The sequence below is a fragment of the Silene latifolia genome, chromosome Y (assembly GCF_048544455.1).
Source record: "Silene latifolia isolate original U9 population chromosome Y, ASM4854445v1, whole genome shotgun sequence".
Lineage (NCBI taxonomy): Eukaryota > Viridiplantae > Streptophyta > Magnoliopsida > Caryophyllales > Caryophyllaceae > Silene > Silene latifolia.
The window spans coordinates 22,200,781-22,272,869 of NC_133538.1; the positions used below are offsets into that span (position 1 = coordinate 22,200,781).

General features: G+C 38.3%; 1 long non-coding RNA gene across 1 annotated transcript; it reads left to right on the forward strand.

The window, feature by feature from the left end:
- Positions 1–53,913: 53,913 nt before the first annotated feature.
- On the forward strand, positions 53,914–56,812 carry LOC141627352 (uncharacterized). Its single transcript, XR_012536918.1, has 2 exons — positions 53,914–54,164; positions 56,563–56,812. It is a non-coding gene; the product is annotated as an uncharacterized LOC141627352 (long non-coding RNA).
- The last annotated feature ends 15,277 nt before the right edge of the window (positions 56,813–72,089 follow it).

Sequence of the window (72,089 nt, forward strand, 5' to 3'; positions counted from 1 at the left end):
ACCAATTTATAAATCACAACAGATTGTATTTATAATAATTCATTCAATTTTGATTGTTTCTTTAAACAATAATTTCATCCGAGTAATGATACAATTCAATTACTCAGACCGTATCTCATTTAATGACATTTCAATTTGATACGTAAATTTTTCTTCCAAAAATCGTCCGTCAATTTTCAAGTAATTTAATTAACTCGTAACATTATACGATTAATTAAATAATCAATTAAGAGTGTTGCCCTATAGGTATGACCTAGGGGTCAACGATCACCACCGTCGCACGACAGTAATGTCAAACTCTAGTCAGCCAACCATTACCGATATATGTTGACCAGTTGACAGTAACAATATTACTTCCCAATTGTATTCTATATAATGAGACTTAAACATGTGATCATCATGATCAACAGTCGTGATCGCATTATTGTCGGAGGACACATATTCCAACAATCTCCCACTTGTCCTCGACAAGTGTGCGTCACCAATTCTCTTGTCCTATTACTATCTCCCACTCAATGCAAGGTGTCTTTCAGGTCGTACTTGCAAGTGATCATATCAAGAGTGGTTTCCTCGATCCGGAGAATAACCGATTGACGGACTTATCTATCATAGATACTTTCCGAGCGTGGCCACGCATTTCCAGTTCATTACTCCTCGAGTGGCCCTGAGATATTGTTATAACCCTGACTAGGGATGGACAATTCCTATCGCACTCATTCCCTTCGACTAGCCACAGCCATCATAACCCAAAATATGCCCATTTGACCCCATTTACGAAGGTCGTAGTAACACAAATCAAAGTTAATCAAATCGTGCCATCTTAGGAGAATAGTCTTTAGTCAAAAGAATCGACTCATTTGAATACTATAGTAGCTCTCGCCACGACCAGGCTATATAAATTTGCCAGAACTCTATAAGCGGTCATTAGGCCCGACAAAATGTTCCTAATAAATTCTGCCTATGTGATCGACTAGTCATCTCACATGACTTTATGGCACTTGAACTTGCCATCAATCGCATCACACTCTAGTCACTTCGAGACGTCACCTCATATAAGTAACTATGGGCAAAAACAATGTTAATCCATGTTCACTTTAACGGGGTTCAATTGTCTCTACAACCCGTTTGGATATAACAATGTACAAGGTGAGTTAATAATAACTCAAACGACAAATGTCGACATCACACTCGGGTAGTCAATATCATATTACGACCTTGTGATGTATATCATCAGTGTAAACACTTATTGATTGCAACAGAAGTTTAACATCCCATGTGTCCATGTGTTCAAACTTCTTACACTTGCAATTTCCTTCACATTCATGTTTTCTCTCATAGCATGAATCTTACCAAGTACACATCAAGGTTCCCGACCTTGGTTTCGGTTCTTTAATCTTGAAAGAACTTTCTTATCGACTATCACATAGCGAACGAATTTGTGATGAATGATATAACTTGTACTGATCAAGTACTCCATCCACACACAATGCACTAGGTATATGTTTTGTAGAATCTTGTAACAATTGACAAGATTATTTAGCTTAGCACTTCTCACAAGTCCTAGCTTGACTAGGAAAGATTTATTTTTGAATAACCTCTTATTCAACCAAGCATTTTTCCAAAAACTTCTCATTTCTCTTTCTAGGCTTGAAAGAATTTGGGATTCCCATAAATCCTCATATGTGCTCGGATTTTCTACAATATGTGCAACCTCTTAACACACAATGGAACATACCACAAACACCGAAATCGCTCATCGGATTCTACTTGAGAATTCATGACGTTTCTATTATGGCTCACAAATCAATCATCTTGCTCTTATGCATATGATTTATAATTGGACATGTACATGATTATTCTAATGGCGGAAACATTAGTTACAAATAATCATGAGATCAACCATTCATAGATTCAATGAACGACCATGACTGCTAATGGCAATTCCATTTTCATCTACATGAATAACCTATGTTAATGTTGATACGATGTGCATCTCTTAATACTAACCCAACATCCCTTGATGTAATTGGATTCATCATAGTCCATTTTCATCCAAAATTGAAAACTCAAAAGCTTCTTTATGAAAGAAGGTATTAGCTCGTCATTCTTTAATGAGTAATGAGTTTTATACATTCAAGGATGATAGCTCCCACTAAATTCCATGTCTTCACATGAGAATTTCCTAAATCCCACTCAATTCTACATATTTCGAAATTGACTTCTCAATCGAAACTCTTATTGAGAATTGAAATATAAATTGCATTGCCAAGTTATTAGGATAAAACCATATATGTTCCCATCATATCCTTTCAAAATACCTATTTTGAAGAGGTCTCATCTTAACCTTACGGAAAGAGATTTTAAATCTCCAACACACTCATGTCATAATGATGTGTAGTAATGTCATTATTCAAATATAAACAATATCTAGAATACGTCCTTCACAATTACCCTTTTGGAAGGAGGTTTAACCATTTCATAGGGAGGTTAAGCAATGACATTTGCGTGGTTAAAACTTTGGCCATTGAAGATATCGGTATATCAATCTTTGCAACTCGATCATAACTAGTATGTTACTTTGATTCATTTAGGCTCTTAAGTAAATCTCAAGGTTGAAACTATTGGTCAAATATTTTATAAACTAAGTCAAAAACTTGTTAAGACTTTACATTAGTCATTTTTCTTCCAAAACTTTCTTTTGGTCTCCTCGTGTAGTTATCTTGAGAATAATCTCTTATGATAACTGTACTTGGTCTCTTTAGTCATATCGAACTAACTTGAGACCATAGATCTCATCTATTCGGCATACTATGTAAATAGATATACCTTCATTCAAATCATTTTCTCTTGCAAAGATCTTCACTTACACAAGTACACAATTTTATCTTGTCTTGTGTGTTGTGTCCTCATATTTCTCCCACTCTATCTTTAGAATAAATACACTATATATTCAAAGATAGCATATGAGACACAAATTAATGATGTTGAAGTATAAGGAAAACTATCTCATAGATAGACTAATAGTTATTGATATCATATGTGGACTTGGTGATTGACATTCCTTTATGAGAGTTCATAGACTCAAAATCGCTTTATAAATGATCATACACAAGCCTTAAGCATGTGGACATATAATGAAACCCGTCATTATAGATGATCATACACATACCCGTCATTAGATCACTTTAAGTGACTAATGTTATGTTTCAAAGTGCAAGCATTTGAAGATGAATTTTTAGAACATAAAAGGATAAATGATAAAACGGGTGACTTGGGTTGCAAACCAAGTCACCATCATCCAAAATACAAACCATTTTCCAAAATACCTTTCCATGTCGAACACGGAAACTTAAAGTTCTAAAAATCCAAAACACAACTTAAAATAAGACAATGAAAAGCAAAGCTCCATAAAAGCTATCCTTAGCTTCTCCATGGTTTCTCATGCTTGCTTTTCCTTTCCTTTGTCTTTACTTGGTGGAGGCCCTATTTACAATAAAAAGGGAGATACATTATCACAACTTTGCATCATATTACCATAGTTGAATTTGAAACATAAAAGAAGGATAGTCATTTACCTACTGGAGTGATCTTTCCAGCTTTGATATCACCAAGGTATTTGGAACAATTTCTTTTCCAATGTCCCATGCCATTAAAATAATGGCACTTATCAAGAGGACCCTTCTTGACTTTGGAGGTGCTAGCTTCACAAGACTTAGCTTTGGTGAATGTGAGAGCTTGCTTCTTGCCCTTTCTCCCATTCTTCTTGAACTTCCCCTTACTCTTAGTGCTTATATTAAGCACATCCTTGGGAGGGTTCACATTTAACCCCATGTCCCTCTCGGCTTGCACAAGTAACTTGTGCAACTCCTCAAGAGACACGTCCTTGTCTTGCATGTTAAAATTCACCCGGAATTGCACATATGCCTTGACTTTGGACAAGGAGTGTAGAATCCTATCTACGATGAGTTCTTTGCGGATTTCAACCGTTTGAATTTTCAAGGTCTCGACAAGCTCCATGAGTTTGAGAACATGAGGGCTAACCTTTTGGCCCTCTTTGAAGTCGAGATCAAAGAATGCCGCGGCCGCCTCATATTGGACGATCCGCGGAGTTTGTGAAAACATGGTCACAACTTTGGAGTAAATCTCATTAGCATTGCCCATTTTAAAGGCTCTCCTTTGGAGGTCCGCCTCCATCGCAAATATTAAGACATTTTTCATTGCGGCGGACTCCTTTTGGTAAGCCTCATATGCTTCCCTAGTGACCGCGGTGGACCTAGTGGAGGGTTCGGGTGGAGAGGCCTCGGTAAGGTAACGAAGCTTGTCGTCACCTTCGGCGGCTAATTTGAGTTGGGCATCCCATTCGGAGAAATTTGACCCATTCTTTTCAAGTTTACATCGATCCATAAAGGATCGGAGCCAAGACGAACTAGCGAGTGGTGTAGCATTAGGAGTTGGTGTTGATGTTGCCATTTGTTATGAAAAAGAAGTGGTCTACAAAACAAAAATATATAAGGAGTAAAACAAATGTCGTTTTAATAATACTTGTAAAATGTATGATTTAAACAAGTTTTATGCATTTTTCTAGTGACCTCTACCCAACTAGATAAATGATTCCAAGACCCAAATTCATATTGACTTAGGCACGGTATGGCCGATGAAACCTTTATCAATATAACTCGGTGGATTAACGTTTTAATCGATTCTACTTTTAGAACTCTTGGTCGATAAAATTACACTAATATTTATCTATAGCCCGGAACACATGCAACTACAGTCGCGAATACTTCCGTTGAGCTCAATCCAAATTTCGAATAAATGTGTCCATGATCCAAGTCCACATCAACTTGGGCACGGTATGGCCGATGAAACCCTCATTAACATGAACTCGGTGGATTAACATTCATCACCCACTTCCCCTACGTAACAAGGTTTGTACCCCGGTAGGGCCGAGTGCACTCCCTCGCGAAATAGGTTTTCATGGTTTCTACTATTTGGTAAGGCTATGTCTCAATTGTTTGTTTTAGCGAGAGGTCATGTCAATTTATTATCTATCACGTTTTAAGTGAACTAAAGCGGTGAACTACGATAATTCGAATTGACACGGTCGATAAACTCGATAAAATAAGGATGCATGTTTTAGTTATGGCGATTTAGCGATGCATGCGACATAAAATAAAATGCAAGCATAAAGATAAATAAATCCTAGTATGGCCTTTCCTAAAATAGAAAAACTATTTAACTATTACATATTCGGAAACCAACTCCATTGGTCCCTTGAACTTCGGTTGTGGCACGCATCTCGAGGTAACACCGTCTTTATGTATCGCCATTCTTGAAGAAATCCGTCTTTTGGAACTCCGGAATGAATAAAATTACATAACAAATTACATAATTTCCTATTATACATTTGTAACTAAAATAAAATAAATTTATTAAATTACAAAACGGTGATACGAGATCACAATAAAAATTACAACCGAATCGGTATTCCCATACATTTCGGGAAATACCAATTAAAATCTAAGGCCATACTAAGTAAAATTACATAATTCAAAATTACATAAATTAAAATTATGACAATCATAAAGAAAATGCAGCATTATAATATGTATGAACATGCTCAATTTTAATGCTAAATCGCCTTTAAATAGCCAATATCGTATATTACTCGGTTTTTACGGATTTGCGTGATTTCAACATTTTATAATCACAAAAATACATAAACTCATATTTATGCATAAGTTAATTAACCTAACCTCTTAGGACACAAAATTTAGTCTTCACTAATAATTTGACCATAATTAATCCATATTTACAAAATTGTTCATAAATGGACCAAAAATTACAAAAATAAGCTATTAAACTTCAAATAAATCACAAAATTTCAAATAAATTTGAAATTTGAAATTTAAACTCATGAACATTCTGGAAAAATTCCATGACACTCATAATGTTCAAAATCTTAGGTTAAAAATTTCGAAAATTTACCGGAAAAACAATGTTGCGGTTTATCGATTTTTTAATAAAATAATCATAAAAACATGGAAAAATTATTTTCATTAACTTTTCAATTTTAGATCTGAAAAAGATAATAAAATGCAACATTAGACGTTTTTCCTAAGTCATAGATTATGTTTTATTAATTTTCCACTAATAATGTCACTATTTATGCTATTTTTCTTCAAAAATCCATAAATCATGCAAAAAGACTTCTTTATAGCCAATTATTTTACACACATCTTATAAAATTTCATGTGACAAAATATTAATTTTATATGACCAGATTCGAAATTTAAATCATATTAACCTATTTTTCACCTAAATCCGAATTTAATAATGAAAAATTCATTTTTCGAGCATAACAAGTCCAAAAATTATGAAAATTTACAGGTTATCTCAAAATAATATATGTGACAACATATCCAAAACCCAACTGAAAATTCGAAGTACAGCTAATTTTAGACCAAAAATGACATTTTTACTCATAAAATCACATTTAAATGCCATTATTGTAAATTATGAACAATAAAAATCCGAAAAATTAACCAAAATATCCTAAAACATTTTAGGACCAGAAATATTAACATGCATGGATTAATTTCGTGATATCTCATAATAACACAAATTTTACAAGTTTTATTTGTTATTCTTATAATTCGGAAAAACTTTTAACCGATTTGCATGCAAACAACCGTGGCTCTTGATACCGATTGAAAGAAATGTAGATTCATATACATACTAACATACTCATATATGTCGAAATTAATTTGTCATAAAATTAAATGTGGATTTTATGCATGCAAACAAGATAAAAATAGAGGAGAAATCATGTCCTTACATTGAAGATTTCGGTTATATTGGGCACAAGAGAGATCACCTTTATCTCTTGTTCTTGAGCTTTCCCTTATCGAAGAACAAAGATCCAAGTGTAGGATCTCTCCCTAAGCTTTATACCCAAGGCTTTCTCTTAATTTAATTAATATTACAAGAACTAGTATAATACTAATTAGGTAGAAAATTGAACCAAAATATTTATAAAACACTTGTATGTTTCGGTTTTTGGGGAGGAAGAAGATGGGAGTTTTTATCTCTCTAAAACTCTTATTTTAGATTGTGAAAAGAATGAATGATACACACATAACATTATAGTGTATATGTAAAAATAAGAGGAAAAACCAAGTGGTTTTTCCTCTCTAAAAAACCGGCCAAGAGGAGGTGGAGAGGAGCCAATGCATGGACTCATTTGTCTTCACAATGCACCATAGGGTTGCATGGCTAGATTAATAGGTAATCATTGTGTTTACCATTAACTTAATAAAACACAATATTATCCTAATCCACCTCCTTATTTCGGCACAATGGGATAATATGGAATCCATATTATTTTTGTCAATTGTCAATATGTCACATGTCTTATGTCACATAAATTTGTTATGTAATTTTTAACATATTAAAAATCAACGTATTAATAAGAATACGTCACATACAAAAATCGACTTAGTAATTTCACAATTACTTGTACCAAAATATTTTACCAATTTATAAATCACAACAGATTGTATTTATAATAATTCATTCAATTTTGATTGTTTCTTTAAACAATAATTTCATCCGAGTAATGATACAATTCAATTACTCAGACCGTATCTCATTTAATCACATTTCAATTTGATACGTAAATTTTTCTTCCAAAAATCGTCCGTCAATTTTCAAGTAATTTAATTAACTCGTAACATTATACGATTAATTAAATAATCAATTAAGAGTGTTGCCCTATAGGTATGACCTAGGGGGTCAACTGATCACCACCGTCGCACGACAGTAATGTCAAACTCTTGTCAGCCAACCATTACCGATATATGTTGACCAGTTGACAGTAACAATATTACTTCCCAATTGTATTCTATATAATGAGACTTAAACATGTGATCATCATGATCAACAGTCGTGATCGCATTATTGTCGGAGGACACATATTCCAACAGTTTTATCAACTTTTGCATTCAACCAACCAAGGTCGGTCAGTAGAGGCCGCTAAACGCGGGCGGGATTGGGTGTCTGATTAAAGGGCTTCCCAATACGTACCTTCACCTCTTACTCAGAAACTTTGGATAGTGGACGACCTTATCCAGGGCTTACGAGAGTCATTCTAGAGATAGGATGCTAAAGAGGGACGATTTCCTTATCTTTAGTACCTATGTCAAAACGCTGCTTTGTGCTTCGATTTGACCGAGGTATAAAGTGGAATTCGAACGGGTTCTAGGCATCCCACAAATGCTTGGTGGCGACTCCGAACATATCTAATCGTTTCGAGACCCTTACCGAGACGAAACCGACCGATCTAAAACGATCCGGTCGAAGGCATCTTTACGCCGCCGAGCGTGGCTTTCAAAAGACCGCTGCATGCCCACAGATCGACTGGATTTGTAGGTGGCCCGTGACTATGGACCGGTAGGCGGCCCAAATCCGCAGACCGAGACGTGGCCCATGACCACAGATTGGCGACTCCACTGGGGAAAACTAGGACACTTACGTCTTTGTGATCCCTAGATGGTGAGACTCGTACGAGGTCTTGGTTGGAATGCATTAATTGATATTACGGTCACGGTCGGGTTCCTTGTCCGGGCACCTCAAACCTCCCGCCGGGCTGCTCGCGCCTCTCCGGGATGATTCAGGAAATTTTGTGTTTCTTCACACTCACATTTCCTTGTTTTCGCGTTTTACGAAATCCGACACGGTTTCCATGATGCAGCTTTAAACATACGGATTTTTCTTTCTTATTTTAAGGGAGGAAGGGCTAGTCGCCCCGATCCGCGATGGATCCTTTCCATGTCAGTCGAAATTCCGGAAATTTTTTCGCTTTTTTGCAATTTTCCACCAAAAATCAAAATCGGAAATTGATAACACGACATCAATTTTCCTCAAAAATTCAAGCGCTCACAAATTCGAGTCTTGACCTCAAAAGCCAAATATACTCGCAAAAATCCTTTTCTAAAAATTCTTTCCTGACGGTTTGAGTTTTATATTTTTCGAGTCATTTTCAAAATTTCAATGCAATTCAATTCACGACACGAGTTAATTGCTCAAATTTTCAAATCAATTCATTTTGAATTCCAAACGCGACGAATTGTCACGGAATTTTCAAAATTTCAATTTTAACTTCAAGTCATCTTGGTTAATTTTGGTTTTCAATCAAATGCTTTTACGTGTTACGTTTATGTATATGTGCTATTTGATGCCTGTTTTCTACACTAACGATGCAGGAACTGGTGCAAAGCAAAAGGAGAATCAACAGCCGACATCGCTCCTCCGAAACACAACACAAAAAAGCCAACAATCACAAAACAAACTACAATTCAAAAAACACATATATACAAACCGCTTTACGCAAAATACATCGACAAACGTCTATCATACAGACACTGGCCTAAAACAAACGTCTATCATACAGACACTGGCCTAAAACAAAGATCTATCATACAGACATTGGCCTAAGACAAAGAACTGGGGGCTAACCGCCACCTACCGAACTAAGCACTCTCTATCCTCTCAAACGGAAAAGAAAGAGAGCAACAGGGGAAACAGAGGAGCAACAACGAAAGCAGAGGAGGTTACCATGACGATAACCCTCCGCTCCTGCTCTATGACAAAAAAGAAGACAATGCCTGGCAGATTTTGGATGATGAGGAGGCCAAGAACCATGATGTGATGCACCACTTCGGTGCTGACCCCCACTCATCAGCCACCCTGTCTATGAGCCACAAAGAAAAGGACAAACCGGCCATATCAGCCGCCTATCCTCCTCTACGGAAGCATCCTCTACCACCGCCTCGAATACGGAAGCCCCCTCGGCCGCTACATCCCCTCCAGGATCGACTTCCTCCTCCAAAGACTCAACAACGGACCCCATCGGTCCCAGACGATACCCTGCGATAAAAAAAAAAACAAAAAAACATCAACCGAAATTTCGGCATTACGACGGCATGAAATGGATAAATCCAAAAACAACAGCACAACCTGCAAGGCAAAAGCAAGGGTAATCCCGCCCAAAATCCAACCAAACAAAACGGTTCACAAAAAAACAGAAAAACGGCTCGCCCCTCTTTTCAAGCAAAAGACAAGTCAAAACCACAAAAACGGCATTTCAAGACCCATATAAGGTCTGACAATAACCCAAAATACATTCCCGACACAATGGGGATTTTTCTGCCGCTCAAGAAGGCAATTCATACGCTAATTTGAGCCCGAGCCGGTCAAAAATTCAAAAACGACCGCAAAAAGGCAAACGTGATTTTATCACGCTTCAACACGACCTAAATTACCAATAAGGTCCATTTCAAGGCAAACTGACTCAATTCAAGCCCAGACAGGCGCTTATTTGGCCAGACGTAAGACCGTCGCAAAAGACAAAAATTCAATTTTACCTGCAAACATCCAACGAAAGTCCTTAGATGGCAAACACGGGTTTTCCCAACTACAATGCAACCTAGTGGGACCCACTACCCAAGCAAATAAACTTGGCATTGTGAAATGAGACGGTTTCTCGCCTCAATCACGTTTTTCGAGCCTAGGGAGCGGGAACGGGGACCAAAATGCAAACTAAAAGCACCCCTATACTCCTAAACAGGTTTCTAACCCAATGCAAACATCAATTTCACTCGAAATTGGCTCAATCAAAAACGCCCAATTCGATTTTTTTAGGGCAAAATCCGCCCTAATTCAACTAAGCTAACAATCAACAAATTTGAAAGGATTCAAGAGGAAATACTTACCTTGAGATGACATTTGTTGACAATGGCACAGGTGAAAGCAAGCTTGAAGGTCCTTTAATGGCGAATTTGCGGGATTTTGAGGTTGAAGATGAATAATCATCCGCAGCTCAACCTCGCGTCTTTTTAACAAGAAATAGGGAAGCCGGCTTCCATCGCCAGGTGGCTCGCGCCTAAACCAGGCCTCCCTTTTGCTTTTCAGCGCAATTTGGGCTTTGGCCCAATTTCCCACGACAAACTTCAAAATTTTCGTTGTCGATATGAATGTCGTCATTTCCTCGAAAAAAACAAATAGCGAAAATTTAAAACTCACTATTTTCAAGCAAACGGCGATCAAAACCGCCAACTTCAAAAAAATAATAGCAAAACTCAAATTTGCTATTTTTCTCCAAATTTCGAGCAAACGGCGATCAAAACCGTCAATTTCAAAAATAATGGCGAAATCAAAATTCACCATTTTCCTTCAAATTTTCCAAAATAATGGCGAAAATTCAAAAACCGCTATTTCAAGCAACGGCAATTAAAACCGTCAATTTCAAAATAATAGTTGGAAATTGAATTCCACTATTTTCACCACACATGTCAACGGCGGCACATAAAACGTCACTTCAATTAATAGTGAAGATTCCAAATTCACTATTTCTTTCAAAATGTCAACGGCGGCACATAAACCGTCACTTCAATCAATAGTGAAGATTCCAAATTCACTATTTCTTTCAAAATGTCAACGGCGGCACATAAACCGTCAATTCAATTAATAGTGAAGATTCCAAATTCACTATTTCTTTCAAAATGTCAACGGCGGCACATAAACTGTCACTTCAATCAATAGTGAAGATTCCAAATTCACTATTTCTTTCGAAATGTCAACGGCGGCACATAAACCGTCACTTTAAACGCTATAGCAAACTCAAATTTGCTATTTTCCTTCAAAATTAGAACAAACGGCGATCAAAACCGCCACTGCAAATTCAAACCGAAGGGTGAAGATTCCAAATTCACTATTCCTTCAAATACCAGCAGGGGGCTTCCTCGCGGAACCCGCTCATTCCAAAAACAGTGATAGTGAGAATCCATACTCGTTATTTCCCCAGCGACATCACAAGTTCGCTACTTTCAAAACAAGCCCATTCGACGCGGCTACTCCCATGGTCCACAACCCGACCATACCACTGGCTGGCGATCCCTTGTCCGCAACCTTTTCAGGGACATATCCCGAAGATGCCTCGGGTACATTTCCTTACCTTTTCAAGGACACACCCCGAAGATGCCTCGGGTAGATTTCCTTGTCACGGCTGGCGAGCCTTACAACGCATCGCGGCTGTCGAGCCTTACAACGCACCACGGCTGGCGAGCCTTACAAGGCATCGCGGCTGGTAAGCCTCCTCACATACGCACCATGGCTGGCGAGCCTTTGTCCGCACCCTTTCAAGGAAAGATCCCGAAGATGCCTCGGGTACATTTCCTTGTCTCGGCTGGCGAGCCTTACAACGCATCGCGGCTGGCGAGCCCTCCTCACATACGCACCATGGCTGGCGAGCCTTTGTCCGCACCCTTTCAAGGACAGATCCCGAAGCTGCCTCGGGTACATTTCCTTGTCTCGCCTGGCGAGCCTTACAACACATCGCGGCTGGCGAGCCCTCCTCACATACGCACCATGGCTGGCGACCTTTGTCCGCACCCTTCCAAGGACATCCCGAAGATGCCTCGGGTACATTTACCTGTCTCGGCTGGCGAGCCTTACAACGCATCACGGCTGGCGAGCCCTCCTCACATATGCACCATGGCTATCGAACCTTTGTCCGCACCCTTCCAAGGACACATCCCGAAGATGCCTCGGGTACATTTCCTTGTCTCGGCTGGCGAGCCTTATAACGCACCACGGCTGGCGAGCCTTACAACGCACCGCGGCTGGCGAGCCCTCCTCACATACGCACCGTAGCTGGAGAGCATTTATCCGCAACCTTGCAAAGATATATCCGAAGATGCCTCAGGTATGACTCCTTCTTATGGCTGGCGAGCCTTTGTACGTAGTCTAACGGACTTTAAACGACCCGCACGGACGGTCGACAGACTCTAAAATGTTCCCGACGACAGGTCCTTGACTCATACCCTCGATTCGCCTCGGCGTCGCCCTTCCCGACGGCAGGTCCTGGTCCCGAATCCTTTCGAGCCGCCTCGACGTCGCTTGGGTCTTCAGGTTGTAATCTTCGATTGACTTGGGGACTCTACTTTGACTTTCGCCCGTCCAAGCCTCGTCAAAGTGGGGGCTCAGAGATACCCGATTCTGCTGAGACTCCAACAAACATCCCGATGAATATCGGACTACAACATGTTTTGAGATCGCAGCGTTTGATCGACAGTTTTTGTACAACTTTACGTCGGAAAACTTAAAACGATTTCGAAAACAAAACATTTCAAAACATTTCAAAAATACCTGGAGTGTTTAGTGCACGACGATGGGGTCGCAATGACACTAACTAGAGTCAAAACCGACACCGGACCAAAAACCGACTCGAAAATTCAAAATCCCGACTCCAACAACGAGTCAAACCGAGTCAACCACAAAAACAAAATATCTTCAAGCCTTCTATGCTAAATTTTCGCGGATTCATGTTGGTCAAGTACCAAACATGTGACTACAAAACCTAGGATAGAACAAATCATGATTGCGTTTGTTGTGATAGCGACAACACAACCCGAAGACCCGCGACGTGGCTCGCGCCTCTTTGAGCAACCCAGGTGGCCACGTCGCTCAAAACTCACACAACCACTCATTCTCCTATAAATACCCCTCAAATGCCACCCATTTGAGACTTATGCGAGTGTCCGTCCCCTCTTTTCTCACTTAAAATTCTCGACTCGACTTCTTAAGTCACAATCCGACGCGTGTTTACGACCTACCGATCGTAAACACGAGCCTTACACATTGTTTGGTACCGTCATCGTGCATTAAATCACTTGTCCGACCACTTTGACCACTATACCATCACTAAACTTTTAAAACACTCTTTACTTACCAAAACAGTTTTAAACCGAGTTTTTTCCGATCAAACAAGTTGCTACACTTTCCTCGGTCACTCGCCATAACCAAAGATGTAAGTATGAGGGTGTAAAAATCCTCTTTTATTTTGTTTTCATTTGTTTCATGACTTTAACATGCTAAAACATGCATAACATGAACCAAAACATGGGATAAACGAGCCAAAACCGATTTTTGGTCTGAGGCAGAAGCCCCTTAGGTCGCCAAATGGCTCGCACCTAAATGGGGTGCCCAGACCAGAGATCAACCGTGTTTGTTCTCGTCATTTCCCTCAACCTATTTTTCATATTTGTAATCGGTTTTTACCATTTCAAGTATTTTCGAAACCTTTTTGTTTCATTTCACATGTTTAACCATAAAACATTTTTCACCCTTGGTTCTTCATACCATGACGGTTAAATCCGTGTTTCGGTGATAATATTTGGTTAATGACATTTAAAAGGTATTTTAAAGCCTTTTATTTCATTTCTTTACATTTTTTTAACAAACATATTAGTCACCAACACAAAGTCATCCTTTGTTATACATACCATGCCGGATTTTAACCCGGGTACGATGATGAGTACCGACTAATTACATTCAAAATGGACTTAAAACAATTAGTCCATAATCATTTTCAAAACTATTCATGTCAAGCTTGTCAAACCAAACCCGACACCGAATATTATCAAAGAATGATGATTATTCGAGTCTAGTTCTTCAAATCAACAAATGCGGTCTAAACGACCCTTTCAAAATCAAACCGGATTCAAATACCCATTTTTAACACGTTTTATAACGTTTTCTAAATAGTCAGAACACGGCATACAACCGTTGGCTAACCCGCGCCTCAAGCAGGCATTTTCTTTCTCATTTTCAAAACCAGAGGGAGGCCCCTTACACCGCCGGCTGGCTCGCGCCTCTTATAGCCATCTGGTACAGGGCCTGTTCCCTTCCAGCATTAGTCCAGGACGATCCCGACTCCGGTTGACCCGGATATAGGACGGATCAGATGACTATTCGTCTATTCAAACCATATTTGCAAAATGCCTTACTAAGACAAATGGATCATGTTATGCACCCTAAACCTAATACGATAAATGGATGTTTAATTTCCGTCTTGCATGCAAATCAATCATTAATCCAACTCGACATCTTATACTTGATACGTGGATTAAATCAACCGACTTAGAAAGCTCTCACATGTTAGGTTTAAATCATTGGATGCGCATTCATGCATTTAAACCGTTTTATCAACTTTTGCATTCAACCAACCAAGATCGATCAGTAGAGGCCGCTAAACGCGGGCGGGATTGGGTGTCTGATTAAAGGGCTTCCCAATACGTATCTTCACCTCTTACTCATAAACTTTGGATAGTGGAGGACCTTATCCAGGGCGTACGAGAGTCATTATAGAGATAGGATGCTAAAGAGGGACGATTTCCTTATCTTTAGTACCTATGTCAAAACGCTGCTTTGTGCTTCGATTTGACCGAGGTATAAAGTGGAGTTCGAACGGGTTCCAGGCATCCCACAAATGCTTGGTGGCGACTCCGAACATCTCTAATCGTTTCGAGACCCTTACCGAGACGAAACCGACCGATCTAAAACGATCCGGTCGAAGGCATCTTTACGCCGCCGAGCGTGGCTTTCAAAAGACCGCTGCATGCCCACAGATCGAATGGACTTGCAGGTGGCCCGCGACTACAGACCGGTAGGCGGCCTGAATCCGCAGACCGAGACATGGCCCATGACCACAACTATGCGAGCCGAACTCTAGATGAGGCTCAAGTGAAGACTGCTAACTGTAGTTTAGGCCTTAGAGAAATTTCGTTCTTATTTGATTGGGTCAGAAGTTATTGTTTTTACTGACCATGCAGCTTTGAGGCATCTCTTTGCTAAAAAGGAGGCTAAACCACGGCTATTGAGATGGATACTCCTTCTCCAGGAGTTTGATTTGCAGATTAAGGATAAGAAAGGAGCTGAGAACGTTGTAGCTGATCATCTGTCGCGACTGACGCGACAGGAAGGGGAAGATCCTCTACCTATTGATGACTCTTTCCCTGACGATACTTTATTCGCTGTTTTATCGTCTATCGTTAACCAAGAGCCTTGGTATGCGATATAGCTAACTTCGTTGTCGCAAGTCGCCGCCCGACCTTTCTCATCGCCAGAGGGAAGCGTTTTACGTATAACGCCAAGCGATTTCCGGATGATCCTTATTTGTTTAAGGAATGTGCAGATGGTCTCTACAGACGGTGTATTCCACAGTGGGAGGCCAAAGTAGTCCTGGAAGGCTATCACTCCTCTTCCTATGGTGGTCACCACGGTCCATCGCGCACCGTGGCTAAGGTACTTCAGTCTGGTTTTTACTCGCCTTCTTTGTTTGTTGATGCTAAGTCTTTTGTTTCAGCTAGTGACGCTTGCCAACGATCAGGGAATATTTCAAAGAGACACGAGATGCCACAAAATGGTATCTTAGAGGTTGAGGTTTTCGATGTCTGGGGCATTGATTTCCAAGGACCATTCCCATCTAGTAAAGCTAACAGGTACATTTTAGTGGCTGTAGATTATGTGTCGAAATGGGTTGAGGCAATTGCTTCTCCTTATTGTGAGGCCAAGACCGTGATAAAAATGTTTAAAAAGGTCATATTTCCCCGGTTTGGTGTCCCTAGGGTCGTCATTAGTGATGGGGGAATGCACTTTAAAGAAAAGAAACTAACTTCTATTCTGTCTAAAGTTGGTGTCCAACACCGACGTGGTTTGGGGTATCATCCCCAAACTAGTGGTCAGGTTGAGGTCTCTAATCGGGAGTTGAAAGAGATCTTGTCTAAAGTAGTTTCTAAATCACGGAAGGACTGGAGTCTTAAATTAGAAGACATATTATGGGCCTATAGAACTGCCTTTAAGACACCAATTGGTGCATCTCCTTATAGGTTAGTCTATGGGAAATCATGTCACTTACCTGTTGAATTGGAATGTAAGGCTTGGTGGGCAATTCGTGAGCTTAACTTTGATCCTAAGTTGTGTGGTCAGAATCTTCTTTTGCAGCTAGATGAGTTGGAAGAATTTAGGCTTAATGCCTATGATAGCTCCCGCATTTATAAAGAAAAGACGAAGAGATGGCATGACAAGAGAATTCTACCTCGGGAGTTTCATGTTGGGCAAAAGGTGCTGCTGTTTAATGCCCGGTTGCGATTATTCCCTGGCAAGCTGAAGTCTAGGTGGAGTGGTACTTATACGGTGACAGCTGTTACCAAATTTGGATCCGTGGAGCTCGAAGATTCCGAAGGTAGTAGGTTCAAGGTGAATGGGCAATATGTGAAACATTATCACGAGGCAAATGAAGCAGACAATCGTGTTGAAGTCTTGTACTTCGACGACCTAGATGCGCCAGTTAATTGATGCCAGAAAGGTCGTGTAGGACCTCTTAAACCTGCGCTCTCCGGGAGGCAGCCCGGACTGTTTTATTGTACTTTTGTTGAACTTTTTATTTTTCCTTAGCTTTATGTTGAACTTTATATGCTGTTTTTATGCTTTCTATGTACTCTCCTTGCTTTTGATGCGTATTTTGCAGGTCCAGTCACTCGATCGAGTAGTTTTCTACTCGATCGAGCACTTTTGAGGTAATATTCACTCGATCGAGTGATATATATACTCGATCGACCAGCTTCATAATTACGTTTATTCGATCGAGTGATTATTTTACTCGATCGAGTCCTTCCAGACACCAGTTTACTCGATCGAGCTGCTCCAAGTTACTCGATCGAGTGGTTTCGTCTTCCAGCTGCTATTTTACGTCTATGGAGCTACTGCTTGACTTTCTTTGACCTCCCATGTTCATGGTCGGTTTGGGGTGGTCCCTCTTGACGATGTTTTGTAAGTATTCCGACTCCACTTCTCCTTTTCTCTCCAGTTTGCATTTCCATCCCTATTTTTGGTACAATGAGGGCATTGTACGGTTTGGTTTGGGGAGGTATGCATCCATATCTGTGTCTGCAGGTTTTCTTGAATTTTTGCTTGCACGTTTATTTATTTTCGCATGCATTGTCGTTTTTAATTCAAAAAACTAATAATAATCATAAAATTTAAAAATTTTCACGTTTCATTTGAGTGAGAACGTTTGAACTTTGACGCTACATTGAATCTTTACTTTAGCCTTGCATATTCTTGACATTTAGTTGGCATGATTATGTGCATGATCTACGAGTTTTTGTTTCTCTCTTATCTGAACGAATAGACTTGACTCATATATCGGCAAGCTACATTAAATTCTAAGGTTAGAGCTTTATAAACTGGTGACATTCATGACCGGTTTCATTTAGGATGTGAGTAGTACTCTCTTTAAGGCATGTAACATCAATTTGCATAAGCATGAGTCTAGTCTTCTTAATACTTGTATGCATTCGGTCTGTGGATGGTGAAACATGTTAGGAGAGGCAGTTCCCTTTATTTCATTCTACCCATGAGCCCTACATAACCAAATAGCCTTTTTGTCCTATTAGCTACTATCTATAATTTTTCCACCCTAGCCGAGCTAGTGATGAGTAGCTGTTTGGAATGTTTTAATGCAGTTTGGTTATTTTTATCTGATTTCAGAAGATGGTGGAAGAATTGAAGGGAATGAAAGAAAAAAATGATAGATGAAAAATGATAAAATGAAATGAAAAAGAAAAAAAAAAGAACGAGAAAGATGAAAAAGAAAGAAAAATCATGTGCGAAGAAAAAAATGAGAAATTGTATAATGATTTTCACTCCCATGTTTTACTTATATCTTATGGGGAGTTGACGAGTTTTTGGTGTTTCGCGAGTAGAGAGTATGGAATTTGCACCGGTTCATTTTGTTATATTGAGTACGAAGTTGGAATGCAGTTCAAAATTTGGATTCGTTGTCGCTAGCCTGGCTATTAACTCCACATATCAAAATTCATTTTAGACCTTCTTACCCATTACCCCACTTACCCAAATGTAAGTCCTCGGCATGTGTCTTGGTCATTAGTACGGTTGGAATGCGTATGTATGGTTGTAGAGACTTTATTCATGTTAGCTGCATGCATGTTCTTATAGGTCGAGGTCGAGTTAGGTGAGTGTCTTTACTTCTTTCTATCTTTCACATATATACTCACCTTGTGCCTAATTTTGAGTGATGAGCGACCCGTGAGAGTCCGATATATCTTGAATCTTGCAAGGTCGACGGTTCAGTAAGTTTGAAACATTGATTTAATTCGTTTGCACTTCTCATTTGCCACTTTGTGAGTAGTTGCATTAAAGTGGTTTTAGTGGGTGATTTGTAGCTGATGCATTGGTCCCGTTCCACTGTTTATTCTTAGTTGCATTCATAATTTGCTTGGGGACAAGCAAAGGTTTGGTTTGGGGAGATTTGTTGCGTGTATTTTATATAAGGTTTTTACCTCATTTTAACACGCATTTCTGTACTATTTATGTAGCATCCGGCTACAAATACCCCTGAATATTCTACTTTGGTTCGTTTTATGTAAATTGCAGGAATAAACCAAAGAGGAGCTAAATCGAGCCTTAAATCGTCCCATTTGCATACATTTATGGAGAACGAGTAGCCGGAGCTTGGAATCTAACACTTTGAGGACACAGAAGTTGGTTTCGGAAGATGTTATAATGTCTAACATACCTAAACAGCTCGATCGACTACTTTTCTAGACGATCGAATGCTTTATATATTGAAGGTTACTCGATCGAGCAGTTCGAGTATACAAAAGAGAAGACATCACAAGGAGTTACTCGATCGAGTGGTTTATTTCCACTCGATCGAGAGGTTTGATGCTTAGTTGCTCGATCGAGTGGTTTATTTCTACTCAATCGAGTGGTTTATCCTGTAATAGACTTTTTTCGCCTAATTTCGTATGGGCTTTTGTAATTAGTCCATAGGTTAGGTTTAGGAGAGAATTTTTGTATGTTAAAAGAACACTAGACTGCGTAACTCCTCTCATTCACTCACTTTTACTCTATCTTTCACTACTGTTTCTTGGATTTTGCTCTCTTTCTATACTTTGCTACTCAGATTCAGATTTGTATTGATATTACTATTCCTTTTAATTCCTTAATCATTTTTACTGTTGTTTTGCTATCTCTCTCTTATTGTTATCATCTTTACTCTATTTCAATCCTTATTAGTTTTGTTATCATGTTTAATTCATATTATCTATATGTTGTTGTTGCTAATTCAATAATGATGCATAGCTAATTCCCTTCTGCTAAGACTAAAGGGGATCCATGATTATGAAGGGATAATAATCGTTTTATTAGGTTAATGTTGGTGTAGTTTTTTGTTGTTAACTACTGCATTTTTCTGTATCTGTTTAATTGAGTCGACGCAATTAGGCATTTATATCTCAGTGAACCTTGACCTGGACCGAAAGGTTGGAAAGGGCGAGACTAGTGGCGAACAATAGGGCATTATAGTTAGGGCGAAAGCTAAACTATTTGTGCTTTAGGGCGAATTGAGACCGAAAGGAGATATTCACTGCTCCTTAGACCATACTTGCATTGACCTGAGACCTAGATTACTTGACCGAATGATCATGGTGAACCGTCTGTCTTAGCTGCTTTCTCTATCTGCTTGATTCCTTTTCTCTGCTTTATTCTCTTTCTTACTCTCTTTAGTTTTAGAACAACACAATTAAAACCCCCCAATTTGGTTATCGAGACGAACTTAGACAAAGCTGACATTTTCCCATCTCCCTGTGGAGATCGACCCGACTTCCCTAGCTATATTAGTTAGAGCCAGTTGGTTATTTTTGATAGGTATACGACTGCCTTGTCAAAGCTCGTTTGGAACAATTTTCTCAAAAGGAAGCATGCCAATGTGAGATTATTTCCTCTCCTCATGGTCTCCCAACCTTCCAATGTGAGTGTTTTGACCCTAATCATTTTGATTTATTGGATGACGATAACGATGAACCGACTTTCATTATTAAAATGCCCCCTATTGTCTTTCTAATTTACCATTTCGTGGAGGAGGTAGTTGACACATGTGCTATGGATAAGCTTGAGCCCGACCATAGTGAAACGGATGAGGTTTTACCCGAGACATGTGAAACCTTTGAAAATCCTTCCACAGGGAATGTAGTTGACCAATTCGAAGTTGATGGAGGACTTAGTGATGTTAATGTAGAGGTTAAGTGGGATGCACCCCCCATTCTTGATGAGTCCTACCACTTAGAGTTTTCATACCACTAATTTGAGACCATTCATGATTATAATTTTTGCACTAACGATTATTTTTATGGTCTTAAGAATGGTGCTCTGTAATACTCCGTATTTATGAGTCTTTGGGTACTCTATGGAGTTGGTGTCGTGAGAGATATATATGTGGTAGATACGATATAGTGAGTCATGTTGTGGAAGTAAACATAGTTGGTGGAGTGGGTGTTAAGAGTTCATGCTCTATGTTTGGTCGAGTTCTTGAGTCCTTAGCTAAGTTGTTGTGTCTTGGTCGAGTCTGTATGGTTGTTTTTATGTATGGGTTGAACTTCGGGGACGAAGTTCCTTTTAAGGAGGGAAGACTGTAATACTCCGTATTTATGAGTCTTTGGGTACTCTATCGAGTAGGCCTTACTCTGTCGAGTAAGGGTAAGTTGCGTTTTAGAATAGTTTCGACTGTTGGGTACTGATCGAGTAACTAGGGTACTCGATCGAGTAAGGGGGCACTCGATCGAGTACCTTAGCTACTCGATCGAGTAGCCGGTTTACGGGGGCTGTTTTGTCGGGTTTTGTTAATAATGCGATTAAAGTATAAAACACTTCCGTCATTGTTTTAAATCACTTTTACAAAACCTAAAACCCTGTTTAAGAGAGAAAGCAGCCACTTCATCTTCCTAATCGCATTCTTAGCAATTCCCTGGAGTTCGACGGTCGGTTCTTGTCGTTTTTCGTGTCGTTGGATTCCTTGCGTCGAGGGTAAGCTTTTAATATAGTTTTTATAATGTTTTGTTAAGATTGGTTAAACCCTAATTTAGGAATTGGGGGTTTTGGTGTGTAGTTTGTGATGTGTAGTCTTTATGTGCTGTATGATAGGAAGAGAATTCGTAGAGGAGCCGTTTTGATACAGCTGTAGATACCGTCTGCGTGTTGTGCTTTCCAGGTAGGATTTCCTACTCAGTATTAGTCCCATAATGGGATATTGGTGATGTGTTGTAGTTAGTTGTTTGATATGATGATTGTGATTGTGATTGGTTGTTGATGGTTCTCGAGATGCGTTCTCGGCTGAGTGGGGTCACTTGCGGGAGTGACTTCACGCCCTAGTTTCGCCCTTCGTGGAACCCGCCACGGAAGGGGATGTGCACATTAATGGGACAGGGTTATCGCTCGTACGATGAGCGGGGCTTAGGTGGGAACGGCCGCGTCCCCCATCGGCGTGGTCGGGTCCAAAGGGGACGGTCGATATTGAGACGATGGGAGTTGGTGGTGTGTGTGTGTGTGTGTGTGTGACAGTTCAAATTGTCTGCTTTATCTTATTGTTGATATATGTATTGAATTGTGTGATTAGTACTCGACCCGTTTAAATGTTTTAAAAACGTGGTGATCCATTCGGGGTGGTGAGCGATTATTGAGCGGTGTGATATGACGCGTATGGGATAGCCGGGATGAGTCATCACGTGGCGCTTAGAAGTCTTCCATTTGTCGTCGACGAAGTCTAGTAGCTTTGATAGTTTTAGTCAGACCGTATGAGAACCTTGTAATTGCTTTTATTAGTTTTGGTTTGAACATGTAATCACTTAATCTATAATTACTTTAAAAGTACGTTTCTTTATTGTCTTATGATATTCAAAGACCTCGGCAACCGAGATGGTAGTATCCTTATACCTGAGTGGTCCTGGTAAGGCACTTGGAGTATGGGGGTGTTACAAATGGTATCGGAGCGACGATTTTGGAACTCAGAACTAATGAACATAATGAACATAGGGAGTCTAATAAAATGAACCTGGTGTATGTGTAATGGGAGCCCCGGCCGATGCTAGGTTTTGGGTGAGTAGGCGCCCTCACTTCAAAATCTTGGCCCCATGATACTTAAGCCAGACACATGGTATGGGAACGTGGAGTCCGTGTGTATATGTGCGACGTGTATGTTAATTGTGTTGTATATGGTTTGTTGAAAGCATGTTGCATGATAGTTGGTTGGCATGTTGGTTGGAATCGTTGGAAAAGTATATGAGAATAATGAATGATATGGTAGAAAAAGAAAGTAGTTCATATATGATGATGTGTGATGAAGTGGATTTGTAATGTTGTTGTATTAGCAACATGGAAATAGGATTTGTAGTGTATGGGTGTGGTTGTGTTATGAAAAGTTATGAAAATTTAAAACATGCGGGTAATACATGATTGAAAGTTGAATGTTATATGAGCATGATAGATGGTAATGTTTGACTTTTGGTAAGTAGTAACATGAAGAATAGAGGTTCAATGATATGTGTTTTATATAAATCTAATTGGATGAAAAGCATGATGGTTGTTTATAACGTGGCACTTGATAACATGAAGTAGATTATTTTGTTAATTGTATGAGGAGTCGCGCAGATTTGAATGCGTAGTTGTAATCATAATGTTGAGATAATAATGAATGCATAGTACGTTAGGGTATGTGAGATAACATTCGGGTAGTATTCACGAGTCTGCATGACTCGATCGAGTGGGTTTGATTCGATTGAGTGGGTACTTGTCGTTATTTTGACCAGAATCGTGTTTTTGGGCACTCGATCGAGTACCTCGGGCACTCGATCGAGTATTGGGTCACTCGATCGAGTAGCCGGGCTACTCGGTCGAGTAAGTCGAGATCGAAGGTCCGTTTGGGTTCTGGAGTCGGGGCACTCGATCGAGCATGATTGGGCACTCGATCGAGTAGCCTCAACTCGATCGAGTAGGTTCTCGTACTCGATCGAGTGGGGTCTGTGCAGGTCATATGCGTATTTCAGGTCATATGTTTGTCTTTTGACATTCGTTGCATATTATGTTTAATTCAAAGGTGTTGTATTACTTCTTTATGCCTTGTTTTACGTATGTGTTGGTCCTGAAGCGTAAGTTACCCAATCTTATGATGTAAAGAGTGGCACTATGATGAGTATGAGTTCGGTGGGGAGGACATGAGTTATATGTGATTATGATAGATGGTGGAAAAAGAAAAGGAAGATTGGTATAGTTTATTGAGGCATGGCGCACGTTTTGCGAGACGGGATGAGTGATATGATTGTGTGTTGAGTAATGTAAAAATAAGTGAATATAGACAAGGGATGATGATGAGTATAATGAACGTGAGAATGAAAAGATTGAAAGTAAGAATGTGGATAGTGGCAGCTTGAGATGTGTAAAGAGTTAAGGAGGGAATGGTTAGGAGTCGTGTGGGTTATGGATTTATGTAGTGAAAGTTCGTTTAAAGGGGTTGAGAAGAGTAATATATAGTGAACTTTGTGGAGACATGTCGCGAGGTGTATTTATAGACAAAGTGAGTGAGTTTGGGAGGTTTGGTTTATTAAAAGATGAAACTACTGTGTGATTTCCTTGGGTAATTAACGGTATTAAATGAATTCTGATTTCTAGAGATGTAAAAAGGGGGATGCAATTGTTTGAACATTAAACGTTGGTTCTATGGATAGATTAGTGGCAAGTATGAGTGATAGCATAATAAGAGGAGATCCATGGGAAGAAAGAGTGAGATGATGTCGGTAGAAAATAATGGAACTAAGTTTTGGAGCAACGAAGGGGTGACCAGATTTCTAAAGAGTTAGCTAGAAGGAATAAGGAGTTGAACTATTAATTGGTATTATTGAGTGTAAAGAGAAAAGAAGGATAAAAGTAAGCTGAGGAAAATGTTCACCGGAGCTATGTGATATAAAGATGAGAAATCATCGAAATATGTGATGGTATCACGAGGATGTTAGCTAAAGGTTATATAGGAGTCTCAGGGCAACATGATTGGTAATGAGTTTCGAGGAATTAAGGGAGTAAGAAGTTGGTGGAGCATTGGCACGATACGAGATATTTGGTGGAGAGTTGGATGACAATACAAATAAGTTAGCTTTGGGAATAATGTTGAGGTAATTTTGTGGATGGGTTTGATGTTCGTTATTTGCAATATTAACCAACAATAGGAGAAAAACCATGTTATTTTGATATGAGTGTAAGAGATTTGATATACGAGCAGCGGTGGCATTGTGGTGTTATCACTAATGGCTAAGAGTGATTGAATATTAGAAAGGTAGCAATTCTAAAGAGGTTGATTTGGTAGGGACCTGATTGTTGTGTATGATTGTGAGAGGGCATAAGATGTGGTTAGATGAGGCGGACGCTATTAGTTGAATAGTGAAGGTATGGTTATATTTGGCAGGAAGTGATGGTTGTGCGAATGGGGGAATATGTTATGAGGGGCATATGAGTTAAACTCGGGCAGCAGGTAACCTTTTTCGAGTGGTAACTTACGTGGTCAGGATTGACTAGTTGGTTGTGATTACGGGTCTATGATATGTGTAAATGTTTGTGTGAGGTTCTGACCTCACAAGAAGTGGTATGGTGTGATAATTATAAAGTTGTTTTATGAATGTTCTGTAATATATATGTTGGACACGGTAATTTAATTTAATGATATCCAAAAAGGTAATAATTTAATTGATTTGACATGGCTAGTTATAATTTTATGTGTATTGATAACACATGTGTATTCCGTGAAATGGTAGAGATGATGTTCATGAGATGCTTATCTGTTTATCCATATAATATGTTGCGTGGTGATTTAATAAGGTGGATTTAAGTAAGTTTTTCTTGTCTGAGAAGTTATGCTGAGTCAGTATTTATGGGAATTGTATGCAGTTGTGATGTCTATCGGTGTGGTTGTGGTGCCTCGGGTGGTGATCCGGGCACGATATTTAGTGTTGTGATGCGGGTATTTTCGCACTACGGTGTGGCTGTTGGTGGCGGTGTTGTGATGCCGTCACCGGTTGTGGTGGAGTAGGCGGGATGATTATGATACGAGTTTTCGAAAGTACATACCAGTTATACATAGATTGTTGTTTTGTTTGATGTTGCTCTCTGCGAGTGTCGATTTGTCTTTGATAGACAGTTGTCTTGCTTAATCATGTTTTCTTTACCAGGTTAAGTTGGGAATGAGGTAGAGTATGATGTGAAATAGAGTTGTATATGTTTCGTTGTTGTCATGGGATAGTGATAATCTGTTGATGGGACACGGTTGTGAGAGGTTGTTACGGTAATTTTGATCTTGTTTGCAGATGAGACATCGGTAGACATGATAATGGGAAAGGATTCGTGGAACATGTGTTGTAATGAGCTGAAAGCGGCAGGTAGTTCATAATCTTTTGTTGAGACAGTGAGTGTAGGGTGTTGGGGAAATTAGTGTCATGTTAAGTTGTGTAAGAATTTTGCGGTAATGAAAGAAAGAACTTGAGGATCTAGTGTGCGTGTACGTAACGAGTGCGGATCGTGAGTTATGCTTCTGGGAGATAAGTGCCTTACGTAGAGAGGTATGTTGTTTGGCAGTAATAATGAAGAGTGGGTATGGTGATTTGCTACGAGTTTATAGTATAGGTTAGGTCTTGCTTGCCGAATGAGTTGAGGAATGGGAAATGTTTATGTATGGGAGCCTTGGATATAAGAATGGTGAGTGTTTGGTTTATAGACGGTTGTCTTTGACATGTGGTGGTACAGAGGGTAATGAGATATAGATATGGTTTGGTATTAGTGAGTTACGAGGACGTAACATTTGTCTTAAGAGGAGTAGGATGCGATAAAACAGATTTTGATGGTTGTACATATGGTAATATATTCGGAAGTTGAGTCTTGATGTAGAATAAAAGATCGATTCGTGTTGTGGGTGATTTTATTAAAGGTCATGACCGTGCTTGTAGTAGCGTGATGTTTAGGAGTGTGAGAATATTTCGCTAGTGTTGACAGTTGGATGATGAGGTTACGAGTGTGAGTAAACTTCGAGGACGAAGTTCCTTTTAAGGGTGGTAGAATGTAACATTCCGTTTGATGTCTATGAGTGTCTTGGTATTGGATTTGATAGTTGATGATATTATGGAGCTAGCAGCATTAGAGGATGGTAGTTGGTTATGTATGGAGTTGGTGTCGTGAGAGATATATATGTGGTAGATACGATATAGTGAGTCATGTTGTGGAAGTAAACATAGTTGGTGGAGTGGGTGTTAAGAGTTCATGCTCTATGTTTGGTCGAGTTCTTGAGTCCTTAGCTAAGTTGTTGTGTCTTGGTCGAGTCTGTATGGTTGTTTTTATGTATGGGTTGAACTTCGGGGACGAAGTTCTTTTTAAGGAGGGAAGACTGTAATACTCCGTATTTATGAGTCTTTGGGTACTCTATCGAGTAGGCCTTACTCCGTCGAGTAAGGGTAAGTTGCGTTTAGAATAGTTTCGACTGTTGGGTACTCGATCGAGTAACTAGGGTACTCGATCGAGTAAGGGGGCACTCGATCGAGTACCTTAGCTACTCGATCGAGTAGCCGCTTCGGGGGCTGTTTTGTCGGGTTTTGTTAATAATGCGATTAAAGTATAAAACACTTCCGTCATTGTTTTAAATCACTTTTACAAAACCTAAAACCCTGTTTAAGAGAGAAAGCAGCCACTTCATCTTCCTAATCGCATTCTTAGCAATTCCCGGAGTTCAGACGGTCGGTTCTTGTCGTTTTTCGTGTCGTTGGATTCCTTGCGTCGAGGGTAAGCTTTTAATATAGTTTTTATAATGTTTTGTTAAGATTGGTTAAACCCTAATTTAGGAATTGGGGGTTTTGGTGTGTAGTTTGTGATGTGTAGTCTTTATGTGCTGTATGATAGGAGGAGAATTCGTAGAGGAGCCGTTTTGATACAAATTTGTAGATACCGTCTGCGTGTTGTGCTTTCCGGTAGGATTTCCTACTCGCATTATTAGTCCCATAATGGGATATTGGTGATGTCTGTAGTTAGTTGTTTGATATGATGATTGTGATTGTGATTGGTTGTTGATGGTTCTCGAGATGCGTTCTCGGTTGAGTGGGGTCACTTGCGGGAGTGACTTCACGCCCTAGTTTCGCCCTTCGTGGAACCCGCCACGAAAGGGGATGTGCACATTAATGGGACAGGGTTATCGCTCGTACGATGAGCGGGGCTTAGGTGGGAACGGCTGCGGTCCCCATCGCGTAATGGGGGTCCAAGTCCAAAGGACGGTCGGATTGAGACGATGGGAGTTGGTGGTGTGTGTGTGTGTGTGTGTGTGTGTGTGTGACAGAAATGTCTCTGTTTATCTTATTGTTGATATATGTATTGAATTGTGTGATTAGTACTGACCCGTTTAAATGTTTTAAAAACTGGGTGATCCATTCGGGGTGGTGAGCAGATTATTGAGCGTGTGATATGACGCGTATGGGATAGCCGGGATGAGTCATCACGTGGCGCTTAGAAGTCTTCCATTGTCGACGAAGTCTAGTAGCTTTGATAGTTTTAGCTGTAGACCGTATGAGAACCTTGTAATTCCTTTTATTAGTTTTGGTTTGAACATGTAATCACTTAATCTATAATTACTTTAAAAGTACGTTTCTTTATTGTCTTATGATATTCAGTACCTCGGGCAACCGAGATGGTAGTATCCTTATACCTGAGTGGTCCTGGTAAGGCACTTGGAGTATGGGGGTGTTACATGCTCCTTCTCTTGCTGACGAGTGGAGTACGATGGTTCTATTTGAAATCTCCCATGGGCAATTTGATAAGATTAATCCTTTCTTTCCTTTGATCTTTTATGCGTTAATCTTATCAATTGCGTATATATGCATTTGTATTGCCCATGCACAGGTATATGATCGGCTTCTAAGGGCTTTGACTTATTCTTTAAGGATGACGATAGGCCACAACGCTCGAAAAATAGGAGTCTAGCAAGACTTCAAATTTGCGCTTCTTGGAAGGCAACCCAAGCTTTTATTTATTTTTGTTTTTCATTTTCCGCAATTTAATGTTTTCTTAGAATTAGAAATAAAATTACTATACTTGACGGTGTTTATTTTTATGTTTTGTAGGTGAGAAATGAAGGAAAGGAGTCTCGATGAGGTTATGCACGCTTCTCCATGCACAAAACCCCGTTCGAGGTCGTAACTATCATCAACGGGACGGAATAAAGAATTACAGAGAAAAGTCAAAATTTCCCTATACTTGGTCAACCCCGATCGGGGTTGCCAGCCCCGATCCGGGACACATCTTTTTCCGAAAAAAAAATTAATTTTGCCAAATCACTTGCAAACATCATTCCTTCATCAAACTTATTTTTGGCCCTTTTCTTGAATTATTGATGAATGGAAGAGTCCCCCGTATACGTTCTAGCTTGGGGGAGGCTAGCTAGTCTAGTAAGTTTACTTTGCTTTGCACTTTAGTTTATTTTCTCGCAACCATTAAATATAACCCCTTGTCCTTCTTGTTTATGTGCTATAAGCCATTTTTATGGTTTTGTTGGGTAACTTAATTGTTGGCACATTGAGGACAGTGTTGTGTTTAGCTTGAGGGGACATTTCATTTGCATTGTATGTAGTTTGCATGTAGTGTAGAAATTTTTGAAAATTTTGAGAGAAATTTGTGTGTTTTTGCTTGCTTTTGGCCTACTTTCCCTCTTGTTTATCCTAATGATAGCTTATGTCTAATTATTTATTCTTTTATGATGGGATAATTGTTACATGGAGATGTCTTGACATAGTAGGTGGGAGATGGAAAATGAACCGAATAAGCTTGATCTTGACTATTGGCAAGCTACAAAATTGGTAAGGTAGAACCTCCTTAGACCGAAGCATCCATATCCGGTCTCTCTTAGGTGAGTATAGGTGTCTCCTTATGATGTGTGTTTCATCAAAACGCACAAGTATGGTCTTCGTTTCATCTCTTTATAAGCATGCGTTCATATGTTGTTAGCATTTTGGAGCCATTCACATGATTATAATTGCCTTTTTGACCCCTTCACAAACATTTATCCCTAGCTACATTATAATTTGCCTACCTTGTTGAGCTAGTAGCTTTGTTTAGTTTTGTATGGGTGCTCATTTGGGATTTCGTTCAAAGTTTGGAATATCATGTGAGCTTGGTCTTAATGCTCAAAAAAGAAATGAAAAAGAAAAAGAAAAAAAATGAAAGGAAAAAAAATGAAGAATTGAAATGAAAAAAATGAGAAAGGAAAGAATGAAAAAAGAAATGGAAAAGCATGGAAGAAAATGGAAAAAAAGAAGTATGATTTGAAAAGAGAAGAGAACAGGAAGTTGATGTGAGAAACTCTCATACATTATTCATATATTTTGGAGAGTTTACTTATGATTTGTATTGTAATTTGGGATTAGAATTGGGATTGAGCATCCTTACATTTGGTTGTTGCTAGCTTGACATTAGCTCCACAATCCATAATTCATTTGTTCCCCTTTCTTACCAATTACATATTTCCTTCTTCTTACCCATTTGGCTTGTTTTTCATGCTTGCATATGATTTCTTTTGGCTTGTAGTTTTGAAATGTTTACCATATTAGATTGCGGGAACATTCTCATGAGTCGAGGATAAGTGAGTTTTTTCACACAAATGTCCTTTTACATACAAATGAGAGTGAGTGCATCGTGAAAGTCCATTAGTCAAAAGATCATGCAAGATCATAAAGGTTCATTCAAAGTCTTCCATGGAATGTCGTTGTATAAATCCCATCCATGTTTTTGCTTTATTCCTTTGCCCATGTTGTTTCGGGTTTTTTAAATCATTATGCATAGCTTGTTTTGGGATATTGCATTGGATGGGATATGGTTTCTTGCTTGGGCACCAGCAAGATTTTACCTTGGGGGAGATTGATAAGTCCATTTTATATACACTTGAACCCCATATTTTAGATCTATTTTGCATGCTAATTTGCGCTAATCTTAGTGTTATTTAGCTAATATTGCATTCTAGTTGTATTTGCATGGTTTGTCATATTTTGTAGGTATTTGAGCTTTTAGGAGAATAATTCTACATATTTTGCAAACAATAGAAGCAAGGCTAAATAGAAAAGCATGATGGACCAACCAAGAGATGTTGCATGGATTTGCATGGTAAAAGTTATGGATTAAAATGAAGAAATGCAAAACAAAGCCAAGTGAAAGTCAAGCCCAAAATGCAAAGTCCACAAATGCTACTTAGAATGCTCAACTTAGGATCCTCATAAGATGCTTTGTGGAGTGTTTAACCGGAGGTTTAAGGAGCAATAAACATGACACTTTGGATTCCACAAGTCATTAAGGGAGCATTTAATGAAGAAATACCCGAATTCAGGTGTCCCCGATCGGGGTGGCCTGTCCCTGATCGGGGTGGCCTGTCTCCGAACAGGATTGGCTGTTTGTGGATTGTTTACGTTTCACTTCACTCCCCTATATAAAGAGGATGCACTTCAAGGCTTAGTATATCTTCTTACATCTTATTTTATGTCTCTTATACACTCTAATAGCCTTAAGCACAAAATTCTCTCTTAGTTTTCATCTTTAGTTTCAATATTGTTAAGCATTTGGTTGTTAAACATTTGGTTCTAATTTTATTCAAGCATTTGGTTCTCAATTGTTCTTTGCAAGTTCCATTTCCATTTCGGTAATTCTAATTCTTGTTTATTTAGTTTATATTTCCATTTAGTTGTCACATCTTTTATCATTAGTATTTACTTTATATCACATAGTTTATTATTACATTATATGCTTTACCATTTAGTTTATATTATTTCTATTAGCATGTCCATCATTTCTTATAACAAAGTTTGTAGTTTACATTTTAATATGATTAGCTAAATTCCTTAGTCTAGGGAATAGGGAAGCCATGGAAAATCTAATATATGTAAAACGATAAATTAGGTTGATATCATATTGTCTAATTGTTTCAATCACATGTTTGCGCCACAACGTTTAATCTTTGGTTATTGGCCATAATCGTAGATTAAGTTTGTTAATTCGTTCTATAAGTCGAGAGGCACGGAATCGGATTAGACTAAGCATGTGTAGTAGGACGACCTAGTCATAAACGAGAGTTTCTCTAGGACCCGGTCTATGCTAGACTCCTTTTATCATATAGTTTACATCTTTATATTTGCTAATCATCAAATCAACCAACAAACCAAACCCAACGTAATCGACCTTGATAGAAATCTTTCCATAGCATTTCATAACGCAATTCCCATGTCCTTGTGTTTGACCCCTATTACTACATTAATTTGTGTCTAGGGTAATTATCTTTGCATAGGTGTGTGATAGCCTATCACATTGCATTTTCATGCTTGTGAATAAACTTCCTATTTTTGCACTAGAGATAGTGTTTTGTTTGGTTTGGGGAAGTTCATTCATAAGCAACCCGAGTTAAGTTAAATTAGCTCTCCGAACAATATAAAGAATGCGTCATATAGCATAGTTTAGTTTGCATCATATGTAAATATTTCACATGTAGTGTGCATTTAGTGTAGAATTCATTCATTTCATTTAGTTTGATGCATTTGCATAATTCCCTATCGTCTTGTCCATTGAGGACAATGTCCATACTAGTATGGGGATAGGGAATTCTAAAATCTAACCTATTTAAAAAAAAAAATTTAAAACTTGAAAATTTTCAAAAACATGTTCTTTCCTTTGTAGCATAGAATTGCATATATTTGTTTGTTTGTTTGTCACTCCAACCACATTGGGACAACTACGCCACATTCGAGACATGAAGGACATAGAAGACCGCATGGTATGACTTTTCCAAATCTCCTTCCTCCTTTTTATATGTTAATGATGTGGCTATGTTTTGATTGATGCGGTATGAACCAATGTGTTTTCAAGAGTTTGCATTTAGTTTACATGGCATATTAGTTGATAGTACCATATGCATTAGAGTTGTATATATATTAGTTGCATCATGGCATTTAGTTTGCATTTTAGAAAAAATTTGTGAAAATGCCTATTTGGGAAACTTGACAAGTGTATATAAGGCCCTTGTAGATAATTTTTCTCCTTGAGACTTTGTTTGCTAGAATACTCTCAGGACACCCTAGGATGTGTCATATTAGTATCTTTTATCCCATGGTCTAAGGCCTAGTCAAGGGTTTGCATGTGTGTCACCTATCCAACCTTATGATGTGATATGGGCTTGATCCACTTATCTAGGGGACCTTGATTGACTTGGTGGTTTGGCAACCCGAAAATAATTTTCATTAATAAGTTTGAAGTGCTCATTTCAAAAGTTTTTGTGATGTGGATTCATTTTTAATTGCCAAAGAAACCTCAAAATATTTTGAATTGTTGATATTGCCGAGGAATTTGGTGGAAGAGTACCACTTCAATGTGCTTTGGTGAGGGGTCCATTGAATTGGGCCCCCATATGGTTGTGAATTCCGCCGCCCAAAGGCAAAGTGACTATCACCCCAAGAGCTATTGTCTAGAGGTTTACCGGTTGCCATAAGCGATTGGTGAAAGCAAAGGACATTAGCAAATGAGGGACAAACCCCATCTCAAAGTTTTGAAATGTGAAATACGCAAGTTGAATTGAGGTCAAGTTTTGAAAGTTAGTCAAATCCACTAGTTTTGTTTAGAATGACTTGAGCACTTCATTCCCAAAAATCATTTTTGTTATGCCATCTTTTTGTCGTTGTGTGCACCAAAAATAAAATTTATAAAACCTATTAGAACTAACAGAAGCTAGTGGTAACAGGGTCGATCCGCAGGGAGGTAGGGAGTTAAGTTGTTTAATTTCAGTCTATAAATTTCTGGGGGGTTTTGGATTGGACTTAGTCTAATAACATAAGATAAATAAGCAAATAATGAAAGAAATGTAAACAATAATTGAAAGAAAGCTAAGACGATCGGTTCACTGTAGCTACGACGGCGGTAATCTTAGGTAAGTCTGAAATAATCATGTAAGATGGGCAAATAATAGGTCCTCTCGGTCCGAGTTAACTAGTAGCTCCTTTCGGCCTATGCTACTAATCCCTAAGTCTCACTAAAACTAGCTCTCGCCCTGAATAGTGATTCCTAAAGCCTAAATTACTTATCTTTCGATCTTAGCAATTTAGTCGTCTCAATTTATTAATCTATTTTCCCTCCCCTATCTCTCGATATTGTGGGTTTGTCAAATACTAGGCTTTTAACTAATCGCATGCATTCGATTTTGTCAAATATAGCAATTAATAAACTGTAATAGTGCTAATCTAACACGAGGCCAGTCGATCGACCAGCTATGTCAGTCGATCGACCATTACCCGAATCAGGGTACCTAAACTACGTCTAAGCTACGGATCCCCTCACATCTTAGCGCGGGAGATTTAGCTACTCATACTAGAATTAATAACGGAAACGAAAATAAAGATGAAAAAAACAGAATTCATAACTAAATTAAATGAACAATAAAACCGCATAAAAGAAAGAATTAGGTATTAGGGATTCTAACTAATCAATTCTAATCTAATAAGAAGGAATAATAGTAAACTAAAATTTAGAACAAGAATTACCAGAAATAAAGAAGGCAAGAAAATGAATCTGGATGCAAAAGAAGAACTTTATTGAAAACTAATGAAAACTGTAGAACAAACTAGGTATGTGAATCTGAATCTCTCCCAAAATCCATGTATATAAAGCATTAGGAAGGAGTTACGTTATATAGAAGTGTCACGTAAAGCCCTTCTCCCAACCTCAGTACAAATGGGCTTAGGTTAAAATCTTTTAATTCTCGTCAGATTGCATAAGTGGTCGATCGACCATATCAACCAGTCGATCGACTAAAGGTCGAGAATATCAGAAGCTTCTGACTTAAAATAAAACTTGCACGTCAGCTCATGTGGTCGATCGACCATGGACCTCAGTCGATCGACTGACTGCTATTCCTACAGTCAACTGTTCAGCATTCTGACAGTCTATAGACCATGTAGGTCAGTCTATAGACCAAGTTAGCTGGTAATCCGCTTCTGAAACTCTCGCAAATCTATCTTTCAGGCCTTGTTATGCGCACCAAGTTCATTTCTCGAGTCAAACCTTCATGTCAAATCCTATGCCAAGCACTTAGGGACGGATTCGGCTCGATTCCGCTGGATTCTTCACATTTCTGCAATATTACACAAAAAGGCGGAAATGGACGAAATGGGGCAAATAGTAGAATAAACTACCAATGATGGACATAAAATGTATGGAAATAAAGATGTAAAACATCATATTATAGACACGCATCAAATTTCCCCAAACCAAACCCTTGCTTGTCCCCAAGCAAGAATTAGACTCGATCTTAGGACCTAATGGAACGATTTCATCCTCAGAGCGAAATGCAAACCGAATAGCCTAAACCAATTTAATGCAACACTAACATTGATACCCGTCGTGAGGTGTCAAAAATAAATTTATAATCTCCAACTACAACAATAGCTAGCGGCAGTCGGGTCGAACCACAGAGAGGCAGACGTAATTTCTAGTTGTTTAAATTCGGTCTAAGGTAACAATAAGGTGGGGGTTTGATTAGATTTGGTCTACAACTAATGAGCAATAAAATAAAGTGAACTAAGCAAACGGATGAAATCAAGTATAAAAAAAGAGGTACTAGGATGGTCGGTTCGTTATAGTTTCGGCAAAGATACTAAACAGGTCCAAATCGAACACATGTGAGGCGGGAAATAAAGAGATCCTCTCAGTCCACTCTTAACAAATAGCATCTTTCGATCTCGCTATAAGTCCCTAATATCACTAATACTAACTCTCGTCCTGAAAAGTGACTAATAATCTAAACTTTACCTATCTTTCGATCTCAAAGACAGTTTAGTCATTTCAATTGGTGGTCTAACAACTGTCCCTATCTTTCGATCTAATGGGTCAGCTATAAATTAAGCATCTAACTGGTCGCATGCATTCGATTCGTTAAATACAACATTAAAATCAATTAAAATGAAAGGTAACCTCACGTGGTCGACGATCGACCGGTATGGCGATCGATCGATCGACACGCGATTTCAATCCAAATTAATACTACGCCGCCTACGCTATAATTCCCCTACATCCTAGTACAAACTATTTAGTTACTCATACTAAGGATGATAACAACAATAAAACTAATAAAATAGACAGAAGAATTCATGCTTGAAATAATTGAACAGACAATTAACATAAACGATAATTGGCTTGGATTCTAACTAACAATTCTATATCTAACAACGCAATAAACATGAACTGAAAGTAGAACAGAAGGAATACCGAAAATTGCAGAAGAATAGTAACGGAATGATTAGAAGTATGAATGAAAATCAGATGCAACCAATATTCCAAACCCTAACTATGATATTCTAAAACTGAATGTGAAACTTAGATAAAAATCGGATCAAAACTGGATGTCTGTATCTGATGTTCTAGGTTACGTTATATAGCAAACATACGTAACACTTATTATCAAAACCTAAACATAATGGGCTTGAAGTTCCTCGATCTTTTAATTTTCGTCTGGGATAGCAGCTTGGTCGATCGACTAAGCATGGCAGTCGATCGACTGCTCTTCAGTGTACAGTAGCTAGTAGTTGATCAAGGACGGCCACGGAATGGCCCACTTCGTCGGCTTCTGGCTACTAGAGGTAGCCTCAACGGTGCTTATCTTATCAGATGCACCCTTCTTAGCTTCCACGTCCGTATGGCTCAACGGATCCACACTTTCATCATCTCCCCAGTCAATGACTTCTTCAGACTCGTCAAAGTCCAAGTCGGACTCCCTTGCCTTGACCGGTTCGTCATCAACTTCCTCATCAGTGGCATAGCTAAGGCAACCAAGACCTCCTCGTGAAATGATTGGCTTCTTCGCAGCTAGAGTGACTTGCAGCTCTTCCTTCCCTAAACCAGCTCCTGCAATATCAGAAATAGACAAATCTCCCTCCAATTTGCTCCCAATCTGGGGCGGAGGAGTTACAACAGGAATAGAGATAGGTAAATCAGGAAGCACAAAGTACGATTTCTTGTCAGAAACCGTATTATAAGTTACAGGCCACATGGGGTCCTTTTTCTTAGCCGGCTGGGCAAAGACAATAGAATGCTTCCCCACTTTGAAGGTCAGGGTCCCAGAACCAACATCAATAACTGCACCAGCAGTGTGCAAAAATGGCCTACCTAGCATGATAGGTATGTGGGCTTCCTCAGGCATATCTAGGACGATAAAGTCAACAGGGAAGAAAAACTTCCCTATTTGTACGGGGATGTCTTCTAGGACTCCTATTGGCTGGACCGCAGATCGGTCAGCCATCTGTACTGTCATATCTGTTACTACGAACCTAGTCAATTTGATCTTCCTAGCAAGGCTCAGGGGCATGACGCTTATACTAGCTCCTATATCACATAATGCCTTCTCAATAGAGAAGGTACCTATATTACAAGGAACAGAAAAGCTACCTGGGTCAGCTAGTTTATGGGGCGCAGTGTGAGACAGATAAGAACAAGTTTCCTCAGTCAGTGCGACAGTATGCACTATTTCAAGTGACTTTTTCTTAGACAGAAGTTGTTTCATGAATTTAGTGTAGGCAGGCACTTGATTGACCAACTCAAGGAAAGGAACTTTTACATTCAAACTACGAATAACTTTTTCAAATTTATTGAAAGATACATGTTCCGTCGTTGGCACTAGTCTCTCTGGATATGGGGCTGAGAGAAGTATCTTAGCCCTCTCCTCTAAGTCTCACATGCCGGCATCCGTGGACTTAGGCTGAAAGTCCACCACCTTCTCCCTATTGAAGCTTGAACCCTCCTCAGACCATCTCAAATGTGAGCCATTGACCGACATTGGGTCGAACTTCGGAATCGGGACGGATCCATCAGCACTCGGGTCTTGCCCTAATACTTTCGGAGTTGTCGAACCCCGGAACAAATGGTCTCTTAAATTATCGGGCATTGAAGGACGAAATTTCTCAATATCGCAGGGCCTCACGATCGACCACCTTGCTCGGTCGATCGACCGAGGTGTACAGCCTTCCGAAGCTCCTCAGAACCGCATATCGACGATCGACGGGTATATCGATCGATCGACCGATGTACCCGGTAGACGCCTTGTTCTTGTTATTTTTCGTTAAAGCTTTCTTTTGACTCGGTTCCGCCTCATTCTTTTCAGGGGCATCCTCGACCATAGCAGGCCCCTCCAGGGTAGACCCACTCCTCAAAGTAATGGCATTCAGGGTCTCTTTCTGGTCAGTTTGAGTCGGTAAGTGTCCGGGAGCTCGAGTGGTACTCTTACTAGCCAATTGAGCGATTTGGCTCTCTAGTAGGTTCATCCCGGCCTCTCTAGCATGGGACTCTTTTAGCAGCAAGTTCTTAAACTCAGCAAAATCGGAATTCTGGGATTGTTGCTGCTGCGGCACATAGGGAGGTTTTTGGTATTGTTGTTGTTTATTATGAGGGGGCACATAAGCTTGCTGCTGTTGTTGTGGAGTTTGAGTCGGATTCAGGACATTCTGGCTACTCCACCTCAAGTTGGGGTGGACATTCGGCTCATAGTACGTGTTTGTCTGCCTATAGTGTTGAAAGGCAGCACAAGACTCAAAGGGGTCAGAACAATTTTCTAAGACATGCCCCTCAGCTCCACATCTTCTACAGACGAAAGGACCGTCTGAAACAGCGTTAACATGGTACATCCCTCCTTTGGAAGCTCCTCCCAACTCATATTTGTCAAACCTTGCAGCGAGAGCTTCTAGTGCAGCAACAGAGGAAGATTCAGCAGCTCTCCTCTGGTTTCCTCTCGAATTCCCATATTCAGCCTTATGAGTGGTGAAATCATCGATGATTTTCCACCCCTTAGTCTCTCCCATGTTCTCAGCAAATCGGCCATTGGCTGCAGCATCCAAAATAGCCCTCTGATCGTCATACAGCCCATTATAGAACTGGTTGCAAAGACTCCATTTTTCGAACCCATGGTGCGGTATGGTTCGCACCAGTTTCTTGAAACAGACCCATGCTTCATGAAAGTTCTCATCAGGCCCTTGTTTAAAGCTCGTGATCTGAGCTCTAATGGCATTCGTCTTCGAGGCAGAGAAGTACTTTTTGTAGAATGCAAGGGCTAAGGAATTCCAGTCGGTGATCCCATGGGCGGCTCGGTCCAGATCTCTATACCACTCTCTTGCAGCGTCACGAAGAGAGAAAATTAACATGGTCTCCTTGATCTGATCTTGGGTCACACCGGCCGGCGGGGGTATAGAGCAGCAATAATCAATAAAAATCTCCATGTGCTTGGCTGCATCTTCATTTGCAGCTCTCCCGAACTGGTTTCTCTCAACCAGGTTAATATAGGAAGGCTTTGGCTCGAATTTTCTCGCCTCCCTAGGTAGTTCGAATCCTTTGTATAGATTCGCAGCTGTAGGCTCTGAGTGACTAGCAATGGTTGCTTCTTCAGCCATGACTGGGATTTTTGGAGAAGTAACCGTCTCAGCTGAAGAAGTAGAGGCAGGAGATGTAGGTGGATCTCCTTCGAACAGGGCGTTCTCGTAGTAGCTGGACAGAGTACTCAGCTCTTCCTCTGTCGGTAATACCCTTTGTGATCGTCTCAACACGCGCAAGGATTTCTCGATCTCAGGATTTAATGGTACTAGTTCACCACCCTGTGACCTGCGCATAAGAAGAAACTACAAAAAGAATATAAGAAAAGTTTAAGGAACGGAAGTCCCTTAAACTAAAGAAAGACTGAATAAAAACAACTAAAAATTAGAACAATTGCCTCCCCGGCAACGGCGCCAAAATTTGATACCCGTCGTGAGGTGTCAAAAATAAATTTATAATCTCCAACTACAACTATAGCTAGCGGCAGTCGGGTCGAACCACAGAGAGGCAGACGTAATTTTTAGTTGTTTAAATTCGGTCTAAGGTAACAATAAGGTGGGGTTTTGATTGGATTTGGTCTACACCTAATGAGCAATAAAATAAAATGAACTAAGCAAACGGATGAAATCAAGTATAAAAAAAGAGGTACTAGGATGGTCGGTTCGTTATAGTTTCGGGCAAAGATACTAAACAGTCCAAATCGAACACATGTGAGGCGGGAAATAAAGAGGTCCTCTCAGTCCACTCTTAACAAATAGCATCTTTCGATCTCGCTATAAGTCCCTAATATCACTAATACTGACTCTCGTCCTGAAAAGTGACTAATAATCTAAACTTTACCTATCTTTCGATCTCAGCACAGTTTAGTCATTTCAATTGGTGATCTAACAACTTTCCCCATCTTTCGATCTAATGGGTCAGTCATAAATTAAGCATCTAACTGGTCGCATGCATTCGATTCGTTAAATACAACATTAACATCAATTAAAACGAAAGGTAACCTCACGTGGTCAGTCGATCGACCAGGTATGGCCGTCGATCGACTGACACGCGATTTCAGTCCAAATTAATACTACGCCGCCTACGCTATAATTCCCCTACATCCTAGCACAAACTATTTAGCTACTCATACTAAGGATGATAACAACAATAAAACTAATAAAATAGACAGAAGAATTCATGCTTGAAATAATAGAACAGACAATTAACATAAACGATAATTGGCTTGGATTGTAACTAACAATTCTATATCTAACAAATAAGAATAAAGATGAACTGAAAGTAGAACAGGAAGGAATACCTAAAATTGCGAAAGAATAGTAACAGAATGATTAGAAGTATGAATGAAAATCCGATGCAACCAATATTCCAAACCCTAACTATGATATTCTAAAACTGAATGTGAAACTTAGATAAAAATCGGATCAAAACTGGATGCCTGTATCTGATGTTCTAGGTTACGTTATATAGCAAACGTACGTAACACTTATTATCAAAACCTAAACATAATGGGTTTCAAGTTCCTCGATCTTTTAATTTTCGTCTGGGATAGCAGCTTGGTCGATCGACTAAGCATGGCAATCGATCGATCGCTCTTCAAAGTACGTAGCTTCGAACTCCTTGGTTGGTCGATCGATGATGGTAGTGGTCGATCGACTGCTTTAGCTGCTACTTGACTTCTATAATCTCGTGGATTTGTCTTTTGGGCCTTGAATTGCGCACCAAGCTCGTTCCTTAAGCGAATACTTCACGTCAAATACAATGCAGGATACTCGGGGACGGATTTAGCTCGATTTCCGCTGGATTCTTCACATTTCTGCAATAATGTACAAAAATACGGAAGTAGACGGAAATAGGGAGAAATGTAGCATAAACTGCATGAATGAGCTCTGAAATGCGTGTAAAATGGGATGTAAAACATCATATAAAAGACACGCATCAACTAATAATCAAATAACAATATGAATCATGCAAACAAGTTATGAAGTTGTTAAAAACTGCTGAATTATCAACTATAAAGACTTATCAAATTGGACTCTCACGGGCCGCTCAAATCACACAAAAAGCACAGGTGTGTTGGAATATGTGTCCTCCGACAATAATGCGATCACAACTGTCAATCATAATGATCACATGTTTAAATCTCATTTTAAGAAAACATGTGGAATGTAATATTTTACAGTCAACTGGTCCACATATATCGGTAATGATTGGTTGACTAGAGTTTGACATTACTGTCGTGCGACGGTGGTGATCAGTTGATCCCCTTAGGTCATACCTATAGGGAAATACTCTTAATTGATTATTTAATTAATCGTATGCCGATACGAGTTAATTAAATTGCTTAAAATTGACGGATGATTTTGTGAGTAAAGTTAACGTGTCTTATTGTAATTCGATTAAATTAGATACGGTCTAAGTAATCGAATTGTTTTATTACTTAGCTAAAATTATTGTTTACGAAACAATTGAAATTGAAATTGAATGAATAATTTATTATAACTACAAGACGTTGTAATTTATAATTTGATAAACCGTTTTGGTACAAGTAATTATGAATTACTAGTCGATTTTGTATATGACATATTTTATGAGTATGTTGATTTTTAATATGTTAAAAATAGATTACAATTTCACGTGTCAAGTAACATGTCACATATGTCACAATTGACAAATGACAAAATAAAATGGACCTCCCATTTTATATATGTGCCGAAAAGAAGAGGGAGTATAAGGTTTATATTGTGTTTTTATTTTAATTGAAAATATGATGATTAAACCTATTATCTAGCCATGCATACCTATTATTTCTTAGGTAGAAAAACAAGCTCATGCATTGGCCCCTTTCTCACCCTCCCCACCGGTTTTTCAAGCTAGAAATGCCAATGGTTTTTCTTTCATTATTCACGACTTCAACTTATATTTTCTAGTGTAAGAAAATAATTTTTCTCTCTACAATTTGTGAAAAACTTAGAAATAAAAACCTCACAAATCTCTCCTCTCTTTGCCGAAAATATTCAAGAGCAAATACAAAATATTTTTGCGTCAAATTTTAAGTAAGACTAATATCATTACTAGCTCATAATAATATTAGTTATTAAGAGTATTCCTTGGGTATATGCTTTTGGGAGAGGTTCTAATTTGAACCTTGTTCATCCATTGTTAGAAAGCTCAAGAACTAACAAGAAGGCCCAAAAATCCGAAACCTCAATGTAAGAAGTGACGGTTTCTTCTCTATTTTATTTTATGTTTACATGCATAAGATCTTGTATTTATTTTATGACTAAATAAATTAATTCATATATGAATATGTAAACTAATGAGATTATTGAATTCTAACACGGTGAATATATATATAAAAGATAGAAATAAGTAATTTTGTAATGACTCTCACCTAACTACGACCTATAAGAACATGCCTGCAGTCTAACATGAAAATGATCTCTACAACCGTACATATGCATTCCAACCATTAAAGACCATGACACATGCCGAGGCTATTATGGGTAAGTGAGGTAATGGGTAAGAAGAGGCTAAGATGAATTTGGATAAGAGGAGTTAAAAGCCAAACTAGCAACTACTAAACACCAAATTTAGGAACATCTCAACGTCAAACTCAAAAATAAATCAATACAAAACAGTGCCAAATGGATGCACACAACTCACTAATCACCAAAATATCGTCAACTCCCCATAGGATACAAATATAACAAGGGAGCAAAAATCAGAGCACAAAATTATACCACTTTTCCGTATATGATTTTTTCTTTCTTTTCATAATTCTTTTTTTCATATTTCTTTTCCTTTTTCAACCCCCTTTTTTTTCATTCTTCTTCATTCTTTCACCCAACATTTCATAATGAGAATTAATAACCAAACCGCAAACAACACATTCCCAAAATTGCTACCTTTACTAGCTCGGCTAGGGTAGGATAGATTGTAGCTAATTGGGACATAATAGGCAATTTGGCTATGAGGGGCTCATGGGTAAAACAGAATAAAGGGGATACCTCTACCACATGTGTCAACAAACCACAAACCCGAATGCATACAGGTACTAAGCAGATCACGTTCATGTTTATGCAAATTTATGTAACATGCCTCATAAGGAGTAACTACTCACATCCTAAATAAACTGGTCATGCATGACACCAGTTATAAAGCTCTAAGACTCGGAAAATGATGTAGTTTGCCAAAATTCAAAGTCAAATTTCAAATTCAGCAAATAATTTAACAAAAACTCGTAGGTATGCATATGTGATTCTACTAATAACATGTCAATTAAGCACGGCTTAGGCATTAAAAGCTGAAAATGCAATGTCATCATTGAAATACTACCGTTCCGACTCGACCTACATGCTAAAATAAACGTGAAATTATTTTGAATTTTTTTTTTGGGATTTTTGTCAATTTTTTTGAATTCTGTATATATAGAAAATAAATACAATGCAAGCAGAAATGCAATAAACGTGTAATAAAAACAATGCAAATGTGACGCAAAACCCTTCCCCAAACCAAATCACACAATGTCCCCATTGTGCAAAATCATATAAAAGAAACAAAAGGGAAATGGGATTTTTGCGATAAAGAACTAAATAAGACATGAAAAGGAACTCGGAAACTCACAAGATTTTAAGCGCAAAAGGAAACCTCCCCAAACCAGCGTGAGCTAGGAGGTTTCAGTAGCGAGCAGTGCTACCAATAAGTACCTGAAAAAACAGAATACCATGCATTATCCGAGAATAAAAAGAAGGAGCGGTAAAAATGCGCAAAGAAATAAAACAGAAGAAAGCGATAAATGAATGTGAGAGGAAAAAGGTAGAGAGAAAAACTCCCTAAAACTCCCATTCACGATCCACAAAAACGACCAAACACAGCAGGGAATGATCGCCACAACAGGTACAGAAGTAAAGGCGGTTGATCGACCAATGGAGGTAGTCGAACTGGAACAGGACTCTTGGAACTTCTGCAACCAGTCGATCGACCGATGGTTCTAGTCGATCGACTACTTTACCTGACGCAGACTTTGTTTTCTTCGAATTAACTCAATGAATTAAGTTAAGTTGGTCTAACAACCTGCAATTGCTCATAAATACAGCGCCCAAAATTGCGCAAACCCAAAAGTAGCAGTAAATACTCTTAAAACGCAATAAATTGTCTAAAACTCAAGAAAATAAATAGTTTATCCGCGAAGACTGCGGAATAGCTCCGACCATGGTTTCTGGCTGCATGAAGTGCCCTCCACGATGCTCATCTTCTTAGCATGACTCCACTCTACTTTGTTGTCTAGGACGCTCAGCGGATCATCGTCTCTAGCATCTTCCCATACATGGGCATCATCTGGCTCATCAAACTCCAGGTCAAACTCCAAAACTTTGACTGGCTCTTTCTCCTCGGGCTCCTCATCGGTCCCCGTAACTCGTACATCCCAAACCGCCTCTCGAACAATGGGCTCTATCACAGCTGGAGCAACAAGCAGCTCTTCTTTCCCCAAACCAGTTCCTGAAACATCCAATACAGCAGAATCTCCCTCCATGTTGCTCCCAATCTAGGGCGGAGGTGTCATAGCAGGAATAGGTAAAGGTACTAAAGCAGGAATCACAACATAAGATTTAATAACATTGCAAGTAACGGGCCACATAACATCTTTCTTCTTAGCGGCTTTTCAAAAACAAAGGACTCGCTTGCCCACCTTAAAGGTAAGTGTCCTTAGTCCAACATCAATAATCGCACCGGTGTGTGCGAAATGGTCTACCCAAAATGATAGGAATGTGAGCATCCTCGGGTATATCTAGGACAATGAAGTCAACAGGAAAAAGAACATTCCTATTTGCACGGAATATCCTCTAAGACCCCTACTGGCCGAACTACGAACGATCGGCTATCTCATACAATCATATTAGTAACTGCAAACTTGGTCAGACCCAACTTCCTAGCTAGACTCAATGGCATGACACTAATGCTAGCTCCTAGATCACATAACGCCTTCTAAATTGAGAAGGTACCAATATTACAAGGAACAGAAAAGCTACCAGGGTCAGCTAGTTTATGTGGAGTAGTGTGAGTCAAATAAGAGGTAGACTCTTCAGTGAAAGCTACCGACTGCACAGGTTCAAGTGACCGCTTTTTTGTCAACAATTGCTTCATAAATTTCATATAAGCGGGCACTTGATTAACCAACTCAAGAAAAGGTACTTGCACATTCAAACTGCGAATAACATCTTTAAATTTATTGAATGATACCTGATCCTTGGCCGGCACTAATCTCTCTGGATAAGGGGTTGTTAAAAGTAGCTTTGCCCTCTCCTCAACATCTCTCGTATCGGCATCCTTAGACTTAGATTGGAAATCTACTACCTTATCTTTATTATAGCTTGTACCGGCTTCAGGCCGCGTCAAAAATGAACCATCGACTGACGCTGGGTCATATTTAGGATCCGGAATTGTCCCGTCAGCATTGGGAGTTTTCCTCAAAAACCGCGGGGTCGTCTTACCCCGAAACAAGAGATCCCTCAAATTATCTGGCATTGGAGGATGAAATGGTTCAACATCAGCAGCATCACCAGTCGATCGACCAGTGGGGTCGGTCGATCGACTGATCTCCTTTTTCCCCGGAACGATCAGAAGGATCAGAAACTGTCGCTGAAGAGTAAGGGGTGGTCGATCGACTGGGTAGGGCGGTCGATCGACCGTGAATACTGTTGTTCGTCTTTTTCTCACTCTTATTCTTCTTTCCTTTTCCAGCAGTTTTTACACCTTTTTCAACCATAACTTCCTCGGGCTCATCCCCTACAGTAACGGGTCCATCAAGGGTAGACCCGCTCCTTAGTGTGATTGCATCCAGGGTCTCTTTCTTATGGTCCGGCTGCAACGGTAACTGCCCCGGAGCTCTAGTAGCAAACTTATTGGCTAACTGGGCAATTTGAGATTCCAACATCTTTGTACTAGCCTCTCTAGCCTGAGATTCCTTTTGCAGCATTCTCGTCAAGCTCTGAAACATATTCTTGAACTCGAAAGCCTCGAGATTTTGAAGCTAATTTTGAAACCGAGGTACATAGGGTGGTTTCTGATATGGTTGTTGTTGCTTATGAGGGGGCACATAATTCTGCTGCTGCTGCTGAGGTGGGTTTGGATCAAGAACATTTTGGCTATTCCACCTCAAATTTGGATGCACATTAGAAGGATCAAAGTAGGTGTTGGTCTGCCTATAATGTTGAAAAGCAGCATAGACCTCATTGGAACTGGTACAGAAATACGCAACATGTCCTTCTCCTTCACATCTCTTACATGAAAAAGGGTCGTCTGACACAGCATTTACCTGATAAATACCACCCTTTGAAGCTCCTCCTAACTCATACTTGTCAAATCTCGCCGTAAGATCCTCTAATGCAGCTACGACAGGAGATTCAGCAGCTCTCCTTTGATTTCCCCTATAGTTTCCATGCTCAGCTTTATGGGTGGCCATGTCTTCAATGGTTTTCCACCCCTTTGTTTCACCGCTATTTTCCTGAAATCTCCCATTAGCTGCAGCATCTAGGATAGCTCTCTGATCATCATAAAGACCATTATAGAATCAAGTTTGCACGAAACCATTGCTCAAACCCATGGTGCGGAATAGAGCGAATTAGCTTCTTGAATCGGACCCAACCTTCATGAAAATATTCATTAGGTCCTTGCTTAAAACTCGTGATCTGAGCTCTAAGTGCATTTGTCTTGGCCGCAGAATACTATTTCTTGTAAAAAGCCAAGGTCAACGAATTCCAATCTGTAATACCTGAAGTAGCACGATCCAGATCCCTATACCACTCCCTTGCAGCATCTCGGAGTGAATAGATGAACATAGTCTCCTTGATCTGGTCCTGAGTAACGCCTTCAGGTGGAGGGATAGAACATACATAATCAACAAATATCTCCATATGCCTGGCAGCATCCTCATTTGCAGCTCCTCCAAACTGGTTCCTCTCGACCAGATTGATATAGGATGGTTTTGCTTCAAACCCTCTAGTGGTACCAGCTGGTAAAGTAAATCCCTTATAGAGATTTTCATCTTTTGGCTCGAAATGACTCGTTATACTCGCCTCTTGAGCCATCTGTGGAGATGTAATTGTATCAGCTGAAGAGATAGAAGCTGGAGATGATGGTTAACCGTCTTCAAATAGCTCGTTCTCGTAATAGTTAGACAGAGTACTCAGCTCTTCCTTTGTCGGTAATTCTTGAAATAATCTCCTCTTAACCTGCAAAGTCTTCTCTAACTCGAGATCTAGTGGAAATAGCTCACCAAGTTGTGACCTGCACATAAGATAAAACTACAAAAAGAATGTGAGAAAAGTTTAAGGAACGGAAGTTCCTTAAACTAGAGAATAGACTAAAATAAAAAAGAACAACTAAAACTAGCGCTGCCTCCCCGGCAACGGCGTCAAAATTTGATGCGCTGTCGTTGTGTGCACCAAAATTAAAATTTATAAAACCTACTAGAACTAACAGAAGCTAGTGGTAATAGGGTCGATCCGCAGGGAGGTAGGGAGTTAAGTTGTTTAATTTCAGTCTATGAATTTCTGGGGGGTTTTGGATTGGACGAAGTCTAATAACATAAGATAAATAAGAAAATAATGAAAGAAATGTAAACAATAATTGCAAGAAGGCTAAGATGATCGGTTCACTGTAGCTACGACGGCTGTAATTCGAGGTAAGTCTGAAATAATCATGTAAGATGGGCAAATAACAGGTCCTCTCGGTCCGAGTTAATTAGTAGCTCCTTTCGGCCTATGCTACTAATCCCTAAGTCTCACTAAAACTAGTTCTCGCCCTAAATAGTGATCTAAAGCCTAAATTACTTATCTTTCGATCTTAGCAATTTAGTCGTCTCAATTTATTAATCTATTTTCCCTCCCCTATCTCTCGATCTTGTGGGTTGGTCAAATACTAGGCTTTTAACTAATCGCATGCATTCGATTTTGTCAAATATAGCAATTAATAAACTGTAATAGTGCTAATCTAACATGAGGCCAGTCGATCGACCAGTTATGTCAGTCGATCGGCCATTACTCGAATCAGGGTACCTAAAATACGACATCTAAGATACGGATCCCCTCATATCTTAGCGCGGGAGATTTAGCTACTCATACTAGAATTAATAACGGAAACGAAAATAAAGATGAAAACAACAGAATTCATAACTAAATTAAATGAACAATAAAACCGCATAAAAGAAAGAATTAGGTATTAGGAATTCTAACTAATCAATTCTAATCTAATAAGAAGGAATAATAGTAAACTAAAATTTAGAACAAGAATTACCAGAAATAAAGAAGGCAAGAAAATGAATCCTGATGCAAAAGAAGAACTTTATTGAAAACTAATGAAAACTGTAGAACAAACTAGGTATGTGAATCTGAATCTCTCCCAAAATCCATGTATATAAAGCATTAGGAAGGAGTTACATTATATAGAAGTGTCACGTAAAACCCTTCTCCCAACCTCAGTACCAATGGGCTTAGGTTAAAATCTTTTAATTCTCGTCAGATTGCATAAGTGGTCGATCGACCATATCAACCAGTCGATCGACTAAAGGTCGAGAATATCAGAAGCTTCTGACTTAAAATAAAACTTGTACGTCAGCTCATGTGGTCGATCGACCATGGAACTCAGTCGATCGACTGACTGCTATTCCTGTAGTCAACTGTTCAGCATTCTGACAGTCTATAGACCATGTAGGTCAGTCTATAGACCAAGTTAGCTGGTAATACGCTTCTGAAACTCTCGCAAATCTATCTTTCAGGCCTTGCTACGCGCACCAAGTTCATTTCCCGAGTCAAACCTTCATGTCAAATCCTATGCCAATAACTTAGGGACGGATTCGGCTCGATTTCCGCTGGATTCTTCACATTTCTGCAATATTAAACAAAAAAGGCGGAAATGGACGAAATGGGGCAAATAGTAGAATAAACTACCAATGATGGACATAAAATGCGTGGAATTAAAGATGTAAAACATCATATTATAGACACGCATCACTCATTTCAAAAGTTTTTGTGATGTGGATTCATTTTTAATTGCCAAACAAACCTCAAAATATTTTGAATTGTTGATATTGCCGAGGAATTTGGTGGAGGAGTACCACTTCAATGTGCTTTGGTGAGGGGTCCATTGAATTGGGCCCCACATGGTTTTGAATTCCGTCGCCCAAGAACAAAGTGACTATCACCCCAAGAGCTATTGTCTAGAGGTTTACCGGTTGCCTAATAAGCGATTGGCGAAAGCAAAGGACATTAGCAAATGAGGGACAAACCCCATCTCAAAGTTTTGAAATGTGAAATGCGGAAGTTGAATTGAGGTCAAGTTTTGAAAGTTAGTCAAATCCACTAGTTTTGTTTAGATTGAGTTGAGCACTTCATTCCCAAAAATCATTTTTGTTATGCCATCTTTTTGAGCTTGGGACGATCCTTGGCCTTTACACTTGTAGAGAATCCGAGATTTGTCATGTCTTATGCCACTAACGTTATAAGGATCATCATTCCACCCCCATTAGATCGCCCTTGACAAAAGCATTTAGCAATTATGGACGAAAGTAGCCTAGTTTAACACAACTTGGAGGTGACTTTTTGGTATCCTCTTGGACTTAGTAACTAGGAGAACTAATATCTATGATGGAGTGTGTGCCCTTAAACTGCTTCCCTTATAGATGATTTCCACCACTTAGATGAGGAAATTGGCTATTCTTTTGTAGATGCATCCTTTTACTTGTTTTTTGTGCTTAAATGTTAGGATGCATCGCCATTTTGGCAAGCCCCACCTTGCCTTACAAGAAGGCATCTTACCTCATAGATGTCTTGTTGTCAGTTGAAGGAGCGGAGTGAAACCCGCTAATTGTCTAGCTCACATTGGCTAGGTTATAAATAAAGGTCATGGTTCTAGTCACCTCTTTACTCGGGACGAGCAAAGGTTCGGTTTGGATATATTTGATGTGACTCATATTTGCACACATTTAGTTCCCTAACTAGCCTCGTTCCTATGCTTTCTTGCATGCATTAGGCTCGTTTTTTATCTTTAGCTTCCTAATTTGCATATTCTTTGTGTTGGAGTTTTTGTCCTCCACAATAGTGCGTGATAATATTATTAAACCTCATTAAGGAATATGCATGGGATCTTCATTGGCAATACTAGTAAGCTGATCAACGTATATCGGTAACGGTTGGCCAACTAGGGTTTGACGTTACTGTCGTGAGACGGCGGTGTTCAGCTGATCCCTTTCAGTCACACCTAAAGGAACGAGCCCCAACACGAAAGCTAATTAATAATATGAGATACAGTTTAAATTAGTCCCTTGATAAATTGACTAAGAGTTATTCGATTAATTAATTTAGAGAGATATCGAGTTGTGAACTTGAGGCGCGGAAATTATTATTTAATTATGCGATAATTGAATAATAAATTATTTGAGAAGTGAATTAATGATTAAGCAGTTAATTGTTAAATTGGTACTAATTGACTAATGTGATTAGTATTGGTACGTAAAATATATGTGTAGTTGTACACGTATATTTACGGAGTGTTTTAGTTAAAATTAATCGGGAATTATTTAAACATAAAACGATGTTTGAAATAATCATTACACGTATTTGTGCGACAAATATAATAACTGTAATGGACCAGACGCGGTCACATTGGACTGTGTGCATTATGGATAATTGTGCATAAAACACAATGATTATGCACATGCCATTTTGATTGGGTGCACTTCCCATTGTGCTTTTGTTCTTACCCATACCAATGTGTATTGGGTGGAATAAAATAAGAAAACAAACACTCCACTCTTCCTACCCCAAACCGTCTAACACACACATACATACAATTGTGTTGTTCATTTTTTTTCACTCATCTTTTGCATGTGGAGAAAAATAAAAGTGTTCATCTCTCTAAAAACCTAAAATATTAGAAATCACATACTAAGAGTTAGTATTATAAATCTAATATTTTTACTAAGTGTTAGTATTATTTTCAAGGGTAGTCTTACATAATATCTAGTTAATATTTGTAAGGTTTTCGGTAAGTTCTTGGGTGCCATTAGAGAGGAGATCTTCTACTTTGAAGATTTGAGTTTTTGGATGATCTTGCCAATATGAATAGCTCAAAAACAACAAGATAGGAGATCTTGTTGTGCCCAAATACTACCATTTCTCAATGTAAGGAAAATTGTTTTCCTCTTGTTTTATATTTAAAATAGCTTAAATATTACATGCATATTACATAGATCCAATGATTTCTAAAATAAAGATTTTGATAACCTAATTAGAGAGGTATAATTTTGGGGTTATGGTCTATCAAGTGGTATCATGAGCTTTGGCTTGTATTATGCATGTTAATTTAAAGCATTTTAATTTAATTATGAGATAATTTTAATTTCATAAATGGTGCTAAAATGAAGATTTTGACAAGAAAAATTTTGCATGCATACCTTCCGATCTCAAATGATTTGTGGTCAAATTTGGTGAGTTTCGGAATTATTTTGCTATTTTTAATCATTTTTATGGAAAACCGAGTCGGAAATATCGTATTTTGGTTAAGACGTTAACTAAAATAGTTAAACTTGGATTATGACCTTGAAATTTTTATATGTTATCACATGCATTTTTTACAAATGTTCTGTAAAATGTTGTAAAAAGTTTTGAAGATTTGCATGTTTAATGATTTTTATTGGTTAAAAACCGATAAAAATCGATTATTTTATTCAAAAATAATAAATGGAATTTTCTGGGTATGAACATTTTTGGTATATTCTAAAATATTTTTTATATGATAAAAGTCAAATTTAGAAAAAGTTTTCACACTTTTTGTTGTTTATTGGATTTTATTCCATAAAAACCGATAAATATGGATGTTTTTGTTCATAAATTTAATTCGAAATTTTAGGACTTAATTTTTGACCTTTTAAGGTCCCTGGGAGAGTCCCAGAATGTACAAAATTTTTGTGTCAAAATTTTGTAATGGTTAAAATTATTTTTGAATTGTTTATCAAGGTCGTGATAAAAACCGATTTAAATAGCACATGGATAATATCAATTCAAACTAATTCTTATTAATAAATTAGTGTGAATTTTGAGTTGTAAATCATTTTAGACAATTAGTTTGAGCTTAAATGAGATTTAAGTGTTGATTATTGATTTTTAACGGGTAAAAATCGATAAATTCCGCAAAACCGAGCTATTTTTAAAAGATTATGCTAAAGGGGCGATTTAGGCATGAAAGTTAAAGCATTTTATTTATTTTTATTGTTGAATGAATGAACGTCATTTATTTAATTATTTTTGTAATTTTTGTACCTAGTATGGCCTAGTTTATTTTAATCGTTATTACCCTAAATGTAAGGGAATAACGGTTTGTTTGTAATTTAAATACGATCTCGTATCGTCGGTTTGTAATTAATTAATAGTTTTTATTTATTTATTTAATTAATGTATAATAGGAATAGCTATGTAATTTGATTGTAATAATTATTTTTACCGGCGTTTCCAAAAGACGGAATTTACATCGAGACGGAGTCTATTTTGGAAGAAGTTCCATATCCCACAAGACGGTGCATGCTTGGAAGATGTTCCAATGAAGATGCTAGGGACTAAGGAGTTGGTTTCCGAATATGTAATAGTCTAGTTAATTTGATTAGCTAGGTGGCCATACTAGGATTTATCCGTTTTTGCATGTTTTATTTATTTTATGCTAGTTCATCATGCCGAAATCGCCACACATGCATTTTATTTGGTTTCATGCTTTTATCTTTCTATTGTCGATTTAAAGTTATCGAAACTCACCTAGTTAGTTCACTTAAGGGAGAATGATAACTAATTGACAACATCTCTCACTTTTCTATTAATCTAAAATTGAGATTAGCCTTACCCATTATTAACACCTATGAATCCTTTGTTCATTAGAGCCACGCTCGCCCAAGCGGGGTGTTCTTTTTTTACCTCAGGTAAGTAGGGTGATTACGGTTATCACGCGCCAAAGTTGGTTGGACTCAACTGGGTATAAGACGGTCTTGTATTCTGGGGCTAGTATATGAGTTTTTTGAAATCCGTCGACCAAGAATTCTAAAGGTAGAATTAGTCAAGCGTTGACTTACCGAATTTACACAATTATGGGATGTTTTTCCCAAGCGATGCCTATTTTTGTCTAAAAACGGATCTTGGAATCATTTATATAATTTAGTGAGAGGTCATTATATAAATGGACTTGTTAAAAATGTTTATCAAGTTTTTATAACATTGAATGTTGATTTTACTATTTCTCGTTCATTTTCATTAATTTATTTACTATGACATCGTGCATTTCATCCTCCTTTCATCCTCTTTTTATTATTATACTCGTTTCGTTTTTTCATAGAAAGCGGTTTCTTTGAAGGAATTCGGTAGCAATGATTGGTAACATGATTTCCCAAATCACCTACATAAGCTTACGACGATTTTTGCGATATTTTTTTTACAACTTAATGTCCATACATATTAAAAAGGGGTTTCATGTTGCAAACTCTTATTACGAGTTTAAATGGGAGTCACATATTAGTTTTAATTACTCAAGAGTAAACGGTTAGGTAGTCCAATTTTGCAAGAAGTTGAGATTTTGCCACATGTTGCACTCAATTTATAGTAATTTACTCTTATTAACACTACAACAAATCCCTTGCATTTTTTACACTTCCGCATTGACGCTTTAATGGAGCGTCAAACCCAATACTCACTTCCCGTCCCTTTTTGACACCTTTTGATACTGTCACGTTAATAAAATACATATGGGCGCAATTTTTTATTTACCTAAAAACATTTACCTAAAAAAGTCCACGGCCAAACATTTTCAATTTCATCGCCTAAAACGACTCTGTGTCTCCCATCTCTCCCATTATCTCCTAATTAATCTCGTCGTCATCTCCCATCTCCGATTTCAATTTAATCATCTTCCAACTGTTGCACAGTTTCCTATCTCACACTTCTATCGATTCACCTTCTCAAAACACAATCAAATTGAAAAATCGATCGATTTAATTGGGGCTATTCATTCCAGTTATAAATTTTAATTGACCAAGCAAGGTTAGTTTCTAATTTTAAGCATCAATCTACTTGTGTTTAGTTTGTTTCATCATATATATATCATGATTTTGATCATGGTACAGAATAATATGTAATTTTCTTAACCCTAATGTTGAATTCGTTCGTATGTCTGAACTTGTTTTATTGATGTTTTGTGTGAATCGTATTGTTCCTTTTACTTGTCTCTCCTCTTTGAACACTTTTAAGTTGTTCATCTTTACCAATTAATTCAATTGATGATTGGATTTCGCATCTGAGTTTTGACAAATGATGTAACCCTTATTTTGTTGCTAATTAATCCTTTTCTTGTTCAATATGAATGATGTTGATGACTGTAATTGTGTTTGGGAGCCCTCATCTAGCCCTTCTAATTTGGAACCCTAATTTCATTTGTATTTACCATATGAATTAGTTATCCTAATTTTTCTTGCTACATTGACATTTCCTTCAAAATTAGAACCCTAATCCTTTTTTTTATTGTTATTCTTGTTGTCGATGTTGTTTCTTTATTTCTAATTATTGTGGTTAATTGTTATAGATGCATGTTGTTGTTGTAGTTGATGTTGTTGGGGTTAATTGTTGTGGAGTAATGATGGAAACAAACGAACAAGCAGAGGAGGAAACTGGGTACTGGGTAGAAGAAGGTCAAATAAGGATATGAGAGAAGGGATATGGATAATAGAAATTGAAATAAGAAGAGGGGCATTTTGGTCAGAAATTATAAGTCTTAGACGGAAATTTGAAATATCAGTAGAATATTTCCTTTTACGTGGCCGGAGACTAGAAATGGTAGCAATTTTATGTAAAAATGCTTAGTAAGATAGTAAGTTTAAAAGTTTTTTTATAAGGTAGTAGATTTTGAAAAATGCAATTTTTTTATAAGGTAGATGATTTCAACTTAGGCCGATTTTCTCACAGAAAATACAATAGCTATTGATTATTCAAAAATGATATATAGTTGCATTGGTAAATGAAATGTGAAGAATTTTACTTTGTATCTGAACGTCTTTTTGGAGAAACTAATGGTAAAATTTGTAATTGGTTTGTCATTAAAATTAAACAAAAACAATAAAAATGGGATGGTAACCTGTCAAAATAAAAATAAAAAATGTGATGGTAGGAATATTTTTGGTAATGAGTAAGAGCGAGTAGCTGGAGCGACTGGAAAATGTTCTGATTGATCATAGGAAATATTACAAAAGTATACACGGATGAGAATTCGTGAATGTATAGTACTCAGACCTTTGTCTGCCCTAGGCTTCGCCATACTTAGAATGGAGTTTTGGAAACAAAATATACTATAAAATTCCTTAAATTTCACATTATTAAATATTTAACTGTAAAGGTAAGTGAGTAATTCGAAAACCAATGGTATTGCAGATATAGGAATAGAAATGTTGATGGGGAACATTTGATTTGTATTGATGGACTAAAGAGTAGTACTCCATATTAGATGAGGTATGTAACTTTGCTGCCTCACCGGTGTGATAAACATTAAGAGCCATAAGGCCTATAATGATTTATGTAGTTAGATGACGGATAAGTCAATATCTTTTAAACAAAAGTCTACCTACTTTTATCTAGGAAGTCACGCAATGGAGGCGACTAGGCTACAATTGAATCTTGGATAACCTTGACATGACCACGTCTCGCATTGTACGAATTTTAGGTCCATATGAGCATCAGTTGTTTGATGTATTATACACAAGAAGCTAGGTTCTATCGGAGCCAGAATGCTGAGTTGCTGTTGTCCAGAAATTTAGGATATATAGCATAAGGGAATTAGTAAGTCTCCCTTGTAACGGGTATATACGTCACAAGCGTAACATGGGGATATATGTCACAAGCTTGTGACGGGTCAAATTTTATGTATCCAAGTCATATTTTGTGGATATGCTATATTGCTATAGGCTGGCAACAATGTACTTGGATAGCTGAATCACCAAAAATACGCACGTGAAAAAAATCTGAATCTCCTTTTCAGTTTATACGGTAGTTTGATAACGTGTTGCCTGGTACCCTATGTATTTTGCACTTAGCATCGTAAATTGTCGCATCACTAATCACCATTACATATCATGAGTCTTCAGACAAGCTTTCATAGGGAACTGGATTCATGTAAACAGTAGATAGTTTTAAACGACCTTGTTTGTGAAATTGCTGAATAATTAAATTTGTTCCTTATTCATATGTCAAAATTTGTTATGCTGGACTATCTGTTTCATGTATACTGCTGCTATTTCAGCGATCACTAAGCTGTGAGATTCAGTACATTTACCTGTTTCAGGTTTATATTTCAGGTTTATAGTACTACCTCCATCTCATTTATATTGGCCCCATTCATGTATACTAAATTATTACCTGATACTAAATCGACGCGCTCATTTGAAAATTGTAGGTTTCAGATTCTTCGGATGGTCAAGTCGCGCCGGAATAATGAGATGGAATGTTATCTGCTACAACTATCGCGTCGAATTATTTTATCAAAAGATTTTTTGTTCTAGTACCATTTGATAACTTGAGTTTTAATATGTATTTTGGATTAAGTTCACTCAACACTCTTTCTATTTTGGTATGGTTGAATAATATAATAATTGTAGTAACTACTAATTATTATATGAGTATTTTCTAATTTTCTTGGTTATTAATTATGAGGTTTGGTTACAATTTAACGATCCCAGTCGGCAATAGTGTAAGAACTTTGATTAAATATATGTCCTTATGTATGTTTAAAACAAAATTGATGCATACAATAATTCGATATAGAGAAACTGAACAAATGACGCTTAAAAGCGTCCTGAATATATGATTTTAGCGTTGTGATTCTGTCATAGAGTGACACTTAAAAGCGTAATTTTTATTATTGACGCATAAAGGCGTCAATATTGGTGACGCAAAAAAGCGTCAAAAAATACTGACGGCAAAAATTTTGACGCTTTTAAGAAGCGTCGAGAATATAATTATCGACGCTTTTTTGCGTCGAGAGTTGGCTTTATAAGCGTTAAAAATGCAAGGGATTTGTTGTAGTGTAAGTGTATAAAATATCATGAATGACATGAAGAGAGGTCTTCATGAGATTCATTTTTGCTTGTTGAAGCAAAGAGGAATGTGAAAGTGAGTGGGAGTTAAGAATAAGCAACCCTATATGTATGCGATAGAACAAAGTTGAAAGAGACATCTACTCAATGGATAGGCTAGTTCCACTATCTTGGTATGAGATACCAAGTACGGGTCACTTCTATGTAACGATGTTTACATGAATTGACAAAACGTAAGACGTCTAGCAAAGGACATTTTGTATCGAAATAAAGCTAGAGTAGCAATGATTTCGATAGGGACAAATGAACCTAAATTTGGTTTTAAAAGAATGTAATCATCTATGTTTATACATAGAAGGCATCACTTATGTGATTTAAAACAAAAGGTTTTGTACCTACTCCTATGATAACTTGGTGGTTAGTTTAGGCCACTCAAGTTAGAGGTATTTTACATTCTTCACGAAAACTAAATATTATACTATCTTGTAGAGTTTAAAGTCTCTAATCCAGTGAACCCAATTGATAAAACCTCAAGTAAATTCGTTTAACGTATAAAAGATTAGCACATTGTACAACCATTTGATTGAGAATCTTATAGTGTGTGTGCATTTATTATGCAAAAGAAACACAAATAGTGAGGTGATTGATCATATACATACGGATGTGTAAGGCCAATAGTAGGTTATATATACTTCGTTACTTTTACCGTAATGTTAAGTAGATATGAATACTTCGTATCTATTTAATAAGACATAAAAGTAATTTTTGAAACGTGGAATATTTTCAAAATGAAGTACTAAACAAAAGTACGACAAGTTCAAAAATGTTGATCGGAAATTTAAAGTAATGACTTTGAAAGTCAAATGGGTAATATCAAGTAATGACCTTGATGATCACTAAGAAGATTGTGAACCATAGAGTATGGTGTATTCATGAAGATAAACCAAACTTTATGAGATATAGTTTGAGGTTTTTCGCAATTTTGTAAGCTATTTTCTCACTAAAAGTTTAAAACCCGGCTATAATAGACTAAATGACTCCATATGAGAAATGGATAGGGAGGGTCCCTAACTTGTCATTTTTAAACAATTGGGACCATAAATGTTTATGTTCAGAACCAATTTATGTATTTGTGAGGGTTATCCAAATTTTAACCACTTGGCTTTTACTCCTCTAAAACAAGAACAAAGAGTTTGTGGCTCGTAATGTTGTCTTTCTAGAAAGATTTTTATTTTCTGAAAGACGGAGTGGGAGAAATTTTGAACTTACGGAAGTCCAAGACCCACAAACTGAGTACAATGCAAGAAGACGTTCTTTATTATGGCTCAGTGGTTATAAGGAGATAATTTTACGATAATATTGCGTTACTTTTCGAAAGTGACGAATCTTCAACACTAATCAAAGGCTTTTCTATAGTATGAACTCTATGTGATGGCGTGTCACCATGCAATTCGAATTGGTCTTCTTGCACAAGATGTGATAAGGAAGGAAACATGAGATGTTTTCAAGACTTGATTTGGGGCGAATACTTTGCACCAAATTAGGTTACCTTGATCTTGTCACAAAGGTTACATAAGATGTTTTAATTTTGACTTGGTTACAGAGAGTTTGTGACAACCCAAATGCCTTTATCAATTCGTATGTTCTTATCAATATAGCCTCTCATGAGGATGAGATTCTGCAAAAGAATAACGAAACTTTATCCTTGAATGTTACTCATTAAGGGAGAAGTTTTGTTGATCTTGTCAATGCTAAGAAGCCTCGCATGCTTGAACTATCCCTTTTGTGATCTTATATACATCAAAGAGTTGGAACTTTGGGTTCAATTATGTCATCAATCAGAATGGTATTACTCGAGTTGTCGAGGTACCATGATGATACATGGAGTTTAGTGGGAGCTAAGGTGATGTTTCTTAGTCTAAATATGTGTTTGACATATTATTGACTAGAAATATTTCCGGGTGAATATTTGAGAGTAGCATGGCGCATCTTAAATATCCGGATCTAATGAGATAGATCTCCATGGATATTAGCATTTTAGTCAAGAGACTTATGTGATAAGATTCTTGACTCGTTCAAGTTGTTGAACACAAAATATGATATCTTTTGCTTCCGCTGCAGGATCTATTAAATATGCTAAAAGCTACTTCCGTCAGGCACTTATCATATTGAGAATATGAGAAGTCATTACCAATCATTTCCTAGTGAGTGTCACTAGATGATTATCAAGAGCATCCTTGAGTACTTGAGAAGCACTGAGGATTTACTCTTGTAGTTTGGAGGAATTTATGAATTTCGTGTAAAAGGGTTACATGGTAACATTCATATGCTTATAAGATGTTATGGGCCTTCTTAAGGAACGGTTCGCATGTAAAAGTGTTATGTGCATAATAAAGAATACATGTATAAGAAGTTATACATATATGTATAAGAACTTATACATGTATAAAAAGTTATACATAAAAGATGTCATATGAAGGATTTGTATAAGAATTATACGTATAAATCATGAACGAAAGCTAAGTACATTACAACATCCGATGTTGTAAAAGAGACGGTAGATATCCGGAATTTAATGGAACTAGAGTAGTTATGTTAGTCGAATATCGTCTCCCGAGAGACTGTAAAAACAGTGGGAGTGTTTGACTGGCTATAGAACCAGAGTCTAAAAACTTGTTTAGACATGTACTCAGAAAGGTTTTATGTGATGAAAAGATTACATAGAAAAAGGAAAATAGCAATGAAAATTAGAGTGATGCAACGACTGTTGTTAATCCTCTAACCAAAGTCGTTGACATAAGGTAGACATGATGGTTATGTCATCTCAATGTGATTGAGGAGTATACCTTAATTGCTAAAGATGGTTATGTAAATATTTGATAGAGTATTAATATTTATGTAAGTCATGATCGCATTCATTGTTTATCCGAATTGGTTGTGGGGACAATGTTGAACCCCAATTTAAGTGAATAGGATGAACATTGTATTAGCCCCTAGTCACTTAATGAGGTGACGTCTCGGAGTGACTAGATTGTAAGATGATTGATGGTAGGTTCAGCACCATAAGGTCATAAGGATGACTAGTCGTTTACATAGGCAGACTGTGGGACACTTTGCCGGGCAGTGACATTTATAGAGTCCCTTAGATCTATTACAGACGCCTGGTCATAGCAGGGACTTCTATGATATTCCTATGAGTCAATTCTTTAAACTGGAGACTATTATCTGAGCAAGTGCAGTTTCCGAGTGAGTTTGGTTTTTGTCCTAGGTTGTGCCGTGAAAGGAGGCCAAAGAGCATATACTGGGTCATGGTGATCGCTATTGTGCAAAAGGATAGATAGGGCAGTAGGAGATTGTTATTAAAACGGACAAGAGAATTGGTAACACACCCTTGTATAGTACAAGCAGGATATTGTTGGGATAAGGAGTTATCCACAATTATGTGTTATTGTCATCGCACAACTTGTCTCGGACAACTGGGAGATTGTTGAAGTTTTTTTCGTCCACAATAGTGCGTGATAATATTATTAAATCTCATTAAGGAATATGCATGGGATATTCATTGGCAATACTAATCAGCTGATCAACGTATATCGGTAACGGTTGACCAACTAGGGTTTGGCGTTACTGTCGTGAGACAGCGGTGTTTAGCTGATCCCTTTCAGTCACAACTAAAGGAACGAGCACCAACACGAAAGCTAATTAATTGTATGAGATCCAGTTTAAAGTAGTCCCTTGATAAATTGACTAAGAGTTAGTCGATTAATTAATTTAGAGAGATATCGAGTTGTGAACTCGAGTCGCGAAAATTAATATTTAATTATGAGATAATTGAATAATAAATTATTTGAGACGAGAATTAATGATTAAGCAGTTAATTGTTAAATTGGTACTAATTGACTAATGTGATTAGTATTGGTACGTAAAATATATGTGTAGTTGTACACGTATATATACGGAGTGTTTTAGTTAAAATTAATCGGGAATTATTTAAACATAAAACGATATTTGAAATAATCATTACACGTATTTGTGCGACAAATATAATAAATGTAATGGACCCGACTCGGTTACATTGGACTGTGTGCATTATGGATAATTGTGCATAAAACACAATGATTACGCACATGCCATTTTGATTGGGTGCACTTCACATTGTGCTTTTGTTCTTACCCATACCAATGTGTATTGGGTGGAATAAAATAAGAAAACAAACACTCCACTCTTCTTACTCCCAACCGTCCAACACACACATACATACAATTGTGTTGTTCATTTTTTTTCACTCATCTTTTGCATGTGGAGAAAAATAAAAGTGTTCATCTCTCTAAAAACCTAAAATATTAGAAATCACATACTAAGAGTTAGTATTATAAATCTAATATTTTTACTAAGTGTTAGTATTATTTTCAAGGGTAGTCTTACATAATATTTAGTTAATATTTGTAAGGTTTTGGGTATGTTCTTGGGTGCCATTAGAGAGGAGATCTTCTACTTTGAAGATTTTAGTTTTTGGATGATCTTGCCAATATGAATAGCACAAGAATAACAAGATCGGAGATCTTGTTCTGCCCAAATACTACCATTTCTCAATGTAAGGAAAATTATTTTCCTCTTCTTTTATATTTAAAATAGCTTAAATATTACATGCATATTACATAGATCCAATGATTTCTAAAATAAATATTTTGATAACCTAATTAGAGAGGTCTAATTTTGGGGTTATGGTCTATCACTTTAAGGTTTTGTGTCCTTGGTAGGAGAGGAATGCTAACCTTGCTTTATGGAGCAAAACAGAGCTAAATGGATCGCATCTAAAAACCAAGCAACAAAGAGGAGACCAATACTAAAGGCCTAAGTCAATAAAACAAGTATTTGGGCAATGGTGAAGGACCCCCAAGGCTCCTCAACGATCCCCACGGATCATAAGGCAGCCAATTGAAGAAGAAGCCAAACTGACCTATGAGACGGACATCCCAAGCTCAGCCCGAGCGTCCTGAAGAGAAAGACGGGCATCCCAAGACTGAGCTCGAGCGTCCCACAAGCAGGACGGGCGTTTTCCTTTACAGGATGGGCGTCCAACAGGGGCAGGTCGAGCGTCTCGTTGAGGGACTTGCAAGGCGTTAATCTTCATTTTAGGGACTTAATCGTAATTTAAGCCTTTAGTTACCCTAATACTTGTACTTAGTATAAATATCCCATTGTATTAGGAAATTAATCATCAAGTTTGAATCAAGTTTTAATCAAGCTTTAATCAAGTTAATGTGATTGACACCCTTGTTAGCATGTTTCCTATGATCATGAGTAAGTAGTCTCCTAACTAGGGTTAATGGGGGATCAGGGGAGTTAATCATGGGGTAGATCTTTACTTAATAAGTTCATATGATTGCTTGCGTGTTGTAGTTACAACTTATGCACATGTTATACTTGATGAAATGCTTGATTGACAACCTAGCATAAATATTTTATCCGTACAACAAGACTTGTAAGACATAAACTAACTCAAGGCTTGTTAGACCATGCATATAGTTGAATAGGGAGAATTAAGTCGACTTGTAGGGGTTGTAAAGTCTTGACCGACTCGGCTCTGAGACCCAAAACTTCCTAGGAATTTTAAGATATAAACTAACTCGATTCCACTACAACAATAACTTGCTTGCATCTATGAAACCTGTTTATGTGATCTCACCATGATTCTCTGATGAACCCATGACACCCTAGTTCCTTTTATCAATTGTTTACAAACCCCCATTTTCTTGCTTTGTTTTACTTTCATTTGTTTACATTTCCTTTTGTTAAGTAGTTTAGATTGCAACTCTCAAACCCATTTTGTGATACTAAAGACATAGCTTTCTACAATCGATAAACTAATACAATACCCATCACTGGGATCCGAACATTACTTACCGCTCTACTAAGAGCAGTTTGTTGATATTATAAATAGTGTTTTGATAGGGAGAATAGATGACGTTCTGACCCTCATCAGCGAGAAAAGTGTGGTGTCAGAAAGAAGCACAACTTGACAAGGACAAGTCAATGTGCGGATTCTTAAAAGTAGTCTAAAGAGGCGCGAGCCCCTGGGCGATGCAAGGGACCTCCCCTTTTTTCTGGAGAAAGGTGTTGATTGTTTTGTATAAATAGGGAGTGTTGTGCTTCATTGTTTCATCATCCGAAACAAAAAAAATCTCTACGAAAACCTTCTCTTCTTCCATAAAATAATTCATGGATACTTTCGAAAATAGGTTGCGACATTGGTGTCGGGATTTATCACCTCCCAAGAAGTATCAACTCATTGTAATGGGAGTTGGTCAATTGTTGGTGCTCCGTCAAGTCAAGGTGCAATCCTCGTTCCTTGAAGCATGCTCTCGTTTTTGGGATTCAAAACATCATATTTTTGTCTTCCCGAAAGGTGAAATTTGCCCTCTTGCCGAAGAGGTGGGCGCTATTAGAGGGTGGCCGAGTTGTACTCCGGTCCTTCCTCCAACTCAGTTGTGCTATAAGGAGAAGTTTCGTTCTATGTTGGGCTTGTCGACAAGCCAAGTGAACTTCCTCCTTGCTCCTCATGGTGTTGATATGTTGGCTCTTATCAATATCTTCTCAAACCGCTTGGATGTTAATATCTCGGAGGTGGCTAGGAGAAGGGCTCTTGCCTTTTGCCAAGTGCATGCTTACCTCCTTGTTGATGCTTTGAAGAAGGAGGGGCCAAAATGGTATGTTAGCATGACCCTTCCTCATGTTATCTAGCAAATGGAGCATGGGTGGGATCCGTCATGGTTAGTGCTCAGTGAGATTATTCAAGCTTTGGATAAGAAAGGCTCTTGTGGAGAAGTCCCTTCGTTTGGGTCCCCAAGGATCCTCCATGTATGTGTCGTGGAGAGGCTAAGGTATGTTGAGCCTCCGGTTGATGCTTCTTCTTACTCCTTTCGTCATCTTACCATGAGGAAGAAGTTGTATGCGGATAGCTTTACGTCCACCGAGGCCAATTGGACTTCAAAATTGGTGGAGGAGGGTGGTCCTCATATCCGTTGGGTGGTGCCGTGTTGGAAATTGAGGTCCATTACAGGGCTGCCCGCTCCGGCTGCTTCTTCTTCCTCTTTGATGGTTGTGGGCTAGAAGGTTGCATCCTTCATTTATCCGGAAAGGGTTATGAGGCAAATGAGCCGTCAATAAAAAAAGGTGCACGCTCAAGATACTCTCGTCAAAGAGTGTATTTCGAAACTCCGAGCTAGTGGACCACTCGGCCGGGGTGGGAGGTACCAGACTCTAATTTTACAACATTGGTGACTCCCGCTTATGTCAAATAGTCAAGATCTCAAACCTTGAAAGAAAGATCAAAGTTCCGCAAAGATGAAGTCGTCGACTTGAAGTATAGGGAGGTTAGCAAGGTAAATCGCGCCTATTTTGACGAATTTGTTGATGACATTAGCCCGGATGTGATAAGGCCACCGAAGAAGAAGAGCTTGGTTCCCAAGGAGGTGTTGGGCCGCGTATGGGCTCGGCTTGGGCCAAGTATTGGGTCGTGTAAGAGCCCGGGTGGCGTTGTCGTTGTAGATCCGTTGAGGATCCGTTCTGAGAATGAAGCCTATGCTAGGAGGGCTAGCAAGAAGAACAAAGGGAAGATGTACCCTGAAGGAAAAGGCAAGGGTAGAATGGAAGAGTGAAGACCTCCGTTACCCGTTTTGTTATTATATTGTATTAGCGTTTTAGTGTGTTTTATTATGTTATGTTAGCTATGTATTGTATGTTTTATTATGTTTTATTAGCTATGTATAGTGTGTTTTTGTGTGTTAGTATTACTATGTGAGATTTCTTGGTTGACATCCTAGCTTGGCAAGTTGTGGACTTGCTTGGCTTTATTGTTGTCAAATCTGTAATGTTTCCCATTATTAATTAAATAAGAGGTTGCTTGTGCTAATAAAATATTGTGACCATTTGTTGTTTCTTCATCCATCCTGTAAAGGTAATTCGGTTTGAATTGTCCTAAACATTGCACATGTAAAGGGGATTTTTATGGGAAGAGAGAAAGGCCTTTTTTTCATTTTTGTTTTGTTGTGAGAAAAGGGGATGAGTGTTTTTGAAGTTTGTATGGGTTGTTGTTTTGTGTGTGGGGATGGTTGTATCCTTCTTGTGTAAGAAAGGATTGCCTACGTATTCACCCGAAGAGGTGAAATCAAACCATGCTCGTAGTTCAGGTGTTTTGTTTGAGTGGAGATGGATGGTGCCTTTGATAGATCAAAATCTGCTAACAACATGGCAAGGTGCCTTAACTTAGACTCGATAAAACATGCAATTTCAAATCAGAAATTTTTGAGGAATTGACTTGAAAGGGAGATTGCGGTCACTTGTTATGAAACTAGGGAAAGGTCGTTGGTTGCTGGTACTAAGGTTCAAGGGTAGTATTTCTTAAGTTAGTCTAGGTTGGTTGGGTTTGTGAAGTCCTCCCCGTCTAGGTCACTCAATCACAATGCCCCCCCCCCCCCCCCCGCGAAAGGATTTTCTTGACCAGGAATGGCCCGACCCAAGTGGGTTTGAATTTTCCCCTCGGATCGGTGGGTAACGGTGCTTGAACCGACTTGAGGACCAAGTCACCTTCTTTGATGTTTTGGGGTTTAACTTTTTTGTTGAATGCCCGTTTTATACGTCATTGGTATAGCTGGACGTTGTGCAAGGAGTTGAATCGTCGTTCATCTAGAAGGGTGAGTTGCTCAAACCTTCAACGGGTCCATTCTGCCTCAGGGACTTGACTTTCTAGTAGGATGCATAGAGATGGGACTTCCAACTTCACTGGTTGTACTTCCTCCATACCCTATACTAGGTAGAAGGGTGTTGCTCCTGTTGGTGTTCCAATGGAGGTTCGGTATCCCTAGACTGCGAATGGGAGTTTTCTGGGCCAATCGCGGTAATTATCTTGCATCTTCTTGATTATGATAACAAGTGTTTTGTTTGTTGCCTCTACCCCTCCGTTGGTTTAGGGACGATAAGGGGATGATCGGTGTCGTTTGATTTTGTATTTGTCCAACAATGCTTGCGTTTCGGCCCGAAAGTGGGAGCCGTGGTCGCTGATAATTTCATGGGGTACCCCATATCTGCAGATGATGTTTTCTTGGATGAACTTGGCCACTAGTTTGGTGATCAAGACTGCGTAGGATTGTGCTTCTACCCATTTGGTGAAGTAGTCGATTGGAACAAGGACAAAGCAATGTCCTTTGGTGGCTATCGGGTAGTTTTTGCTGATGATGTCGATGCCCCAGGTCGAGAAAGGGCAGGGTGATGTCATGGTGTATAAAAGGGATGGTGGTATTTGTTGTTTGTTGCCGAGGATTTTGCAGTTGTGGCAATGTTGATGTAGTTTCTGCAATCGGCTTCCATGGTTGTCCATTAGTAGCCTAACCGCATGATTTTTCGGGCTACCATCATTGCGCTTATGTGTGGGCCACATTCTTCGTCGTGGACCTCCTCCATAACTTTATTGGCTTTGTTGTGGTCAATGCAAAGGAGAAGGATCCCCTGGGCATTCTTTTTGTATAGCTCCTCTTGGTTTATTACGAATTGTGATGCAAGTAAACGGATGGCTCTTTGTCCTCTTGTATCAGAGTTGGGAGGGAATTCGTTTTAGGTTTTGTAGTTGAGGATGGCTTGGTACCAAGGTTCGACATGGTTTTCCTCGTCGTTGTTGACGGCGCAGATGTGGGCTAGCTCGCTCCTTCTCTCGATACACAGGGGCATAGATGTCATGTCATCAGGTATGTTGACGAGCGCGACAAGTTTTGCTAGGGCATCGACAAATTGGTTCTCTTCCCGTGGCAAATAGAAGTAGTCGATTTGGTCGAAGAATTCAGTTTCCTGGTTAATTTTTGCTTGGTATGGTGCTAAGCTGTCGCTTCGGATTTTCCATGATCCGACACTTGATTGATGATGAGTGAGGAATCGCCGCGGACTCTCAATTTCTTGATGCTAAGTGTTATGGCTGCCTGTAGGTCGATGAGGCATGCTTCGTATTCGGCGGCATTGTTGGTGACGGCGAAGTCTAGTTTGACTGAGATCGGAACATGTCCCCCTTTTGGTGTTATTAGAAGGATTCCTACCCCGAAACCTCTTAGGTTTGACACACCGTCGAAGTATAAGTCACATGCGTCGGTGTCGGCACAAAGGATGTCTTCATCAGGCAGTGACCATGTGTTCGTTGTTGGATCCTCGTTGATGGGATTTTCTGATAGGAAATCGGCGACTACCCTTCCTTTGATAACCTTGAGGGGTACAAATTTGAGGTCGAGATCGGATAGCATGAGTCTCCACCTGGACAACCTTCCGTTTAACCAGGCTATTCGAAGATGTATTTGACGGGGTCCATCTTGGGGTAGATGTGCACTGTGTGGCTGAGCATATAATGTCGTAGCTTCTTTGTCGATCAAAATAGGGCAAGGCATGTCTTTTCCAGTTGGGTGTACTTGATTTCGTATTTCATGAAATTTTTGCTGATGTAGTAGATGGCTCGTTCTTCGCCGTCGACTGTTTGTCCTATCAACGCTCCCATGGCCGTGTCAGTGACGGTCAAGTATAGGGATAAGGGAATTACCTTCTGAGGTGGTACGAGGACAGGAGGCTTGGATAAGATTTCCTTTATCCTGTCGAAAGCCTTTTAGCAATCGTCGTCCCAATCGGTGTGATCGGTTGGTCGGTATTCCTCTTTGAGGTTTAGTTTTCGGTACTTGTCGTTAGGAGCACCTAGACCAAAAAAATATTTATAACTTCACAAACAACTCTACAATTAGTAAAGAGGCAATTAAAGTCGGATCCCAAGGGACGGGAATTGAGATGAGATTTTCAATTGCAACTAGTGGTGTCTAGGGGTGTCACAATTTGGGGTTTGAATAGAAGATCACTAAACTAAATAACAATGAAAGTAAACAAGCAAGATGATTAAAAAGGGGTGTAAACAATTGATAAAAGGCGCTAGGGTGTCATGGGGTCATAGGGGATTCATGGGAATTGATCATACAAACATATTCTCAAATTATAAGCAAGCAATTATTGTTGTGATGGATCGAGTTGGTTTATATCTTACAATCCTAGGAAAGTTTGGGTCCCGGAGCCGAATCGATTAGATTGTACAACACCTACAAGTCGACTTAATCTTCCCTACTCAACTATATGCATGGTCTAATGAGACTCGAGTTGGTTTATGTCTTACAAGTCTCATTGAAGAGATAGGTGATGGGTAAAAAATGCAAGGATTCATAGGCTCGCATTTCATCAAACATAACATGTGCATAAGTTGAGATCACAACAAGCAAGCAAATAAACTATGAAAACATATTAATTTAAGCATGAATCATCCCCCATGTTGGTTTCCCCTAATTACCCATTAACCCTTGCTAAGGAAACTACTCACTCATTATCATGTTGAACATGCTAGCAAGGTTGTCAATCATACCAACAAAGTAAAACATTATGAATAAATGAAGATAATTAACAATAATTAAAAAGGGATTAAGAGAATTATACCTACTAATGATTCCAATAATAAAGCAAAGAATAATAGAAGTACTTGATGATTGATTGGAAGGTTGTCAATCTCCCAATAATAACCCAAATAATCTTCAATTACCCAAAATGAAAGATGAACAAAAGAGAGATTAAGGAAATGAGATTTGTATTAAGACTTGATTAAAAGTTGATTTCAAGATTAAACAGAGATTAGATTGATATAAACTACACTAGAGATTGCTAAGAAGAACATGATTATCTAATTAGACTAATGGGGTATTTATAGTGGGGATTAGGTACACAAATTAGGGTTTACTAAGGGCTTAAATGACGATTAAGTCCTTGAGGAATCGCTCCTCTCAGAAAAATATGCGAGTCTCCTTTTTGCTAGTCTTTTCCGAGGTATGCGCATCATTCATAGAACAAGTAGAAGACGAAATAGCTTCCACACAATCCGAGCGTCCAGGGCACGGGACGAGCGGATTGTGGGTCTTTTGGACTAGCGGATTTGTGGGGTGGCCGGGCGGATTGTGGTGGTTTTGGACGAGCGGCCTTCTGAGGAAGACGCTCGGATTGCTTGTCTTGGACGGGCGGATTGTAGGCAATCCCTGAAGATAGGTCACATCATCGGTGGCACGGAGATTCTTGAAGATAGGTTCGCAAATCATAGTGATTTTGGCTATGAAGCGGCTGATGTATTGGACCTGACCGAGAAATCCCTGAATCTCCATCTTGTTCTTAGGCCGAGGCATTTTTTGGAGAGCTTTGAATTTTGTGGGATCGATTTCGATACCTCTTTTGCTGATGACGTGTCCCAAGATTTTTTCGGAGGTGACCCCGAATGCACAATTCTGAGGATTTTGTCTCATGTAGTATTTTCGAAGGCGAGCGAAGAATTTTCGAATGGCGCTGATGTGGCCATCTCGCTCTTTTGATTTGACGATTATGTCATCAACGTACACCTCCACTTCCTCATGCATCATGTCATGTAGGAGAGTGGTGGCGGTTCTTTAATAGGTTGATTCGGCGTTGATTAGGCCGAAGGGAATGACAGTGTAACAATATGTACCCCAATGCGTAGTGAATGTAGTTTTGTGCATGTCTTCTTTAGCCATTTTGATTTGGTTGTACCCAGCATACCCGTCCATGAATGATAATAGGCCATGCTCGGTGGTGTTGTCTACCAAGATGTCAACATGTGGTAGAGGGAAATCGTCTTTTGGACTTGCTTTGTTTAGGTCTTTGAAGTCGATGCAAACCCAAATTTTCCCATCTTTCTTGGGTACGGGGACTATGTTGGCCACCCAGTCGGAACATTCGGAAACTTTCATGAATCCGGCTTTGAATTGGTTAAAATTAACATAATCATACCTACTCTACCTAGCCTTACACATATATTTTTGGAGAAGAGAAAAAGGATAAAGAGGAGGCCATGCATTGGCTTATGGCCTTCATCCCACCCGGCCTCTCCTCTTTATTGTGAGAAATTTTTTCTCATTTTATTCATTCTTATTCTAAGGCTTACATTCTTATCCTTCTCTCTCAACTCTCTCTAAAATTGTTTTAGATTTTATAAAGTTGTTCATCCACATTCTAATATTGCAACATAATATTACTAGTGTAGTAATATGAATACTATTAGAAACATTTAAGGATACTAATATATAAATCTAGTTAATTCATATATTAGTTATAAGGGAAATAGTCTTGGGTGCAATTGTTAAGAAGCATCTCTATATTTGGGATTTTGGAGGATCATCCATTACATTTAAGCTCAAGAACAAATAAGGAAGGTGTCCTTATTTGTGCCCTTATTTCGAACCAAAATACAATGTAAGAACCATTGTTATCTTATTTTAACTATATTTTAGTTATGCATGCACTAGATCTTAAGAACTCATATTAAAATATTAATTAGTTCACCATTAGAAAAGTCTAATAATAGGTATATGAACCTAACAATTTGTATCAGAGCATAGGATGTTGCATGCATATATAATCGATTTATAGTTTTTTCGAGTTATTAGTAACTTAATTTAAAATAAAAATTTGTGATTTATTAGATAAAGCCACGAAATATTGATGCATGTTGTATATTATGGTCCTAAAATGTATTTAGGTCATTTTTATGATTTATGGTATTTTATTGCTCATTTTAATGATTTTTAGTAAATTTATTATATTTTTATGATTAAAATGGTATTTAAAATGCTAAAAATAGTTAAAGATAGTCTCTGACCTTGAATTTTTTATCTGACCTCACATGCATATTTTTATTATTGTATGTAAAATTTCGTATAAATTTGATTTATTTTGCATTATTTATGATTTTTATGAGATAAAAATTAATTAAATGGAGGTAAAATGGTTAAATATAATTAAACTTCGAAACAGGCCATGAAGTTTTAATATGTTGTCACATGCACATTTACTCACTGTGTGTAAAATTTAAGATGAACTTGATTTATTTTGCATGATTTATGAATTTTTAGAGTAAAAATAACAAAAATAGTGACTATTTTAGCAAAAATAGCTAAAATAAATTACATGGCATGATAAAATTATTTTATGTTGCATTTATATCCCACTTATTAGATCTAGTGTTTTAAAATTAATTAGATTAATTTTTGTATGCTTTAGATATTTTATTTGATAAAACCGATAAATCGCAACTATATTTTTCTCGAAATAAATTCAAAAATTTTAACCATGATTTTTGACATTATGAGTATCATGGATATATTCCAGAATGTTCAAAAATTTAAATTTCAAATTTTGAAATTATTGTAATTTAATTTGGATTTATTTTATAAATGTTATGATTTTAGGGTCAAAATGAGCGGTATAAGTTAAAATCGTGCATTTCCATAAAACCGGGTTATATGATCGATATAAGTTAAATAGGGCGATTGGACACATAATTTGGCATGGTAGGCACATATTATAATGTTGCATATTTCATTGTTGAATGTCATATTTTATTTATGGAATTTATAATTATGTAATTTTATCTTAGTATGGCCTTAGTTTTAATCAATATTACCCGTAATATAAGGGGATATTGATTCGATTAAATTTAGTGTGATCTCGTATCACTTTTATTTTTACTAGTTTTTCATATTACAAGTTTATAATATGAATCGCTGTGTATTTTTATTATTATTTGTAATCCTGAAGTTCCTTCAACACGGTGCCATTCGGAAAGGCATTTCGACAAAGACGGTGTTCTTGGGAGGCGTGCTACTTGAAGATTCAAGGGACCAAAGGAGTTGGATTCCGAATTTGTAATAGATTATTTGATTTTCTATTTTAGGATGGCCATACTAGGAAATTATTATTTGCTTTGCATTTCTTTTAATATGTTGCATGCATTGCCAAATCAACATAACAACACATGCAT